At 40.2% G+C, this 72089-nt stretch overlaps 2 protein-coding genes and 1 long non-coding RNA gene across 8 annotated transcripts in view; 2 read left to right on the forward strand and 1 right to left on the reverse strand.

The window, feature by feature from the left end:
- The first annotated feature begins 922 nt into the window (after positions 1-922).
- Positions 923-13763, forward strand: LOC133489282 (sodium- and chloride-dependent GABA transporter 3-like). 6 transcript variants are annotated; one of them, XM_061798196.1, is made up of 16 exons: positions 960-988; positions 3615-3706; positions 3880-4077; positions 4150-4284; positions 4369-4509; positions 5487-5571; positions 5668-5800; positions 5905-6039; positions 7996-8099; positions 9002-9126; positions 10203-10315; positions 11213-11350; positions 11457-11559; positions 11684-11784; positions 12781-12954; positions 13052-13763. In XM_061798196.1, exons 2-16 carry the CDS (start codon positions 3697-3699, stop codon positions 13157-13159), a joined length of 1803 nt encoding a protein of 600 aa, XP_061654180.1. In that variant the 5' UTR covers positions 960-988; positions 3615-3696; the 3' UTR covers positions 13160-13763. The 6 variants fall into 6 exon arrangements, with proteins under 6 accessions (XP_061654179.1, XP_061654180.1, XP_061654181.1 ...); XM_061798195.1 differs by having other exon boundaries at positions 923-988; positions 3615-4077; XM_061798197.1 differs by lacking the exon at positions 3615-3706.
- Positions 13764-29841: 16078 nt separating this feature from the next.
- LOC133488974 (uncharacterized) lies at positions 29842-56535 on the reverse strand. Its single transcript, XR_009791781.1, has 3 exons — positions 56405-56535; positions 31568-35823; positions 29842-30699 (listed from the first exon to the last, which is right to left on the reverse strand). It is a non-coding gene; the product is annotated as an uncharacterized LOC133488974 (long non-coding RNA).
- A 13685-nt stretch (positions 56536-70220) lies between these two features.
- dmbx1a (diencephalon/mesencephalon homeobox 1a) overlaps positions 70221-72089 on the forward strand; it is a 10721-nt gene continuing 8852 nt past the window's right edge. The window contains exon 1 of the mRNA XM_061798511.1: positions 70221-70512. The gene's annotated coding sequence lies outside the window, so the exon portion shown is untranslated. The remainder of the gene's footprint in view (positions 70513-72089) is intronic.

Below are 72089 nucleotides of genomic sequence, written 5' to 3' on the forward strand. Positions count from 1 at the left end.
TCCCACATTCCAAAAACATATAGGTTCATTGAAGACTCAAAATGTACAGTATCAGCCAGATATTTGAAGACACTTCTGTAGTCAATAGGATGAGAAAGTGTTTCAAAACATTTGCCTGGCAGTGTACATTTAATATTATTGTAAGCCACTGTAATCTTATGCAGTTTAATCATTAACGCTGTGCTTAAATACAAGAAAATACAGACAAACTGGAGTTAATAATTCAATTAAAATGTATTGCTTTCAAATGATAAATACAAATTTTACCTAAATAAAAGTTTTAAAACAAACAGTTCTTAAAGATAAAATGCAAATGTATTGCCATGTACCTCAAAGTTAAATACAACTGAACTGTACCTAGGCAGTGATTCTTTTGGATACCATAAGTGGGAGCCTGCATACTGTGCCTAAATACAGCTCTTACACAATTCCCAGTATTTCTCTATAATGTTGACATATAGTGTCTTCACTAGTGAGTAATAACTAACGTTATTACTCAAGATGTTCAGGTCGGGAAGTTTACTTGAAGAAGGCAAACTATTGAAAAAGAGCTCAGGCATTTTAAGTAATTCAAGCTTTGGCTAATATTTTATATTACTATGATGGGTGAACACTCAGACACAATATTGTTTCAATGGGGAAAAAAAGCACATATTCAGATTGAAGAATTTTATACACTATATACATATACTATATATATATTTACATCAACTGCTTTTTTATTGGCAATAATAGGTTGATTATTGAGTATCGATTAAATATGAAGTCGGGTGTCTCGCTCTCAGCATTACAGACATGACTTATCAAATGGGACAAATAGAGCGGTGGGCAGGCTGCACTGAGGAACAGAGGTCATGTCACTCTTCTCCCATTGGTCAAATATACTTCGAAGGCGTAAAGTTTATGAAAGTATCACTGACACTTACAACCTCTCTGTTACAGCACTACGACATCCTCAGACAGAACGACAACTGAATCCAAGCAACAGGTACAATTACATATTCGTTACAATTTATATTGTCACATGATGTCACATGATTCAGGCCAATGTTGTTTTATATTTATCACTTGAGTTTTGCTGATAAAATTATTGGGTCATTTCTGCCAACATGAATTCACCTACATTAAATGTTGTTCAACACTATTCAACCTTAACACTAACCATAAAATAATCGACATTTTAACAACCTCTGATTGTAATATTTCATATAATAGTTGACATATTTGTGTTTGTGTTGTGTTTTGATAGGTTGCATGTAAGTCATTTACCATTAAATCTACTGTCATGTAGAATCACATTTAATTTGTTACGAACAATAATAATAATAACAATAAAAACACTTCACATTGATTTTGTTATTGCAAGGCATACAGTCAATGAATAAACCATCTGGTTAAAATGGTTAGTGAGAAGTTAATAATGAATTTCTTGGGCTGCTTTCATAGACAGACAAATTCTAACAATGATTTAAAGTTTACTGAAGGGCATTCGGTGGCACGGTGGTCGACTGGTTAGAGCGTCAACCTCACAGTTCTGAGGACCCGGTTTCAGTCCCCCAGGTTGCGGCTCAGAAAATGGATGGATGAGGGACATTTCTTCTTCAAATTGCAGACTACAATCTGGTAGCATTGTTACCTTTCTTAAGGTAGAATTTGAACAAAGATATTGGATCTGATTAGATATGCAGGTGTACATCGCTGGTGTGCCTGGCTCTGGTTTTTCAACCCAACAAGACCAATATTGACAACCTAGTTTAGGGAACGATTCCTCAGATATCTGTGACAAAAGTGGGCGGTCCTAGTTTGAAGGACTCTTGTGACAGGTGATCCCTATGCAGTAGAATCTGGAAATGAGTGGATCACGATATAATGATTGGAATGAGCTATCTATGAGTTATTTGTGTGGGACATGAAGAAGCTGGTGTGAAGAAATGCCTTGAGTATGGTTTGGCTACCTTGACTTTTTACTGCCGTGGACATTGTACAGATTTTTAAACCCAATAGGGCTATGCTCATTTCCAGATTCCTCCTCAGATGTAGACACCAATGGCAATGGCAAGTTTGAAGGACTTTTGGAACAGACTCCAGATATGAGTGAAGGACTATGGTGATTAGAATGGATAATGGGGTATGTGGTAGGTGTACTGTTCTCCAGAAGGGGGTAGCAGTATGAAGAAACTCACTGTCACTGTTGTATGATCTGGATACCGCTACTCTTTGGTGTCGTGGTCAGTGAGCAGTTTTTTTTCTTCAACTCAGTCTGGCTCCTAAGAGGTCCATCACAACTTGTGTCAAAAGTTGGATCGTTAGCCATGAGACAAGTTCCCAGTTTGAACGATCTTTGGGACCAGGGGCAGACTTACCACTAGGCAAACACAAGCAATTGCTTGGGACCCCAAGATTTCAAGTGGCTCACAAACATCTCATAAAACCGGATTAATAAAGAGTTCTCCGAGTTAGAACAATAGTTATTGTTTTAGTCTTACTTCACATGCTTAAAACCACATCATGATCATTTCGACTGCCCCCTCTCCTTTCGCACACAGTGGACTATTTCATCTTCTTACCTAATCTTGTGCAGACTTGATTCAGGAAGGTGAACTTGTTGGCGCGTTGTGCGAAAAATCAAACTGGTTATCCCAGTGGAGTAGAGAAGGCGAAAGGTAAACAAACAATTTTTCAAAGCTACCCTTGCTTTTTCATGGTGACACCAAATGTGGGTAATGGACAACAGCAAGAGCCAGACGCTCTTGCAGTAGCACTGCTGTCATTGTCAGCCAAGGATTCAGTAGCGATGAAGTGATGTGACATGAGTGATGTTTTTCATCAAGATGTATTACAGCAGTTGAAATGGTAAACTGTATTGAATGTTGACTAATGTTCTTATTAATTACAGTAAGAGGATTAAGATGATTCACTTGTTGGATAATAACCCTAAAGAGGGATTTTTTCCCTCAAATTCACTTTTACTTTCACTTCAATTCACTTTTTAGTTGATCATAAGCATTAATATTCCAAATCTTTGCAGTACATGGATGTGGAGGGCCACATGAATAGGTTTGCCTTGCTCCCAAATGACTTTACGGTGGTATACGTAGCCTGGCTACCTTGGCAGGAATTTCTTTGGTGCTGTGGTCAATGTACAGGCTTTTCAACCCAATAGAACTAAGTTTGAATCCAAATAGACACCTTTCAGAGTTCAGTGTCAGAAGTGGTTCATGATGAGACCATCCATGATGTTCACACTTTTAAGGATGCTGGGAACAGGTGACCCCTGTATAGGCCAGAACTAGCTACCACTTTTTTTCAACCCAATTCCAAAAGGGGATAAGGATACTCTTGCTCAGAGTTCAGCTACTGTACATTGTTGACGATATTTCCCTTACTATGAAATGGAGTGGTACTGTTAGCAGTTGCTCAGTTCTGCGGTTCAGAGTTTGAATCTGGGCGACAGCCTTCCTGTGAGGCGTTCTACCTGTATGTTGCTGGGTTTTCGCAGGGTACTTTGGCTTCCAACCCCCCCCCCCTCCACTCCCCCAAAACATGCATTTTAGGTTCAGTGAAGACTGTAATTATCCTTAGTTGTGAATGTGAACAGTTATTTGTCTATGCAGTATGTGAGACCAGTCCAGGGTGTAGTCAGCTGGGATAGGCTCCAGCTCACCCATGACCCTAATGAGGATAGCGGTATAGAAAATGATGAAAGGTAAGCAGTACAGAAGATGGATGGATGGATGTTACACAACCCCTGTCAGGTGAAGTCCAAGTAGCCTGTAACATATTGACAGTGGAAACTGCTTTGGCATCTGACCTTTTTACTGGAAATGCTTAATGCATTGCCGCGCATAAGGTCCATTGCATGTTATTTACATTCTCAAGAGCAGGTCAAAGTCCAAATGGAGCCAACAAACATTCCAGAAGAGAATCCAAAAAGTGACCACGATCCAAATGATCCTTTTTTGATCAAGAGAGGAAAGTGGGCCAACAAGAGAGAGTTTATTCTGGCAGTGGTTGGAGAAATCATCGGTCTAGGGAATGTCTGGAGATTTCCTTATCTCTGCTTCAAGAATGGCGGTGGTAAGAGAGTGATGCAACACACCTGACTGTTGTAAGTCACACTGCCTTTCTCACCCAGTTGTCTCCTTTTAGGTGCCTTCTTGGTGCCATATGTGGTGTTCCTGCTGACCTGTGCGATCCCCATCTTCTTCCTCGAGTTGTCTTTGGGACAGTTGACCGGTCAAGGTGGAATCACATGCTGGAGAAAAATATGTCCCTTACTTGAAGGTGTACTGCTCGTGTCAAGCATTCAATACAGGGCCAGATGACAGAAAATTGTGTTTGACTTTTGTCTCACCTAACTATTTATAGGTATAGGGTATGGCAGTATAGTGGTCATGCTGTATACAGTAATGTATTACATCGTCATTCTGGCATGGGCCTTCCTCTACTTCTTCTCCTCCTTCCAGTCTGAACTCCCCTGGGCCAGCTGTAACAATACCTGGAACACAGGTACGTCATGTTCACCTGACATCATGATAATCCTGCGAATGACACCACTACTCGCTTACATATCTGAAGACCACATTGTGCATCTGAATTTGGTTCTGAATAATGGACACGCAACGTTTCCAGGTTTGTGGTACAGTGGTGTGCAAACTTCTGGTCACGAATCAAATGAATAATGACAATGTGGGAAACGTGTTAAAACTCAAATCTGAGTGGACGCTGAACATAGCGGCATACTGCTGTGTTGGCTGGAGGAGCTATCACAAATAAAATAAACAAATAAAAAAAAAAACTTTTGTTTTAACTATTGAATATACTTCTTACACATCCCTATGTTTTATCACACATTTAAAGAATGAGCTTGTTGTTCCACCACAAACTTACAGACCACAGAAAGAATCATGTTTTTACTGATATGACCCCAAGCATCTGTCAAAATCCATCCATCCATTATCAACAGTACACCATTTACCTGTTTCAAGGTCACGGGTGAGCCAGAGCCGATGCCAGCTGACTTTGCGAAAAAGGCGGACGGCATCGTTGACTGCTTGCCAGTCAATCACAGGGCACAATAGAGACAGACAACTATTCACACTCACATCTACAACTGTTATCAATTGAGAACTAAACCCATGCAGCTATCCCTAACTATAACCTGAACCCTAACCCCCAACCCACTGAAATATACTTTCCAATTAATTTTACCTTAAAAATCCCTCAGACAATGTTGTGCAACAGACCAATAAAAAAATCAGTAGAGCACTTGCGATGACTTACTCACTTACCCAGAGTAGTCATTCCTGAGTTAGAAAAGTAGCAAAGGATATATGAAAAAAAATATATATATATACATTACGGAAAAAGAATATGAAATAAAGTGTTATAATGTTGAGACATGTTACAAATTAATGAATTAATGATTGTAAAAGACAAATTTAACAAAAAGACACATTTTCTACTCTTTTCATTTTCTCTATGAGGTGACTGTGTTGATAACCGAAAAAGTAATTCAGCAAATATCAGCATTTCTGCAAATGTGACATCTTCCGTTGAAGAATTCTGGCAGTATGTATTCATTCACTCTCTACATGACCCACTCAATGAGGCTGGCTCATTTCCTCCAGCCTTTGAGAGATTTTTTAATTTTAAATTTTTATTTAGGAAGAGGATCCTGAGTCTATCTGGAGGGATCGAGGAAATGGGAAGTATTCGTTGGGACCTGGCCGGATGTCTTGTGCTCAGCTGGATTATGTGTTACTTCTGTGTCTGGAAAGGTGTTAAGTCTTCAGGAAAGGTTAAATGATAACATGACAATAATGACAATACTAACACCCTCAAAAATTGCATGAGGAAAAGAAAAAAAGCAAAACTATTGTGCTAATAGTTACCTCCTTTCAGGTTGTCTACTTCACAGCACCATTTCCCTACGTGATGATGATTGCTTTGGTGGTCCGTGGTCTGACCTTACCAGGGGCCATGGATGGAATTCGATTTTACCTCTCTCCTGATCCCACACGTCTATCTGAGCCACAAGTAAGGCAAACATATTTTTGACGTCCTCATAAAGCCAGTTAATGCAGGTTTTATTCCCAAACTGCAGAGTCTGTATCAGTGTCAAGATTTTCTCAAGAACCCATTTAAAGTACAGTATTTTTAAATAAAACATCTATTGAGTAGGTTACATATATTACCCTCTTATAAATCTTGATTTGTAGTCCACTGGCAATGTTCTAAATAGCACAGAAAAACTAGTGATTAATTATACAACCCCAATTCCAATGAAGTTGGGACGTTGTGTTAAACATAAATAAAAACATAATACAATGATTTGCAAATCATGTTCGACCTATATTTAATTGAATACACTACAAAGACAAGATATTTAATGTTCAAACTGATCAACTTTATTGTTTTTAGGAAATAATCACTAACTTAGAATTTTATGGCTGCAACACATTCCAAAAAAGCTGCGACAGAGTCATGTTTACCACTGTGTTACATCACCTTTCCTTTTAACAACATTCAATAAACGTTTGGGAACTGAGGACACTAATTGTTGAAGCTTTGTAGGTGGAATTCTTTCTCATTCTTGCTTGATGTACAGTTTCAGCTGTTCAACGGTCTGGGGTCTCTGTTGTCGTATTTTACGCTTCATAATGCGCCACACATTTTCAATGGGAGACAGGTCTGGACTGCAGGCAGGCCAGTCTAGTACCCGCACTCTTTTACTACGAAGCCCCGCTGTTGTAACACGTGCAGAATGTGGTTTGGCATTGTCTTGCTGAAATAAGCAGAGATGTCCATGAAAAAGACGTTGCTTGGATGGCAGCATATGTTTCTCCAAAACCTGTATGTACCTTTACCAAATCATCATGTCAACCAACTCCCGAGATTTTCTTGTCATAGTCCCAACATTCAAAGTCCCCACATTCAGTTCTAGGCTCTGTGCTTTCTTCTTCTCTTTCTGCCAAAGAACCTGCTTTCCACCTCTTCTTTCTCTTCGACTTCGACCCACAGTAGCTGAATTTCCAACGGCGCCCTGCAGGTTGACGGCGCCGGTGGCGGACGTTGTTAACACGGGCCACGACCGATCCGGTATGGAATTCTTTGGATGAACGCTCATATTTGTTTGGCAAAGTTTTAAGTCGGATGCCCTTCCTGACGCAACTCTCTGCATTTATCCGGGCTTGGGACCGGCCTACAGTTTGCACTGGCTTGTGCCCCCCATAGGGCTGAATTTGTGGTGGTGCAATCTATATGTCTGAGAAAAGGTTAGACTCATACTTACACTTTTGAACACATAAAAAAAAAACATTGACTTTTGAACAGTTTCAGCTTCATAATTTTTGCCTTTTTCTATGGCACATTCACTTATCTGTATGGTCATATGAAGCGATATTTGTCATTAGGACAACATGGTATCGTTTTCTACATGCTATACACATATACGTATACTGTATGTACTGCATATGAGTATCGGTATGTATATATTGTATGTATTATGCAAAATACATTTTTTGTTATGTATTTGCATTACAGTTCAGCATGTTTTGTTATCAGCTTATTATTTGTGTAAAGAACAAATATGTGGTTAGTTCCAAAATAATCATCCATGGTTTTAAGCCAGTTCCTTTCAAAATTAATAAAAGTAATCAAAATGTAATCAAATGTTGTTATATTACTTTGATAAAGTACTTGAAGTAGTTACACAACTATTACATTTTCATCAGGATAACTTCTAATTGTAACCAACTACATTTCCAAAGTAATCTTCCCAATACTGTTTATACTGGATGTGCCCTGTGACTGGCTGGCGACCAGTTCAGAGTGTACCCGACTTTTTGCCTAAAGTCAGCCGGGAAATAGGCTGTTTGAATGGCACTCAGGGGGAAATCATTCCAAAACGACACATATTATACAATGACACATTTATTTATAGACAATCATTTCCCAGTTGGCTCACTGTTCTGTAATAAACATAAAACACAGGTGTGGATGGATGCAGTGAGCCAAACATTTTACTCCTATGCTGTCTGCACGGGTTGTTTGGCATCGTTGGGAAGTTACAACAACTACAATAACAACTGCTACAAGTAAGAAACACTGACACTTGCTACTCTGTTATCCACCCCTTATTTTGTTGTTTTTCCATCTCCAAAGGTTGAATTGAGGCAATTGGACTCTTGTTTGTTGAAGGCGTTTTACGGCTAAACCAAAAGGCTTCATCAGTTCTATTTTTTTAGGTGTGGAATCTGCCTCCCTATTATGTCTCAGTGGGTTGTGTCCCCTGGGGTGGGCAACAATAGAGTGTTGTTATTGTTGCCTGGCATGGCTGGTGAATGTCCGTCCTGCGTAGCAGCCGGTTGTTCACTTGCCTTGTGGTAAAACAGCTCAGTGGGGGCACTCTTCCATGGAATGAGACAGTCTTTGGAAGCAGGACTTCGTTATAGGCAAATGATAGGGGATGCCTCAAACCACCACCTCTGTTTCGAGGCAATGTTTTTTGAGTTTAACATACTGCAGGTGGCTTATTTGACTCCTCTTTCAAATCAGTGGTCCTCCCTATTCAGAATGTGGATGTTGTTGTCCTTGAAGGAATGTCTCTTCTTCTTAAGATGCAAATGAAGCACTGACTCTAGACCCGAAGAAGCAGCTCGCCGATGTGCAACGGTGGCTTAAACTCTCTAATGTCAAGGTCATTGGGTTGCTTACTGCGCTGCACTGCATGAACGACATTGCTGAGTTTGCTTCTCAGAATTATGTCTTTGTGACCACCCCCAGGGGCAACACCCACCGAGGCATAACTAGGGAGACTCCACACCTAAAAATGTAGAACCGAAACAGCCTTTTGGATGAAAGGTGAAACGTCTTATCCAAACAAGAACAAGTCCACTTACCTCGATTCAACCTTTGCGGTTTACCATGACCTGAGATGACAGAGAATCTACAGACACTTTGTTCTTCCATGTTACACATGTGACTTTCTTCATTCCAGAGACACATTTGCACTGTGCCTCCTGAACACTTCAACCAGCCTTGTCGCTGGCATTGCAGTATTCTCGGTTCTTGGCTTTATGTCATATGAGCTGGGTATTGACATCTCGGAAGTAGCTGAATCAGGTACGACCATTTAGGACATTGGGTACAGTCTATACCAGGGTGTCAAACTCATAAACCATGCAAATGATGTGCACCATGGCAAATTCACAATTTGTACCGAAATGTTGTTTCGAAACAATGGACAGAACCGTCTCATTTATGAAGGAGCCGTCATGGAAAATAATTCAGGATGACCTCTCTTTCACATAAACTACTAAAACACTCTCATAGTCACAACACAACTCAAATCCTTTCACATCCTTAAATGCTTTCACACATCGTACTGAAATGAGCTCATGTAATGAAATGCTCTCATACATTATCATGAAATGCTCTCATGCAATATATTAAAATTCTCTCACATTATACTGAAATGGTCTTTATTGAATGCGAATTTACTGAAATACGTTTTTCAGTAGTGTGTATGAGAGCATTTCAGTTCTGTACGTCAGAGCGTTTTAATAGCATTTCTGTCGAGTGTGAGAGCATTTCAGTCGTGCGTGTGTTTTAGTAGTGCATGTGAGAGCATTTCAGGAGTGTGCATAAGATCGTTTCAGCTGTGTGTGGGTGAGAGCATATCAGTAGTGTGTGTGTGAGCGTTTCATTAGTATGTTTGAGAGCATGTCAGTCGTGAAAACATTTGAGTCGTGCGTGATAGGTAACCCTGAGTTATTTCCTGCCACTCACACTTTCCTGCCTACTTTAATATCTGCTTACTACTATTTTTCTCCGTTGTTTGACTTTGTATTTCAGAACAAGTTATGCATTGTTGCTATTAGACACATCTGTTATAATCCAATATATTTTCACACCACTACACAATCTAATGTTGCCAAAATGCTGCTTATACAAAGATACAATTTATATTACAATATGTTTATAAATTAATATTGGTTTTGCAGTGGTGTTGAAATGCACCACATTATACAGTTAGTATTATTTGTCTTACCTTATTTAGCTGCACAAATGTGCAAAATGATTATGTGATCATGAGACCTACTTTGTAAATAGCAGCAGTCACTTGGCTCTTTTTACACACTGACAGAACAACATCATCTCAAAGACATCTATTGATCTCTGCTATGGGTCACTTGCAGGTCCAGGCCTGGCATTCATTGCTTACCCTCAGGCAGTAGCCATGATGCCTTTACCACAACTCTGGGCTGCCTTCTTTTTCATAATGATTATCTTCCTGGGACTAGACAGTCAGGTGAAACTATTACAGACTTTCCTATGCTACGATACACTCACTGGACACAACATTAGGTACACTTGCACAATCCAATGATATCCAACACAACAGCTGTACTATGTCAATAATTCTGCCTTTTCAAAATAAGATTAATAATACATAGGGATGCGCAAATGCCACTTTTTTTCAGACGAAGTACGAGTACAAGTACTTACATTTGAGTACTCACCAATACTGAGTACTGGTACTCGATAATGCCATTATGTCTTGCAATTGTGATGGAAATGTGTTGCATTAGTAGAATCAGATATTGTTCAAAAACACAAAACTTTAACATGGCATAAGCGTCACCAAAATATAACACTTTTTAGAGTAAAAATAACAAATTGGCATTACTGGCATTTTAACATCCAACTGCATATTTTCCGAACAGTTTTGGCGCACTTTTCACTTAAATGTAGCCTGTAACACAAGGCATTTCAGTTATGTTGTGTTTCAGTCTGAACACTAGGGCCACTTTGTAAAGGGAGTATATACAGTAGGTTAGAGACAAAGAAGAAATGAGGCAAAGAAGAACGGCTGCTGCGGCTTCATGATTGGAGAGCGGCTGACTCGGCCAGAGCGGAATCGGCCACGGTGCTCGAGAAACTTGGAAACAAAGTGTTGTCTTCTGTTTTTACCTAAAAGTATCTGTGTCGTTGTATCGGAGCATTTTTTTTTTCAAGTCAGAGTATGAGAATAGATGTACAGAGACCGATACAGGGTGTTTCCCGACTAATAAGAGATTAAATTAATTCATGAGATTGTGCTGGGTCATCAAAAAGCTCCTATGGCGCACTGGTCAAAATGTAACACATACCGTACCATACCATACCACACAATACCATATTTAAAAAATATATATTTTCCCCACAGTTTGTTTATCTTGAAGCATTGGTTACATCCATATCAGATCTGTACCCATCCATCTTTTTCACTGGACACCGACGTAAAATACTGCTCCTGGGTCTGTGCGGTATTTCCTTTTGTGTCGGCTTCTGTATGGTTACTGAGGTGAGTGTGTACAAATATGTACAACTCATTTCTGTGTTTGAATTTTATTGGACACTTTAGATACATCTATATTGTTTTTGATAATATTTATTTTTATGGCCTGCAGGGAGGACTGTATGTGTTTCACCTTTTTGACTATTATGCCTGCGCTGGCATCCCCCTGATCACTTTTGGCATAATGGAGTCCCTTTGCATAGGATGGATATATGGTGAGCTTTGAAGACACACACACACACACGCACACACACACAGACTCACGTGCACAAAATAATATCAAAATATGTCAAACATAACATAACCTCATGCCTTCTTCTTCTTTTGTCTGTCTCCAAGGTGCTGATAATTATTATAATTATATCACAGATATGATTGGCTATCGGCCTTCACTTTATCTGAAATATTGTTGGAAGTTTGTCACTCCATTATTGTTGACTGTAAGTAAATGCCATTATTTCAGTCCTCTGACCCTCCAATGACAATTAAAGACATGTTTGTAATATTTGGACCGCTCTCGTGTAACCAAATAAGGCAAGAGAAATCATGAGCTCTCAGTATGATGGAGTAGAATTCTACACTACTAATATTCATGCTTAATGATGCTCTCAGTGGAAGTTTACTGCCAAATTAAACATCAAACAAAGAGAATTACATGGTGTGTATTTCAAACAACCAAGTCCGCTAGCTTAATACTAACACATAAAGGGAAACGCCATAGACAGTCTAACGAGGAGCATCGATGTCGCTGTGTTACAACCTTTAGAGCAATGGATATTTGAACATAAATGGTAAAGCAACGCATGCAGACAGATAATATAACAATATGCACAGACTTATATTCTTTATCTTCTGTGAAGAAAGACCAATATTACTGCAGCAGCTTACTGAGGAGCTGAGAACGGCTCCTTGTACAATATATCTGTACTATACTGCCCCCAAGTGGACAAGGCACACCAGAAGGAGCAGCACAATATCCATTGAATTGAAGCATAAAAGTGGCAAAACCTCTGTAATTATTTAAATTCTATTTAGTTTTAATTATTACTTTATGTTTTTAAAAAGTAAAATATCGAGTGCTATTTCTATTGTTAAAACACATTACAAAAATATTTGCTGGATTGTTTTAGAGAGGTCAGAATGGATTAATGTTTTTCCATTACTTTCAATAGAGAAAGATGATATGAGATACGAGTGTTTTGAGTTATGAGCATGGCCATGGACCAAATTAAACTCATATCTCAAAGCACCACTGCATACCGTACTGTTAAATTGTTACCCACTTGACAGTTTCCATCAAAAGTAAACATTATTATTTTGTAAAAGCAGAATTTTGGATGCTGTTCTTGAAATGAATATCACATACTGTAGTCATTATGGAATTATATTATTATATTTGTTTACTGTACATCTTGTCTTATTTCTTTCTTCCATAGGGCGTATTAGTACTCTTCTTTCTTGTGAAATTCAGCCCTTTGAAGTACAATAATACCTACTTGTACCCCTGGTGGGCACATGCTCTGGGACTATTACTTGCATTCTCTTCCGTTATCATGATTCCTCTGTGGATTCTCTACAGTGTCGCTAAAACTCCAGGATCACTCCCTCAGGTGTCATATACATCACAGTGTTTGTGTGTGTTTTAGTTATATATATTTTTGTCTGGAATACTGGGAATAACGTGCTGCTCTCCATTTTACTTTACAGAGAATAAGAACGTTGACGACGCCAACAAGCAGATCACTCTGCGTGTCAGTGAACAAGTCTGAAAAATATTGCTCTATCAAGTCAGAAGTGTGCCTTGAAAAGGAGTAAAAAAACAACAGGCGTGGACAACAAAGATGCATGTAACATGAAAACAGTATCTACTGAATATAAGGATAACGTAATAAATCTCAATTTAAATGATGCATACAGTAACTTACGTACATAATCAACTACTGTGAACATCTGCAAGAGATTTTTTGTTTTAAACAAACCTCTAAAATGTACCATTTATAAAAGTCAATAGCAGCATTTAATTAAAAGTCAGGTATGTGCTTATTGTGAATGATTATAAATCAAATAGAGGGGAGCAGCATTTTAGTGAACAATATTTAAAAAAATATTTTTGACTTAAATAACATTCTTCTTCTTATTATTATTATTATTATTATTAGTAGTAGTAGTAATGCGGTATTGAAGCTTCAGCAGTTCCTTATTTTTCCCCCAGAGGGAGCTAAATGCTCGTGTGTTTGTGATTAGGTCCTTTTCCTTGTGCGCGTGTCGTGTGTGTGCGCTTGTGCGTGTCCTTAGATGCCATCCTCATCAAGTTTAAAAGAAAGTTTAACTACAGGTGAAAAAGGGAAGAAGACAGGTCGATCTCTCTGGAGATGAACAATTGAGTGATAAAATAAATGCCAAGTTTTATTTTCTTTGATATTACTGTTATGATTTGTTATGTTATTATTATTAGCTGATGTCCGAACAACACTACACAGATATATACGAAGGCCTACTGTATATAAGGTGGGGCAAAATAAGTTAAATTTTTTTTCATTTTATTACATTCCTAGCGTCTTTTCCTTCCTTTCTTGGTTCCTGAACTCTTTCCTTCACTCAGAGGTGCTTTTTATCCTTCCTTCCGACCCGCTTTTTATTTATGCGCCCTTATATCTTTCCTTCTGTTTCCTAAACCTGATCAGTGGTTCACAAACCTTGAATACCCAGTGCCACCTCAAAAAATATGCAGTTCTCCAAACATCACCAGTATGATTTACATTCAAATACAGTAGCGTATAGGCCGTCATAATCGAGGTTGAGGTTTTTATTCCATCCATCCATCCATCCATCCATCCATTTTCTGTACCGCTTATCCTCACCAGAGTCAATGTAACATGATGCGCAGATTATCATTGTGCTTGAATATAGGAAAATAAAATAAACTGTACTTAAATAATAATTAAATTACAATTTATTGTACATAAAAGTTAAACACAAATTCCATCTGAAAAATGTTTTTTCAAAACAGTTCTAAAAGATTAAATACAAATGTAATATACTTAAAAGTTAAATACAACGGAACTGTAATTAACAAATGTTCTGCACTGGAGTACAAAAAAGGTTTAAAACACTGTAACATTATGCACATTTGTAACACTGTGCTTCAATATAGAAAGATTTAAAAAACAACTGAAATAATTATTTTATTAAACTGTATCGCACATTAAAGTAAAAAAAAAAGTCAACATGAATAAATGTTTGAAAACAACAGTTCTAAAAGATTAAATACAAATGTATTGTACTTCAACTGAACTAAACTGACTGATAACTGAACTGTACTTAACTTATTCACTGCCATTGACGGCAAAGGTAGTGTAGTGGAATTAAAAAATAAATAATAATTAAAAAAGCCAGTGTAACATTATGCACAGTTTGAACATTAAAATTTGTGATTCTTTCCATACCAGTAGAGGGAGCCCGTGCACCAGTAGGGGTACTCTTACCACACTTTGAGAATCACGGATGTAAGTTAACAAAAGAGGGAAACTGTTTTGTATGCAGAAGTTTTTTTTCTCATTGTGCCAAGTTATCAAAACAGATATTGTACATAACTGGCAGTAACAAATTATTTGAACGTTTTACTCTATTTACTTTATTACATTGCTGTAATTCTTTAAAAAATATATATATTTTCACTTAAGTACAGGCGTTAAATCAGTACTTCTACAACGTTTGAGTACCTTTGCCACCTCTGAATAAGCGAGAGGATGTAAAGCACACAGATGCCGTGTGTACTATTAAGTCTACAAATCTGCCACAAAAGGTGGTTTGAAAAATAGGCCAGCGTGTGTGGGATGAAGGCCTTAAGACTGCAGTGACAGTCATGATGAAGTGCGGAAGAAAACAAACGTTACCTATGTCTTGTCACAGTAATGCTCATCTGTTTGAAGACGAGAAGTGGAATGGGTGTGGGAGATCACATTTGTGTTCGGGCAGTGACGAATGGCGCTACACGAGGAAAAGGGCTCACGATGATGTTTCTCTCTAATAGCCTGATTGCTCAATTAATTCTCCTGCTTGGACCCTTTTAATGTAGAAAACGGCTGCATTTGCTCGCAGATTAGCAAAGACACCAGCTGACAGTTTGCACTGCTCAAGGTATTTGGGAGGTCTAATTCATTCATAATGCCACAATGCGCCCCATCTATCATCTCAGCTTTTTCATCCGCTAACTTGCCGCTTGCTCCCTTTTCTCATTCCAGCTTGCCGGGTCCTTTGGGGCACGTGGAGAAAGGGGAGTGGGTGGGAGCGGCGGGGATTGGGGTGGGGGGGCTGGTCAAACTGAACCCTTGCTTTATGTGTGTGTATTTGTGTGTGTTTGTGTCCACGTGCATGCATATATGCGAGTGAGTAATGCATGTGAGAAGATAGGAAGTGTGTGTTTGCAAGGTTGCAAGGTCATCAGCGTTGCTTCTACTGATGAATTATATGCAAGCAGGCAAAGAGAGTCAATTATCCAAAAGAAGAAGAAAAAAAAAAACACGGGCGCTGCGCCTTGTGGCCCCAGGGCCCCTTTTCCAATTCAGATAGTGATTTTCCCCAAAATGTAGGGAAAAGACCATGAAGGAGAGAGTTTGATGATGATGAGTTAAAAAAAGGGAATGAATCAACCCCCCCACCTTCTTCTGCACCTTTGTGTTCTCTTCTCCCCCCCGATGGAATCCAGAAGGCACAAAATGCAAAAGGCTATTATGAGGCCTTCAGAGCGCGCCAACGCCACTTATGATGGATGAGTGTGGGATTTAGAAAGGCCTCCTGTCAAACAGCAGCCTCCTGTCCCTGCTTTCCTCCCACTTGTCCCTTCTATCAGCAGCCCTCCACTTCAAATGAGCCCTCAATGGAAGACATTTCTAATATATTGTAGTACTTCACACTCTCCTCCTACGGAGCCCCAGACATGACATGCGAAAACAAATTGAACTGTGGTCCCAATATAGAGATAATGTTTGCACATAATGCTAATTTGTGGTCACAAAATAGATATGACGTGCATCAAATAGGTTTATTGTGCGCACGAAGGACTCATTTGTTTCTACAAAATAGATATAATGTGCCCAAAATACTAATTTGTGGCAACGGGAATGGTATAATGTGTGTTCAAAATAACAAAATAGATATGACGTGTATGAAATAGGTGTAACGTGCGCGAAATATTAATTTATATTAATATTTATATTACTTTCTAACTCTAAAATTCTAAATTCTTCTAATTTATGACCAAGAAATAGGTATAATGAGCACACAGAATACCAATTTGGGGCCATGAAAAAGGTGTGATGTGCGCGTGAAATTCAAATTTGTTTATTATCATTCCCATGAACAACTTGGATGTCTGATTAAGCAAATGGAGCACAACTTAGCTAAAGTACCAGTTAGGGTACGGAGCCATAGCTACTTCGTGGCCACAAATGAGTATTTTCTGCGCAAGCTATACTTTTTTTGTGGCCACAAATGAACAATTTGTGCCCACATTTTTCTGTAGATATGACGTGTGCATGAAATACTAATATGTGACCATGAAATAGGTAGGCGGCACGGTGGCCGACTGGTTAGAGCGTCTGCCTCACAGTTCTGAGGACCGGGGTTCAATCCCCGGTCCCGCCTGTGTGGAGTTTGCATGTTCTCCCCGTGCCTGCGTAGGTTTTCTCCGGGCACTCCGGTTTCCTCCCACATCCCATAAACATGCATGGTAGGTTAATTGAAAAACTCAAAATTGCCCATAGGTGTAAATGTGAGTGCGAATGGTTGTTTGTTTATATGTGGCCTGCAATTGGCTGGCAACCAGTTCAGGGTGTACCCCGCCTCCTGCCCGATGAAAGCTGGGATAGGCTCCAACACGCCCGCGACCCTAGTGAGGAGAAGCGGCTCAGAAAATGGATGGATGGATGGATGAAATAGGTATAGTGAGCGCACGGATTAGCAATTTAGGACCACGTAAAAAAGCATGGCATGCGCATGAAATTCTAATTTGCTGGTTTTTTATCATTACCACGAACTACTTGGACATCTGGTTAAGCAAATAGAGCACACCTAGCAGTTTAAGTACAGAGCCATATTTACTTTGTGGCCACAAATGTGTGTTTTGTGCGTACACTATACAAATTAACATTTGGTGCCCACATGATAGCTATATGGTGACCACTATTGCATTTTTTGTGCGTCTATAATTAATTTAGCAGGAGAAATGGAGTGCTTTCGTGTATTTCTGAGATAAAAAGGTCACGCAAAAAAAGTCATCAAAATGGCACTCACGCCACGGTTCGACTGCAAATTAAAGAAACCCAAATGTGTCAAAGCTGCCGACATAAGAGTCCTACTTCATAAGACAAAAGCAAGTGTATGAATCTTAAAGGGATTTCCCATTACCCACATTAACTCATGAAATCTGGAAGTGACTGGGCTCCAAATCACTGGACCATCCTGGTTAAAGTGTTTATCTTTATCTTCACTTGCTTTTTACAGATCAATTTAATCTCTTGGACGTAGCTACCCAACAGCTTTAAGACCATCAGGGAGAACTTTACCACCAAAGGAGATAACGTCTAAGCTCATAATTGGTGCACACAGCCAAAAGACATAAACTGTTAAAAATGTGAATTCTGAGAAGTCTACAGATGCCAAATGAAGACAAAGTACAATTAAGAAAGAATTCTTAAGTGAATCCAAAGAGGGCAGACGCAAGCTTGAATTAAAGACTCGCGGGTGCTCAGACTGAGAATGGCAAAGGCGGTTTTAGCAATAAAACAAAAGACAAAAGTGGTAAATAAAGATTGCGAGGCAGGGGCTCAACTCACTACTCACTCACTTTTCACTTCACTTTTTCTAGCGTATGAATAAAAAAAATCGATCAAATAAAGAAAGGCATTAAAAAAATACTATCTGGAATACAATTTAAAAAAAAATCATAAAAAGGTAAATGCCCTGTGCGTTATTTTTCAATGTATTTTCTTACTCTAAAATGGAGGAAAAATATACATAAAGCACTATTTGAATTGATATATTCTACAACAGTATAGGATTACACTGCATATATTGTACTGTGTTTTTCCCACCTATTTTATGTATTTAAATAAGGTTACAAAATAAAATTATTTACTAGAAATAGCTCACATATTGATACAGCTTAGTAGAAAATTGCCAATGGCAATCTAGATAGAATATTATTATCTTTATCAAGGCATAATTGTCTACAGATCTTTGCTATTACATTGTGGAAGTGTCTCTAATCATTTTTGACAAGTAATGATTCATAACTTGGCCACACTGATTTATGTTGTTTTTCAATTGGTAAATTTCAGTGCAGTAAAAGACTCTATAGGTAGGTGTGCTAAGAGATAAAAACAGATTCAAACATTTATATTCTTTTCTTTTTTCTATTTTTAACAGTACACTTAAACAAATACAGTAGCTCCGTATCTAGAATTGTTTTTACTTTTTCTCAATACAGGCATATACCAGCTATAGTGGATTAAAATGCTCTAGATTATAGTAGATTTTACCAAGGTTCTTTAGAATGATGCAAAATTGTCAAAGATACAAATAATTTTAAAAATGTAAAAGAAAAAACAAAATTAATAACATAACATTATCATTGCATACAAAATTTCTCAGTCTTTTGTCATATTCTTGTTTTCAGATAAAGGGTACCCACTAAAAGGGGCACTTTATTTGGCCATATACTGTAGGATATAATTTGTGGCTTAACTGTATGTTGAGTAATCTTTCAGAAAATTACTGACCTGGGGGGAAATTATGTTTGCATTTTTTAAAAATGTATTTATAAATCTCTTTGGAGTTATTGACTTCAAAAGTGATGTGTGTCACTGTATAAAGTGCAGTGGTGCCTTGAGACATGAGTTTAATTTGTTCCGTGACCATGCTCCGGACTCAAAACACTCAAATCATCTTTCCCCATTGAAATGAATGGAAAGGCCTTTAATCCGTTTCAGTCTCCCCGAAAGACCCAACAAAAATGTTTGTGATGAGTTTTTAAAAAGGGAAATAGCATTCTATGATATTGTACGTTATAAAAACAAACAATAAAACAAATTAATTTAATGTCAAGAATTAAACAATTTGTACTGTTGTAATATTCAAGGCTCAAATTAAGCGGCCTCGCATCGCGGTTTTTGGGTCAAAATCCGCATATTGTGCATCAAAAAACATTGAAAGGCAAAACTGCGGATCAGTTTTACCGCGGAGACAGTCGCGAAGACGGACGCAGGGAGGGGTGTATTTGACACAATGCGCTTACGTCACCGATGTCTGGACGTGGAAGTGAAGCTATTCGTTTGAAGAGCGGTAACACAACGGTTGCAAAATGCGATGCCAAATTGAGGAGAGAGAAAAATGACAAATGACGAAAGTGTGGTAGCATTTCACAGTGAAATGCAAGGCGAGCATCCGTTCGTTGTAACACGCACCTTTCTTACCCGAGTATGACGCCGTGTTCAGTGATCTTAACGTTAGTCTACTTTTGTGAAATAACATTAGCACTGCGGGCTACGGAGTGTCTCTTTTGATGAGTACCATCGAATGTGTGGCTTTTAAATTTTTTTTTAACCATGACAAGGACAGTATAACGGTACATACAGTGTGCTTTTAATTCGGTGTAGTCACTGTGTGACGTGGACAATTTGATGATCTGTATTTGGCAAAGCTTTGAGTCAAGTTGGTGAAAAACTTGGCAAATGTGGCCAGAGAGGAATAAGAGTAAAATGGATCATCACGTACCCAAACTGAGGAGGGTTTTGGTGAAGTTAGATGCAGGAAATACAGTATTTGTTTTCTCTCAAGGTTTCTTCATTTTAGTTTGAACAAATTGAAACACTTCCAAAACTTGGAGTAGTAGAAAGAATATGTCTTATTCCTTGATCTCAGATTATAAATGCACAGCCATGAAGAACCTAATGTATTAATATGTCACAGAATGCTAAAATGCGAGCTGCTTCAGTGAATATGCACAAAAGCTGTTAATGCTTTAAAAAAATAATGCCTTATCTTTTATGCATAATGTGAATTTCAAAAATAAAAACTGTTGATTATATAAAAAAGGAAACCACAAAGTCGTACGCTATAAAGTGAAAGATCTCATTTTCTCTTTTGTATTCAAAATTGCTCTTTTACCAACCGAAAATATAGTTATATCTAAATAACTGATTGGTTGATAGAATTTTCAGTAGGATACTCGAATGCTAAAATATTCGTTAGCTGCAGCCCAACATTCAACTCCTCCATTATATTGTCGTATTTTTATTGTTTCATAAAATCCTTGCTTCGGGTGTGCGATTAAGCTGAAAAACAAAAATTAGAAAGTTGCTCCTGAAATGAAGAAATGATGAGCAAAACTGCTCCTCAAGGAAAAAAAACTATTTCGAGCCTTGAATATTTGTCGTTTTGTGCAAAGGCTAAGTCATATATTTTTCATCCTTTGCGCAAAACGACTAATGAGAGTAATGTTATATTGTCCGTCCACATGTGTTGCTGCACAATTCGTGTTTGAATACCTGTTCCTTAAAGCGTTATAACATTGTCACATAGATGCTATTCGTTAGCCCATCTATGGCATTTCCCATCATGTGTTAGTATTAAGCTATCCAACTTTAAGGTAAAGTTATGTGGTTGTTGTAAATACACAGCCGCCATACAGTGCTCGTATCTCAAATTTTTGCCCCCAAGTCAAACAAAAAAAAAAAAATCAGCCGAATGACGGCTCATACTGTATGTTGAAAAACTCCTAAGTCAGGTCACACGGATCTCAAGGCACCACTGTATCTTGAAAAATACAACAACTATAGAATCCAAATCCAAAAACATTGTGCATATTAGGTCAACAAAAGTGTTTGTGTGACTGTGAAAGACAAACTGACTCCTGGCCTCCAAATTCCTGCACTGCAGGATGAAATGAAATCCCAAATAGTAAATTTAGCCAGTTGTCTCCTCATCTACACACACTGATGTCATCGCAGCTTTGCGGTGCGACTCTCTGCTGTCACAGTTTTCCTATGGGAAGTTCGACCCCTCCACTTACTCTATTACCCCCCCCCCCCCCCCACGCAACCCCCCCCCCCCCCACACACACACACCCTTACATGCTCCCACCCTCACACACACACATCACCTCACTCGTGCCCCGCGGCGACATCCGCTCCACAATGGAGAACGACGGAGTGGTTGGGAAAATGATGGCCATTTATAACTGTATCCCACCACCTCTGCCACACACACACACACATGCGCACGCACACACGCGTACACACACACACACACGCACACACATACACACACACACTGAATGCTGTGGTCGCTGTACTGAAATGGTAGACAATGGAGGAGAGCTACAGTAAGTGTTAAAAGTCTTAACTGAATATCATTGTTGGAATCATTATATCCAGAAGTACTTCAGTAGATATCATAGTTATAGCTTTGTATTTTAATATTTATTTTGCCTTTATACCACCATAAGGGATTTTAATGATTGAATTGTCTGGAGTTTGAGCTTTTTATTGGATGAGGTTTTACAAAAAAAAAAGCAAGAGTTCAAACACAAAAGCAGACATTTTCTTTAATATAAATTAAGCAATTAAAAGGCTGATTTGGAAAATATCTTTCAAAGAGGTCTTTTTCTGGCATTTCATCACTAAGTCCAAGATAGAACTCCTGCAGTTGCTTTGTTGGGGCTTGGGTGGCGCTTTGCGCCCCTCTCGCCCTATCTCCCTCCCTCTCTCTCTCTTTCTTTCTCTCTTCCTAGTAATCAGCACCACCTCGGCCGCGCACCTGTTGTCAATCACCCTTTATCATCACCTGTATTTAAGCCTGCCAGATCCAGGACTCCACTGCCAGAGTATTAACGTTCACCCGTGGTACACCGGCTCTCAACTTGCACGTAAGCTACCCCAGTTCTCGCAATTATTCTGACCTCCGTGTTCTTCGTTGTCCTGCGTGCTCCTTCCGTGCTCCCCGCCTTGCTGATCCCTCCGACCACACCGTCAAGCCCTTCCACCTGCTCACGCCACCGCCTCCCGCACGTCCCTTGTTACGCCTCAGAGGTCCAAGTCCAAATCCCTTCTCAATAAACCATTCTCCACAAACTTCTTCAGCCGCCGCCTGCTTCTGGGTCCAGTCAAAATTGATACAATTGTATCGTGACAATTTTTTTGAATAAAAATTATTAGGTGAATATACTAGGACTACAGTCTATTTAACCGAGCGAAGACTTTGTTAGGTGACTGACTTGGCGTTTTTAAGAGTATTCCATTAATTTTGTCCTTCATCTGCGAGCTTAAACATTATCACAAGTACTGTCCCACATTCACGACCTAAATTCTAATATTTGTTTCACAAAATGTAATTAATTTGTTCCCAACAAGTTAGTTTCTTCCCTTTGTAGCGTTTCTCTTGCTTGGACTACTTCCAGTTCGTGTATGTGGATGTTAAGATTTTTTTACAATTTTTTGTTCAATTAGAGGTCAGCCTCTTTGTGTTGCCATGTCAATCAAATCTACCCAGAACCTTCAGAGTCTGCAGTGCTGCAGTCGCATTGTTTCTTTAACCAATCAGGTTTAAATTTTTATTTTTCCATCCTCTGATTGGTTGGTCAGATCAGAACCAAACTGTCAGACTAGAAAAACTGTCACGATCCGCACACATGAATATATTTATTAATCAGCATCAACATTTAATCATCAGCTCGTGAGTATGACATATTTTATGTTTTTGTCCTGTTTTTACATAACAATTGATTCTGAACTGCTCCAGATGGTGTATTTGGAATATTTGCGCGCCGTTATATTGCAGTTTTGCATGTTATTGATTGTTTCTATAATTGCGACGTGATAGTGGTGGTATTAAAAGGTGGATTAAGTCAAGTAAGGCCTAGGCACCAAATGCACTGGTTGAATCTTTTTACCGGAAATTGGTATATTTCACACAAGAAACTGGTATAAAACTATAAATGTGGATATTAAAAAATAATTATGACTTTATTACAATATCGTGTCTTGAAGTAAATATTGTCGGATCATTTTCAAGTTTAATCAATTATTTGCCAGTCTCCAATGAGGCCTAAACATTATTTTAAATGTAACCAAAATAATTACATACTTTTCAAAATTGAACTTTATAGTCTTCAATTAAACTTATCATCACAAGATTGTGAAACAAATATGAGAGTATAGATGACAGATATCCAGTTTTCATGGTGATTACCTTATTAGCAAATACTTTCTAAGCAGTCAGAGTATGGATGTCAAACGTGTGTGTGTGTGTGTGCGTGTGTGTGTGCGTAGCTGTCACTACACTGGATGGGTTGTCACTTTCTTAATTGCCTGAGCGTGACCCCACCCCACTCCGCTCACCTGGCTAATTACTGCGTCTTTCTAGCCAAGGCATTGAAATGAATTTGACTCTGTTCGTGTTAGTAGTGTTGTGGGTGTGTGTGTCTGTGTGTGTCATTGTCATAACACAGCATGTCAGCTTTGCCCTTCAAGTGATTGTTCCACCCGGAGAGTTTCTAAGATGTATCACGCTAAACTGATCCAGTGTGGGAAAAGATAAAGCCCCAACAAATACTTTAAGGCTAAAAAATTTAGTTCCCTTAGAAATAGAATTTGCATGTTAAACTGACAAAAGTCAATAGAAAATTATAATAATAGCACAAACAAAGGAAGGTCGACTACCAATTCATTCTGATTCCGAATACAATTTTCTTTAGAAAACAATGATAATAGAATTAAGTTGCTGCAGTCAAACTGTTGCCCTCCCCAAAAAAAATTACCACCATTTTTTCATTGTGTTTTCAATGAAGAAAAATTGCTCTGCAAGTTATCCCAAAAAATCTCAAAGAGAATGTAATGAAATAAATCGGGACAAGCACGTCCTTTATAGATGTCTGACCTAGTGGGTGACATCAGGAGCTGAAGTTGGGTTGGCCCAACTTGACTGTTTGGTCTGTGTGGGAGCCATCTGGGCATGAGTTGTAGCTTACAGCAGCTTCTTGCAATTTTTTTCATTTTGTATTTTTCAGTCATTCCAATCATTGACTTTTATTCTTTTTTTTCAAAAGTTCTCTCAAGCTTGTGTTGAAAGTTCTTCCCCTCCAAGAGAAGAAATGACGGAGGATGATCGGTAGTGCAAATTTGAGTGGAATCACAGCGAAGCCATGCCGATGAAATGCTAATAGGATGCTAACGAGCAGAGGGAGGGGAGCGTGTCAGCAGGTAGGAGGTAAAGTTTGCTTAGAGAGAGAGCGTGCTGCCGAGACAGTGTGCAAATGGGTCGCGCTCTGGTGAGCAGTGATCCAAGTGCCCACGATGCCTGGATGAGAGCGGCAACATTAAGCCACAAGGAAATGAGAGCAACAGAGGGAAGAAAGACCCCTGTGGGCTAATGAAGGCTGATTAATTCCCAAATTACATTTCACAACTTTATTGTTTTGTTTTTCCCACGGTGCACATTAGCCATACAAGGCTATGCTTTGTCTGTTAAATCACTTTCTTTTCTTACTGAAGAGTCCTGTTGTGGGTTTAAAACGTCAATCCCCCCGGGTGTAATGCCATACGAAGCATGCAACACTGCTATAATTCTTAACTGTTAGTAAACATTTTTTTACAATTCATTTTTGACAAGGAACTATATTGTAGTGAGTTGAGGAGACAAAAGTGGTGCTTTGTCGGCATCTATAGGCAATTATTAAACTTTTTAATGGATTTTCGTCCCCTCCTTGGGCCGTCACCTTATCGTGGTGGAGGGGTTTGTGTGTCCCAATGATCCTAGGAGCTGTCTGGGGGTTTATGTCCCTGGCAGGGTCAGCCATGGCAAACAGGTCCTAGGTGAGGGACCAGACAAAGCACGGCTCCAAAAACCCCTATGATGAACAAAATATATGGATCTAGGTTTCCCTTGCCCAGACACGGGTTACCGGAGCCCCCCTCTGGAGCCAGGCCTGGAGGTGGGGCTTGAAGGCGAGCGCCTGGTGGCCGGGTCTGCACCCATGGGGCCCGGCCGGGCACAACCCGAAAGGGTAACGTGGGTCCCCCTTCCCATGGGCTCACCACCTGTGGGAGGGGTCATAGGAGTCTGGTGCAGTGTGAGCTGGGCGGTGGCCGAAGGCAGGGACCTTGGCGATCCGATCCCCGGCTACAGAAGCTGGCTCTCGGTATGTGGAATATCACCTCTCTGGCAGGGAAGAAGCCCGAGCTGGTGTTTGATGTCAAGAAGTTCCGACTCGATATAGTTGAACTCGCCTCCACACACGGCTTGGGCTCTGGTACCAGTCCCCTCGAGAGGGGTTAGACTCTCTTCCAATCTGGAGTTGCCCACGGTGAGAGGCGCCGAGCAGGTGTGGGTATACATATTGCCCCCAGGCTCGACGTCTGTACGTTGGGGTTCACCCCGGTGGACGAGAGGGTAGCCTCCCTCAGCCTTCGGGTGGGGGGACGGGTCCTGACTGTTGTTTGTGCCTATGCACAAACAGCAGTTCAGAGTACCCACCCTTTTTTGGAGTCCTTGGAGGGGGACTCCCGCTGGGGACTCCATCGCTCTGCTGGGGGAAGATGCCGTTCCGAGGTGGCAGGCCCAAACATATCGTGGGGGTCTGCTGGGAACGTCTGGCAGAATCCCCTGTCAGAAGGAGTTTCAATTCCCACCTCCAGCAGAACTTTGCTCATGTTCCTGGGGACGCGGGGGACCATGTTCCGCGCCTCCATTGCCGAGGCGGCCGACCGCAGCTGTGGCCGTAAGGTGGTCGGTGCCAGTTGTGGCGGCAATCCCCGAACCCGTTGGTGGACACCAACGGTGAGGGATGACGTCAAGCTGAAGAAGGAGTCCTATCAGGCCTTTTTGGCCTGTGGAACTTCTGAGGCAGCTGATGAGTACCGGCTGGCCAAGTGGAATGCAGCTTTAGTGGTCGCTGAAGCAAAAACCCGGGCATGGGAGGAGTTCGGTGAGGCCATGGAGAAAGACTTCGGGACGGCTTCGAGGAAAATCTGGTTCACCTTCCGGCGTCTCAGGAGGGGGAAGCAATCCACCATCAACACTGTGTATAGGGGGATGGGGCACTACTGACCTCGACTTGGGACGTTGTGAGTCGGTGGGGAGAATATTTCGAAGACCTCCTCAATTCCACACATATTTTAACACAAACGGTGGAGCAAAACATGTAGACAGACAATATTACAATACTCACAGGCATATATTATTCATCGTCTGCAGAAAACATACTAATATTACTGCAGCTTACTTAGTCACTTAGTTGAGAAAGTCTTCTTCCTTCTTTATGAATGTTTGTATTATACTGCCCCTTGGTGGCCAAGGCGCCCCCATCAGAAGGAGCACAATGTCAATCGGCATTGAAGCAAGAAAACTGTTGAAATCTTTAATTCTGTTTTATTTCATTATTACTGTACGCTTTTATAAAGTACAAAACTGTAGAGTGCTGTTTTTCTTAGTATATAAAAAAAACGTTCCAAAAATATTTGTTGCTGTTTTTTGTGGGGCTGGAATGGATTAACGGCATTAAGATGCTTTAAGAGTGTTTTGGGTTACGAGCATGGTTTGTATGTCAAAGCAATACAGTAACAGAAAACTTAAGGAGCACCTATGCTTACAAAGTATACCCGCACAATCTTATGAGTTACAATTCAAATGCTGTATCAAACATTCTGCCTTTTTAAAGGTAAAAATGCACAATTTTGATTGTCACCGTGACATAGGAAGTAATGCTTATTATGTCATTGTAGTTCATTCTGGGGCTTTTATTACCCATCTGCCACAGTCAAACAAAAACGAGCAATAAGATCGTTAGATGGTGCAGGTGTACCTAATGTTGTGGCTGGTGAGTGTATATAGGGCTGAATGGCCATTGGGCTTCCCCCAACTCATACACATCAGTGTAAGGAGAGACAAAATGTGACTGTGCCCGTGTGAGCGAGCATCTAAAGAGCTGGCGAGCGCATGTACGGGGCAAAGGAATGATCATATTTAAAATCGGAGACAGGACTCCATTTCTTTTGGAAGCAGCCATTAATGATCTTTCATTTGGATCTCATCACAGATGCGGCCGGGGTAAAATTGCTTTCTTTGCGGCGGAGGTGTGCAAAGACGTGAGACAGGATAATAGTCAATACGTGTTTCGGAAGGGAGAGAACAACACCGGGTACAAGGAACTGACAAATTCCCGTGATGGCTCTGCCGCGAGAGAAGGGGATGAAGCGAGGGAGAGGAGGAAGAGGGAAACATTGGGAGATTGAAATTCATGACATTGAAAATGACTCGGGCCCTCTCTGCGCTGGCTTCTTTGGTAGCACTCAACCTTGCAATGAGGGCAGATCAAACAAAAATAGGCTATTGGGAGGGAGGGTTGGAGGTGCGGGGGATGAGAGAAAGGGAATGAAGGTGGTGAAGGGTGGGGGGAGCATGTAGAGCAGAGGAGGAAGGGATGGAAAGATGGCAGAGACAGAAGTGAAGGTGGACATTAAGGCACCAAATGATGATGCTGTCAGTGAACAATGTAAATGGCGGCGACGCAGTCAACAGACACAGTCGGCTGGGCCTGTCTCAACTCCGTGGCACTGACAAATGGAATATTTTGTCAGGACTTAATCAGAGGAAAATGGGCTTTCTCGTACTCGGCCCTCGCACCGAGAAATGATAGCCTGTCGCTGTGTTCGTGCCCCGTCTCTTCCTCTTGGACTGTCGTGAACGTGGCCGCCGAACCCTGCAGGGGCCACATAAAGGGAATTGATCACACGGCTTTTATGATAACACATAGTGACACTAAGACCGCCTCTGTAATAGACTTTGATTGGGCGATGAATGTAAATACTTGTTTACAGGGCAAGAGGGAACTACTAATAAAATATAAACACTACGTGATGGATTTATATACACTCATCAGTTGCAACATTAGGTTTTAAAGTTTGCAGGCTGTACATATGGTACGTAATTTGCACACCTTACGCGACCCAAAAAGTACACAGTTGTGCCACGTACATCAGAATCAGAATCATCTTTGTTTGCCAAGTATGTCCAAAACACACAAGGAATTTGGAGCAGTTCAGAACCATATAAGTCTTATAACTTGACAAAAACATTTAAATAAATCAGAGATGTTGATTAGTAAATGTATTGATGTGTGCAGATCACCACTGATCTGATGCATTTTGCTAGTCAAGAACAGTTTTGCTCTGACCAACCAATCAGTGGATGGAAAAATACTGATGTTATTTTGGGCCAGTTAGCTGGCCCTAGAAGCAGTCCCTTTAATAATAATGTATTTTAAGATTCATGGTCCTTGGCAGATTAGCTGACATGGCAACACAGAGGTTGAAATCTAATTGGACAAAAAAAAAAGAAAATCTAACATCCACATACACATACCGGAAGCAATGCAGTCAAGAGAAATGCTTGGAAATGAAGAGAATAGACTGTTGGGAATGAATTCATAGAATTTTATGGGATAAATTTAGGCTGTAAATGTTGGTCAGTGATTCTGATTGTGTTTAAAAAATAAAAGTGGAACTGTCCAAAGATTACCTCATATTCACGTCGATTATTAAAATGCATTATAATGCATGTTAAGATTGCAATGGGAGTAATATTACAGAAATGTTATGAGTAAGTAAGTCAAAGTCAGTAAAGTAAATTTTATTCATATACAGTAACACAGAGAGGACTCACAATGTGCTTCATGTGGTTAAGATACAGAGTCACAAACAAGTCAAGTTAAGACTTGCTTTTTAATTAGTAATGCCATAAGTAACAGATTATGGTAATTGTATTAGTTTAGTAACACTGCAAAAGAAAAGAAGAAAGAAAGAAAACACTACAGTGGTCACTGAAATAACAGTATTACGATTTTGCCTACGTGTCTATAGTCCTTGGTGGCGGTAATAATAAACACATTACAACGATACAAGCCTCTGTAACTCAGTCGGTAGACCATACTTCAATCAATCAATAGTGGATGTCATTACACTCTGCTAATGTACCTAATCTTATGGTCATGTATCATTCAGAATCAGGGTATTCATGCCCATGGTGTGCCGCACTCCACACAGACAGACCTGATATACCCTCAGATTCCCAGCCTGCCCTATACACCATCCATCCATCCATCCATTTTCTGAGCCGCTTCTCCTCACTAGGGTCGCGGGCGTGCTGGAGCCTATCCCAGCTGTCATCGGGCAGGAGGCGGGGTACACCCTGAACCGGTTGCCAGCCAATCGCAGGGCACATACGAACAAACAACCATTCGCACTCACATTCACACCTACGGGCAATTTAGAGTCTCCAATGCATGCATGTTTTTGGGATGTGGGAGGAAACCGGAGTGCCCGGAGAAAACCCACGCAGGCACGGGGAGAACATGCAAACTCCACACAGGCGGGGCCGGGGATTGAACCCTGCACCTCAGAACTGTGAGGCTGACGCTCTAACCAGTCGGCCACCGTGCCGCGCCCTATACACCACTAAAACCTATTAGTTGTCATGAAGGCCTCATTTCCTACAGTTGCATTTGATGTAGCACCCCCGCACAGGCCCACAGCAGCACGTATAGGCCAACAGTCAACGGTGACATGATCTATTTCTCTCGTGATGAATGCACCAATCTGCTGCTCTGTTGCCCTGTCCACCCAATTTGTTATGATGTGACACCGTTCACGCGGCTCTCAGTGAAGAAGAACCTGCCTACAGTGTACAACGAAGTGGGATGAAACTCTTTGAATGCCATTTTAGAGCTTTATTGAAGGTAGACTTCTTTGATCCATTTTTTGAACAGCAGTACATTGAGTCTTTTGGATTTGTACTCGGATGGACCAACTTGTATTAATTAACACTACAATATTGTATTTTATAAAAACATATAGTACTAACATAATTAAAAATAGAATGTCAAGGATAATACGGCTCTGCCTGGTGTGAGTGACTAGGCCACCCGGGGGCAGTATAATACAGTCATGCAGACAAACAAAGAAGTTTCAGAACTACTGTAAGTGACTGCGTAAACTACAGTAATATTAGAAGAAGAAGAAACACCTTTTATTGTCATGAACATGCATACATCCACATGAAATTTGTTTTCTGCATTTAACCCATCACAGTGAACACATACACATGTTAGTGGAACCCACTGGAGCAGGGGGCAGCTGAAGCACCCGGGGAGCATTTTGGGGTATCAGTGTCTTGCTCAAGGACACCACAGCCGTGAGTCCGGGGGATGTTGGCTGATGGTTCAGTCAGGGTCTTGAACCTAGGTCCCTCACGGTGGCAGGCGATGATCTTAACCATTGGTCCATGGCTGCCTTAGTTGTTCTCTGCAGAGGATAAAGAATATATGCCTGTGAGTATTGTTATATTGTCTGAGTTGCTGCACTGCTCGAGCTCAAATATATGTTTTTTATAGCATTATAACATCGCCACATTGATGCTATTTGTTCACCCATCTATGGCGTTTTACCTTAAGTGTTAGCAGTAACCTAGTGGATTTCAAGGCAAAGTTATGTGGTTGTTTTGTCAATGTTCTGATGCCATAATTCCCCCCCCCCCCCAATTAAGACCTCAATTTTCAAGGTTTATTACACAATAGTAGTTGTGGTAGTATTTGTTGTAGTAGTTATTTGATTAGCTTCAATCATCAATCATTTCAATCAGATCCAAATTGATAGAACATTCAACATACCAAACAAAGTATACCAGTATACCAAATTATGAAAAACAAGTGAAACACCCACATTACCAAGCGAAGTTTATTACATGCAGATTCTTTGTAACTTCCACTAACAACCCAGGCTGTACTAAACTTATTCGCGACATACAAAGCTTGTCTCTCAGTCGAGATGTATCACTTCAACGTACTTCCTTGACACCAATTCCTATTCGGACTGGACTGAATAGGTTTTCAGCTAATAGCTATGCGCGTGTACATGCAGACTTTCTATAACTTCCACAAACAACCCAGGCTAAATTAAGCTCCTCCCTAACATACAAAGCTTGTCTGTCAGCGGAGAAGTATCACTTCAACATACTTCCTTGTCACCAATTCTCATTTAGACTCGACTTAATAGGTGAGTTTTTCTGTGAATAGCTGGTTCCACAGAAGAAAATGTAAAGAGGTGTATTTGCGGCTAGTGAACTGCGAATATCCATGGTATATATCTGCCGTTGAGTATAAAACATTTTTACCTCGATTGTAGCATGAGTTAATATCCATGACAACACGTGTGTATCAGCAACAATGGTGAGGTCCGTCCATGCTTGGAGCGCAGATCAGCCAGTGGAGCAGCAGGAGATCAATGATAATGACGCAGCTGACAGGAGTACAGTTATAACTTTACAGGATCACTAACAAGGAGGGAAAGACATGAAAAAGGAAGGGATGAAGAGCTCTGGGTCACACTTAGCTGAGAGCCGATCGATACCATGTGAGATATGGCTGTGACCGGCCTCCAGGCCCAACAGGTCTTACGGCAGCTCAACAAGCCATTAGCGCCTTCCTTCACAGGCCAACCTGCTGCCATAGGAAGAAACTCAGCTAGATTGTGGCTGACATGTTCCCATTTTCAGGAAACATGATGGAAACGTCTTTTTTCGTTCTCCGTGTTAAGACCTGTTCAAGCTGATATGAAAATAAAATATGAAACAGAGAGGGAAGAAGGTGACTGTGAATGGTTGTCTGTCTGTACTGTGATTCACTGGTGACCAGTACAGGGTGGAGTCCATCTGGACTGGTAATCGATGCACAGTTTTGAAGTGTCACTCTGATTAAAAATATGGAGCATTTTCACATACTGTACCTGTATTTGTAAAGGAGACAAGTGAGGAGTTGAGACCTGATAAATGGACTTACAGTAAATAGAAAAAGTCTACACACTCCTGTTCAAATGCCAGGTTTTTGTGATATTAAAAAAATTAGACAAAAATAAATAATTTCACAACCTTTTCCATCATTAATGCAACCTAAAGCGTGGAAAAAGGGAAGTAAAAAAAAACAAAACAACTGAGATAATGTGGTTGCACAAGTATACACACCCTCTTATAACTGGGGCTAAAGTTGTGTTCAGAATTAACCAATCACATTCAAACTCATCTTAAATGGGAGTCAACACACACCTGCCACCGTTTGAAGTGCCTCTGATTGACCCCCAAATGAAGTTCTGATGTTCTTGTAGGCTTTTACTGACACATTTTTGCTTTCTGGCCTTGAGGTTTTTGCTTCAACACTGACTGCTATTCCAAACTGTTCATAATTCCCACCACCTTGACTGAGGCCCAAGTTCCAGCTGAAGAAAAACAATCTCAAAGCATGATGCTGCCCCAACCATGCTTCACTGTAGGCATGGTCTTCTTTTGGTGATTCTCGTGGTTATGCACTGGAAAGGAGAGACAGGGAGAAGAGATAGCAAGGGTGGAGGACTTTAAATACTTGGGGTCAACCGTCCAGAGCAATGGTGAGCGAGGTCAGGAAGTGAAGAAACGGGTCCAAGCAGGTTGGAACGGGTGGAGGAAGGTGTCAGGTGTGTTATGTGACAGAAGAGTCGCTGCTAGGATGAAGGGCAAAGTTTATAAAACAGTAGTGAGGCCAGCCATGATGTACGGATTAGAGACAGTGGCATTGAAGAGACAACAGGAAGCAGAGCTGGAGGTGCTGGAAATGAAGATGTTGAGGTTTGCTCTCGGAGTGACCAGGTTGGATAAAATTCGAAATGCGCTCATCAGAGGGACAGCCGAGGTTCGATGTTTTGGAGACAAAGTTAGAGAGAGCAGACTTCGATGGTTTGGACACATCCAGAGGAGAAATAGTAAGTATATTGGTAGAAGGATGATGCGGATGGAGCTGCCAGGCAAGAGAGCTAGAGGAAGACCAAAGAGAAGGTTGATGGATGTCGTGAGGGAAGACATGAGGGCAGTTGGTGTTCGAGAGGAGGATGCAGGAGATAGGCTTGCATGGAAAAGGATGGCGTGCTGTGTAGACTTTTTAGATCCACAATTCACAAAGTTCTATTTGCTCTGAAGAGACATGTACATTTGTTTGGGTCACTATACATACTGGATCTATTAAAAAGCCCCTTTAATCTTTGATGACTTTCCATCCTAAACCCTCACTTTAACTACTGATGATTTTCAATAGCCTGATTAGGATCCCCCAACACACACACACACACACACACACACTAATCTATATCAGACAAATGAGGCTGGACTAACTGAGTGGAGCGAGAGAGAAACAATTGACGTGCCGAGAGATGGCTAATTAGCGGAGGCTCATTAGGAGTCTATGAGAAACTGTGATTAGGGATGTTTGCTCACACAGCATGCTGCTGCTCGGCTTAATGGCCCGACCCGATCACTACATAACTTTAGCCTACAGCGTCCCACTCAGCTGCGGGGAGGGTGGATGCATTAAGAAAGTCTACTGTATATGGCAAAACATTTATCCGCACCTAACTGACTAGCATGCATGGAGAGAATATTTGATGTCATACAAGGTTTTAAAACTCAACAAATTTAGATGTGTCATGAAGCAACATGAATGTACATGTTTTGCTTATATTCATTTTTGGGAATCACAAGGTGTAATCTCATTTTTGTTGATTTAGGTAGGCTGGATTGCAGTTACTGTACCTATAACTGTCCACGTGGGGGGACATTTATTTTAATTTTTTTTTGTTTTAGTGGCAAAGCAGCATATCATGTAGTCAAGACTATTCCAGAATAACTTTGTCTCCTTCATTTACACTGATTCTTTTTAAGGAATTTACAAGAAAGATGTAATTTCAGAAGTTTCTTTTAGTGTAATAGTGTGTTCCGTAGCGCTTTTGGCACGTGCATTATGTGCGGCCGCAGACAGCGGCATTGCTATGTGAAAATGTTTTTCTGCTGTGTAATTCATGACGTCAATCATTGGCATTTGTCTGGGGAATGAGCTTGGGTGGCCAGTGCATCTGCATGTTAGTATAAGTGAATGTTATTTATCATCTTTCATCAACTATTGATAGATTTGACACGTTTGGACTTAGACTATTGCACTACTTTTAGTGGCAGGCATTGGGCAGCTGCCATAAAACTATACTTACTTTAGTTACTCTCCTGCAAAATGACAAAAATGGAGTTAGCCCATTATACCTCTCAGTGGCTCAATTAAGGTACTGTAATACGCTTGCATGTGGGCAAGGGGAGCGACATATTTTGCATGGATGTTTGCTTATGACACGTTTATATTTATGCCTTAATATATATTTCCATTAAATTGCCCTTAATTCCCATACATCCATCCATTTTCTGAGCTGCTTCTCCTCACTAGGGTCGCGGGCGTGCTGGAGCCTATCCCAGCTGTCATCGGGCAGGAGGCAGGGTACACCCTGAACTGGTTGCCAGCCAATCGCAGGGCTTTTCAGCACCTGGTATTCCCAGGCGGTCTCCCATCCAAGTACTAACCAGGCCCGCCCCTTGCTGAGCTTACGAGATCGGGCGTTCTCAGGGTAGTATGGCCGTAAGCCTAATTCCCATACATTTCAATAGAATTCCCCTCGAAAGTTTTCAATTTTAAATACAGCGGTGCCTGGAGTGAGACAGAAGTTTGTTTCGTGACCACGCTTGCACATTTTTTTTTGCTTCAATTCAATTGACATTTTGGTGCTCCTATGTCAATGTTGTTAACTACAACTGGGAGTGCCGCTTGCTGTGAAGTAAGTTGAATTCACAGCCAACGTACAACATACATTTTCTTGCAAGTCAAAGCAAAATAAAATCATCTTAACAAAGGTTCGTATCTCGAAAAACTGTTAAGTGCAACTTTCCAGAAATGTACCAGACATTTTCTACCCTTTTGCAACCTTATCGCTGTGAATGCAAACCAATGACTGCACAACAGTGCTAGGACGTCTCATCACTCACGGATCAGTCCCCCACCTCCTCTCTCCGTGCAATCTAAAAGTTTACCACTGAGCACAGCTCTCGGCTTTTTAAAGCCCTTCGCTTAAATCTGATAGGAGTCCAAGCACTATTGTGATACGATTTTCCCCCACGAAAGTCCGACCGTGATCCCGCATTTCCCTGAGTCCCTCTCGTTCCACTTCCTGAACTGGGCTGGATTGTCTGGAATCAACTCCAATCCTCCTTAAAAGAAGAGAGCAGGGGGAAAGGGAAGGGGAGAGAAAGCTGAGAGGATCAAGGATACGAGGGCCAAAGTAGGGGATCCGACGGAGCACAAAGTAGAGTTAGCGTCTCTGTCTCCGCTTCCTTGAATTCCTCTGGCTGCTGTCTGATTATCTTCCCAATCATCCCAGATCCATCCATGGATCCATCCACGCGTCCATCGGCGTATGCATTTCTGCCACCGGCCACTATGCAGCGCTGTGAGTGTGCGCCTCTCTGCTGTTTGCTTTGTAAGTGACAGCGCTGATCCATGTGTTTGTTTTGTGAATCCAGGATTTGCTGGGCTAGATTAGACAACAAAAGCATATGGAAAAGATAAAGAACACTTAGGTAATGGATTTTGGCAGACTCTTCAGCACAGGCGAGAACTCATCCTCTTTGCCATCTCCCATCTCTCCTCCTTTCTCCCTGCTCCAAATATGTTTATTGTTCTTACCCCCCTATCAAACTCTTTGTCTGAGTAGAGAAGGGCTCCATCTGTTCATGAGGATACTTGGAGGAACGATGATTTATTTATTTTTGGTCCAGCAAGTATTTTAGCAGTTTTTTTTCCTCCACCAAATGAAGAAAAAAATGTAAAAAAGATTGTTGAGCACACCTTAACTATCATAAGTCCAAACGGGGAATTATATGTTGCTATATGAGATCTTTTAAAAATACCAAGTATTCAAGATATAACTTTATTTTACATTTTCGGCGGCTGACTGGTTAGAGCGTCTGGGGGTTCCAGGGTTCAATCCACGGCCCCGCCTGTGTGGAGTTTGCATGTTCTCCGCGTGCTTGTGTGGGTTTTCTCTGGGCACTGCGTATCATGGGGTTCGGTACCCCATACTCCCGAAGCAGCCGCCACAGGACTCCACGAGGGACACGGTCGAACGCCTTCTCCAAGTCCACAAAACACATGTAGACTGGTTGGGCAAACTCCCCTGCACCCTCGAGGACCCTGCCGAGGGTGAAGAGCTGTTCCACGGCCAGGACGAAAACCATACTGCTCCTCCTGAATCTAAGATTCGACTTCCCGGTGGACCCTCCTCTCCAGCACCCAAGAATAGACCTTACCAGGGAGGCTTAGTAGTGTGATCTCCATGGAGTTGGAACACTCCCTCCAGACCACCACCCCAGTCTGCCAATCCAGAGGTACCGTCCCCGATGTCCACGCGATGTTGCAGAGGCGTGTCAACCAGGACAGCCCCACAACATCCAGATCCTTTAGGAACTCCGGGAGAATCTCATCCACACCCGGGGCCTTGGCACCGAGGAGCTTTTTAACCACCTCGGTGACCTCAACCCCAGAGATAGGAGAGCCCGCCTCAGATACCCTCAGATATTCCACCGACTCATGTCGGTGGAATTGAGGAGGTCTTCGAAATATTCTCCCCACCGACTCACAACGTCCCAAGTCGAGGTCAGCAGTGCCCCATCCCCACTATACACACTGTTGATGGTGGACTGCTTCCCGGCCCTGCCTGTGTGGAGTTTGCATGTTCTCCCCGTGCCTGCGTGGGTTTTCTCTGGGCACTCCGGTTTCCTCCCACATCCCAAAAACATGCACTGTAGGTTAATTGAAGACTCTAAATTGCCCGTAGGTATGAATGTGAGTGCTAATGTTTGTTTGTTTCTATGTGCCCTGCAATTGGCTGGCGACCAGTTCAGGGTGTATCCCGAGGTACACCCTGAACTGGTCACCAGCCAATCACATAATAATAATAATAATACAGCATATTTGTATTTTTTTTTTTTAAATACATTTTTAATATGTATTTTTAATTCTCATCAGTTTGTTGATGGTCTTGAATGAAAGCACTTGATTAATTTAGGACTTGGCAACTTTGACTTTAAATTCAAATTAAGTGTTTAGTTCATTCCCTATTAAATTGATTTTTTCTTTTCCTCCTCGAGGAAAATCTGTTAAAAAATATAAACTTCTAACAGAAATTACAGGAATTTATTTTCACAAAATCCCTTCTATTAAACAATGGTGGTATATTAAGAATCCCTGTAAAGTGAAAATAAATGTCTTGTAAGACACACCACAGAGAAAAGTGTTGTTAACAACCCTGCCAAATTTTAATGATTAAAAAAAATAAAAAAATTAGCAACTATATAAAATGAGGCTTCAATATTGTGAAAAATCAAGCCATTGTTTCTACTGTCTAACGCTTTGGGCGTGTCTGCTGAATGCGTGAAACCCCGTCTCCCTCGATTCAAACTGTCTGTCTAGCATCCTTCTTATGCCTACACATCCATACATGTTTGAGCCGCGAAAATATATCCGCTTAAATCCGCCGGTGGCTGGAAGATATCCCACCAGGTCGTTGCTGGAGTTTCCACCACATGACGAGAGGTGCAAGCCACCAGCTGCCTCACAAGCTAACCGGCTTGGGCCTAGTAACAATATTGCAATTGCACCAGGTAACCACTTATGCGAATGAAGGCGCTCAAGTTCTTATATAGTGGGGGAGGGAGGATTCAGACTGGAACTCCAAGTGCGTCACTGGGCGCCATTTTAGCCACGCCCGAAAACAAAGCAGAGAAACTGAAATGGTGAAAAACACACTTTTATCAGAGATGAGTACCACATAGTTCTCAGTCTTTGCACGTTTCCACCAATTATCTTCAAACATGTATAATGTATTTGGTAACCAATCTCGGAATTCACTTTACAGGGTCTTTAAAGTTTAGTCAATACTAAGAAATAATTGTTTGTAAGGTATGCAAAAAGCATCATTACTATATGAGCGGGTGAACCCACTACACACACACACACACACACACACACGTACAATCCATGTGCCCATACAATAGAGGGCTCTTAAATAACAAGTAGCAAACAACGTCAGTAAAACAACTCAAGTGAATGATCACCTCCTCGCTCGTGGCTGTTATGAATACAAATTGAATTTGCACCGCAGCATCGTTGCCGTCATGCCTCATTTGATTTATTCCTTAATGAACATTTTCCAACAGTGGAGATGGGGAAAATATTTCCACACCAAATGAGACAAGCTTGTATTGCTGTTCATTTGAGTACATTACACACACGCAAACATAGCCGCTTTAGATCGAACAAACATCGTCCCATTTTGTGATGGAGACAAAGGAAATTGACTTTGTAATAAAAACCTGCAGTAGGTAACTTCTTGTCTCTTTAGTAGTGGCACTCTCACAAGTTGATATATTAGATTTGTGCTGGCAAACAGCATTTCCTGCGTCTGACAGATAGAATTACAAACATGTCATACCAAGAAAAGACCTAAGTAGGTCTCCATATTGGATTTGGGCTCTAAAGTCTACACATTGACTGTCTGCTGTGACAAAGATGCTACAGGCCACATTGCTCAAGTGCTACTCTGAGACAGATTCCACACGGACAGCCATTTATCTGTTAATGTGTAGATAATATGCAATTGACTGTAGGCCTGCTAAATAATGCAGCGGCTTGTTTGGGACCATAAGGAGAATTTAAAGAGTATTGATAGGCTAAGCTGCCAAGGCGCAGAATGTATGCAGTCAGAGAGCTCTACTATTGATCGGGGAATACTCTGAAGTTCTTACAAGAAGGAGGGGAAAACATAAGACTGGTGTGATAAGTCAGTGAGTGTCGAGGTGGAAGAAGAAGAAGGAGGAACCTGACAACAACGTGCTGTCAAAGTAAGGGTTAGTTAGGGTTAGAGTGCATCGCTGTTTGTCCTAAATTATCAGGGGAACAAGCTCAGTGGTGACAGAGTCCATATGGAAAGAGATTGATGTCCTACAAATACATTGTTTGTATTCTTTCTTGTGGTTCTTTGTTTATTTTTAAAAAGAAAAGTGTTCTTAAGCCTCTCCATATATTTGTTTTAGATTCGTGACAGGGGTCATGTTGTTTTATTTAACTATTAATTTATGTCTAAAAACAAATTCCATGTTATTTTAGTTCCTATTTGTGTTGTTGTTTTGAAAGAAATAAATGGACCTTAGACTCATTGAATTTTTTTTTGTGGCCTTTTAAGATTTGTATTTGAGTATATATGTGTTCATAATACATCTGCAGTGTTTTTACAAATTGTATTTAACTAATATGGGGCAAACGTCCTATGCTTAGACACTACGGGCTAGATTCCGAAGACAGCGCATCTGCGGCAGGGTGCAATTAGAGGCGGATTGTGTTTGCCAATTTGTCTGCGCCAAGATGGCCGTCCTGGCGCAGCGAGGGTGTGTCTTTGGAGATGTGCCCGCCGGAGTGACAATTTGGTGGCAGAATGTTTGTCTAAACTTACGTCTGCTCAAACCACATCTAACTGCTGTCGTAGGCTAGACCGCTGGTATAACTCGAATTTGGTGAATTTGATCAGGGTACTGACAGAGAGATAATGAGGTCCGCAGACATATTTAAGTTGCCAGCAGTTTTCACCAGTACATTCTGTATAATCGCTCACATCGTCTGTTGGTACACCATGGTGAGAGAAGTGACAATGCTCCACTCACGCACATCATCCTCTTCCGCACAGAAATGTGTCCATCAAGACTGTCATTGTGCCACATTTAAAGGGAATGAAAGGAGCTGCTTTGATTGCCGGAGAATAAAGCTCTCTATAAACACTCGCACAGTGGCGCAGGCTGCCTTCGATCAGATCTGCCGGGCTTCCCTTGTCTACGAAATAACCAAAAACGGTCGAACCCGCCTCCAAATATTCCTTCACAAATCTCACTGTGTGGACGAGGAACCGAAAAGAGCCCTGGCCTAAACTGTTCTCATACTGCATTTGCCCAGAATATCTTTATATAATGAATAATTAGGGGGGAAGAAGTCTATCTCTAGATTCATGGATGAATCGATTAAGAGAAGCGTTTGGATATTTTTGTCAGTATAGTGTATTTTATGGCTTAGGTTATGGTTAGTAGTGGGTTGAAAACTTTTGCCTGGTGTACAAAAGCACGGCATAACATAACATTTTCTAGATTTGAAGCGGCATTTTATATGTTTAGGATATATTATGTAACTACTTTTTTTATGCCAATGAGACAGAATATATTTCTCCATTCAATCTTATAGGGTTCATTTCCAGTGTTTTGCAAAACAAAACCAAAAAACTATATGAATTGGAGAAGTAATAACACGTTAGGTTTGGACATATGGTTTTATGAGAAAAAATGTAAGCAACACAAACATGAATGTTGTGAACCTCTTAGGTAGTACTTTACAGTCAAGCCCGCGCATGAAATTCTATGTTGATACCTTACATGAACATACTGCAAAGCTAGTATATTCTCCTAAAATCAGGGTATTATTTCACTTTCAACTCACTTTGTTGTTAAGCTGAGGGAAATATTTTTCTTCCAAAAAAAAGAAAAAAGAAAAAGAAGTTGCATCTCAAGTTAATATGTGATAAACATCTCTTCAGATGGTGTCAGATGGAATCTGTTAAAGCCGTCTGCAGGAACAAAACAACACAGAAAAGATTGGCATCCTTCACTTATTATGAAGAAAGTTCACATTTAATCTGTTATGATCGGTGTCAGTGAAGAAGAAAACATGTTTTAGTGTGGTGGGCCTATTAGTGCGTGTGCAGCAGCCTCAGGCTGTGTGCTTAGTGGGGATTGTAATGTCACAGCTTTAACGGGGGATTAATGCAGTATGGTCGAATGAGAAAAACAGCCTGTAAAGAAACAAACACATACAGTAATTGATAGAGAGGATACTTCCGAAAGAAAACAATTGATTGCACACCAGAGTAGTTGACACTTGATACATTATCTGGACTGTCACCATACATGAAAGCTTATTCCTTATTAGGGATGGACATTTGACTAAATTGCATCATGTGGAAAATTAACACTCAATTCATTAAAAAACTGTAATAAAAAATAAAACTAATTGCATGAATGTAGTTCAACTTGCCATGGCGCAACATTCATCTTGTTCTTTAGGCTGTATTTACAATACAGTAGTACCTCGACTCACGAGTGAACTGACAAGTTTTTGGAGATACGAGCCATTGTTTGACTTACTTTTTGTCTTGAGTTCCAAACAAAATTGGAGTTACAAACTCTAGTTATGATGAAACTATTACAACAAGCAGCAATTTGGCAGATAGTGAGCAATTCTTGAAAAAGGAGGCTTCAAGCTGTTTATTGCCACTCCCACTAAGCCAAAGAGAATTACACCTTGGCTATTTAACCAAACCACATTAACTATATCTTAATGCTAACACAAAATGCAAACCAGCATAGACGGGCTAACGGAGTAAGCGAGCGGCGAAGTTGCGGTAATTTTAAACCTTTAACGTTAGCAACACATGCAATTTAGACAGAGCATATAACAATACTCACAGGCATATATTCTTTATCCGAAAAATCTGCGAAAAATGACTAATATTATTGCAGCTTAGTTGATATGGTTTTCTTCTGCGTTTCATCATTAAATCAATGTATAGTATGTCTGTTATGTCTGTATTATACTACCCCCCTGATGGACAAGGCACACACACCAGAATGAGCGGCACATTGAACTATCATGCTGCACAAAGAATGTTTATTCTTTGCATTTAATTAACAATATTATTACAGTATGTTTAAGTACAATACTGAAGATTGGTATTTTCCTATTAAAAGCCTAGGCCAACTAAATGGTATATAAACAGGTGGGTAGTAACGCGCTACATTTACTCCGTTACATCTACTCAAGTAACATTTTCCATAAACTGTACTTGTCAAAGTACTTTAAATGCACTGTACTTTTTACTTTTACTTGAGTATTTATGTGAAGAAGGGTCGACATCCCGTTCGTGACTTTTATTTATTCATTCTTGTGTGTGCCCGTGTATTTTTAGACTCCATCTACGACTTCCGCATAGGGTGCCCATTGCGCCAATCAAACGGGATCACTAATGTCATTTGACTCCAATTCACCAATCAGACGACACAAGGCAGTCGCATGACTGTGCACGTAGCCTTGGCGAGCCAATCAAAATGACTCATTTTGGGGGGAAAAAACAGACGCCCGAGTGTGTTTATTTTACAGACTCCAAAGAACAACAGCTTTATCATGCAGCTCTTAAATTGTAACTGCTCAAACTTAGATATTTCAGCCCACTTCTAACTTGAGAAAACACCGTGCGGTAAGTTGCTGATGTTTCTATTGTTTTGCCAGTGGATATGGCAAAATTAGCGCTATACCTATGGTGTCGCACACGTACACACAATCGCTAAGTCTGTTCAGCAAACAGCTTCTTCATGAAGTCATTTCAGCAAATAAAGTGAATAATGTTTCTGTAGGGCCCAATGTATGTGTTGTTGGTTTTTGAGCAGTTAAAAATTTTAATGGTGGCAGGTGTGTGTCGACTCCCATATATTATTATTTTATTTTATTTGATCTTCATGCTCTGATTTAAAAAAAAAATAGTCGTAAGTTACTCAAGTTACTCGAGTAAGGTTTGTCATTGAGTACTTTCTTACTCTTACTCTTAAGTAAATAATTGGATGACTACTTTTTAATTTTACTTGAGTCATATTATTCTAAAGTAACAGTACTCTTCCTTGAGTACAATATTTGGCTACTCTATCCACCTCTGTATATAAATATATATATTTTAAATTAATTAGCTATTTTGGTTTATTTTTGTGTTGTCAGTACACACCTTTGACGTGGCGCTGCTTACATGAAAAAACAAAACAATAAAATAAGTCTTAATTTACTGTCCCTCATAATAATTAAGAACATAGCCATTAATGCCTAAATGCTGGCAAAAAAAAGTGAGTACACCTTTATGTGAAAAGTGTAATTTCTTCAGTGTTGTCGAATTAAAAGATACAACAAAATGTACAAAAACGTGAGACATGCCCTCACTTTTGTGAGATACTATGTATGGAAATCAGATATAGGCATTTAATTGGAATTGGACTCTTGGACCTGAAGTGTAAATTCAGCCTTAGATGGCAAAGTGGTTGCAACTGGATCAACAGTGCCTCTGCTGGTTTCAGCCAGGTAGTGCACTCCATTTTGCCTCAATTGCTTCTAGACACGATTAATCAACAATCATCTCTTGCCGATATTTTGATTTCTTTTTCAAGTATGTCAAAGGATCATAAGTTCACTGAAAATGTTGACTATATTTGAACGTAATAGCTTAGCCTCTTTAGGCCACCTCCCCTTCTTACAGCCTCTGATGTTGCCACTTTGCATGATAAACAGCTTTCCTGTGTGGCCCATATTTATTCATATGTGCAGCATGTGAGCAGTGTGAGGGTGAAAGTATTTCAATAAGAGAGTAAATAAACAGTCAAAATAGAGGGCCGGGGGTAATAAGGTTAACAAGTTTGCAGAGCGAGCGTCGGGAGAGGGCAGAGTTAATGACTGCAGACGCAAAGCTGCCGGGTTACTCGGCAGTGTGTCCAATACTTTAAGTAATAGCGTTATTGGTGAATTTAAAGGAATTTAATTTCCAACATCAAACAGGGGCGCCTTCAGAAAGCCACCACCCCGTCGCCTGCGCGTGTCGGGGCTCTCGACCGGCTTCCTCTGAGCGGGAGGAAGAGGAGGAAATCATCTCCGAGCACGGTGGCAGGCGTGCCGCTAAAAACTTCCAAGCAGAACAGCCGCTCCACTGGCAGGGTGACGCTTCTTAGGCTCAGGCCCACAGGAGGCAGCATGGCCAGTAAGTAAGGTTATTGGGAAATAATTAGCCTAGCCTAGGAATCAGCGGGGATAGCAAAATCCTCAGGAGCAGAGACGCTAGTGCCCCTGGCCTCCTTTCCACAGCTAATTAACTTCCATGAGAGCCTATTAATAAGCGTGTCTTCAAAATCTATATCAGGGGTGTCAAACTCATTGTAGTTCAGGTGACGCATACAGCCTAATTTGATGGCCAGCAAAATCGTAGTTTTTCCCTTTGCTTTAATGCAAAGTACATTAGAAAAATATTTATATTTAATAAACTATCCTTTCTTATGGAAGAGTGTGATGTGTCCATGAGAGCCTAAAAAGAATGTATTCAAACTATTTATGAAGTTGGAACTTTTTCCTGTGGTGGAAGCCATAATTTCATGTACAGTGCCCCCTCACTATATCGCGTTTCATCATTCGCCCTACTGTGGATTTTTAAGCGATTGTTTTTGTTGTTGAGATTGTTTTTTTAGGGGTTTTATTAGTGTTTAGCACCTTCCTTATAGTACCACGTTGTGCTTCTAAATGCAGAGCAGCTCTGAGGTCTACTGGTAGAGATGCAGCATAATTAAGATCAAGCAGAGAAGGTCCACAACTGAAGTCCAGCAATAGTCGAGATAGAGGGAGAATATTGTCGCTGTTGGGTGGAAATCTTGTGTGTCTGAATATAGTCCATTTCATATTTTTTCAAAAATCGGTACGATTGGTCTGTCCCCATGTTGTCTGTTATTTTTACACATCATTAACCAATAGCTTGAGAACAAATCTATAATTCTATTAATATATATCAACTGCCTGATAAATGTTGTAAAACTCTTCCTCTTCCCTCACTCTGCAGGAGCCGTGCGGCATTATGTCGCCTCAAGATTCAAAGTATGGATGTTTTAGAGACAATAACAAGTGAAAACAGTTATGATACATTTGAGTAACCCTCCTTTGTTAAAAATAGATAGTGTAATGCTTCGTTGCAGAATGGAGGAGTCAGCCTTCGAAGGTAAGTTTGTGTGCAGATTCATTTTCTGCCTGTTACACAGTTTGGAAAGCTCATCGTTTTATTTATTGCATCATTCATAAGCCCTTTGAGAAAAGAGTTTGGCAAGACGATGTAATGCAGACATTTACTTTTGTGAAGTACTAAAAACTTTTTTTCTTAATGGTGGGCAGGCGTAAGCGCAGACTTTGTTATGTACCCGGTGACATATTCTACCATTTCAATCAACAACAGCGTAATAAATTAGCGATTGAACACGATTTTTGGATGGTGTTGTGTTGATGTTGGTGCGCAACCGTAAATAATCACAATATAAGGTATAATACCAACTTGAATGATGCCGTGTTTGGTCGCTGAAGCAAATTAGTGTTTTTTTTTTGTTTTGTTTCCTGAAAAGTAGTCATTTTGGAGATGCGAGGATTGCGCCCGACAGCGATATTATATATTGTATACCTGTGAGTATTGCTGTATGCTCTGTGTTGTTGGTCCATGTGCGTAGTAAGTAGCAATTAAAAGTACAAAAGTCAAAGGTAGCAGCTGTTTGAAGGCTTTTACATTAGTGCAAATTACCATTAGCATTTCCATTAGAACTGCGTGAGCGAGAATGTGAGAACAGTCATGAGGGAATAGTCTATAGTGTGTTTTAATAAGTTTAAATGTTTTAAAAGCGTGTCGGAGGGGTATACCAATTGTAAATGTTTGTTATTGTTTGTTGTTCTTGTCTCTATATTGTTGATTTGCACCTATTTCGGGTGGGTCTGGACTGTATCCTCTGCGATAAACAGGGGTTGACTGCATACATGAAGCCCCCATCACACAAAACTGAAGAAAAGACTGAAAATGAGAGTTCCCTTTATTGCGCAAGGCCCCAATCAGACACACCTTGGCCCGTCAATTTTCTACAAAAAAAGCCCCCCTGATGGGTCGGTCTCACCTCCTCTGCGGACGTTGTCCCGGAGCGGCCTCGCATCTCCTCACCTGTCACGCCTAAACTAGCTGCAGTTGACAGCAGTCGGCTAAAAAAGAAGAGAGCGAACGAGAGAGAGAGAGAGAGAGAAAGTTGCCTGGGGCTGGGGGAGAGCGACACAGGCCTCGGTGTCTAATCACATGACAGCACTCATCAAGACAGCAGCTCCAACGAATCAATCTCCCTTTGACAGTTCATTTAGACTGAATTAATTTGGAATTAGGGGCCATTACTGCAATTGGCAGGCCGGATATTCCCCTAACGCCGGCTGTTATCCTGCTTTGGGGATAAAGAAAAAGGAACTAGCTTTTCTGTTTTTTTTTCTGTCCTGCAGGATTGACTGGATAAGGTGGTTTTTTTTTCTGAACTGTTCACAGACTGAAGGAGGTTGCCATTGGATTTTCTAGTTAACTAAATCATCCTTGTTCTTAATGAGCAGTCACTCACCTGATTGTTTATTTCAGTTTCTGCGGTAATGGTGAAAATACGGCTTTAATGAAGGTGGTCGTTTTATTGAATGTCTAACTATCGCCAACGGCCAATTAAAAGTTAGACGTTCCACTGTGATGGCAAAGAAAATGGAGAATGTAGAAAATACAAATAGAAGGGCCGTTAAAGTACCTTTGAGTATTTCTGATTGGCATAAAATACACCCACTCTATACCAAGGCCTGCGTGAAACTTTTTTTTCCCTAGAATGCAAGCTCAAATTTATGAGATCAACATTTTCAAGTTGCATAATATTCACGCATTTCTGCCTCCATGTTCCTTTTCGGGACTGTGGTTGAGCCGGAGCTGATCTGATGAACGCACTAACGGGGCTCCTCCTGGTGGGCTTGAAGTTTACCCAGGGGTTCACGACCCGCTGCCCCAGAGGTTTGACCGGGACACATCAGCTCCATGGAGATGCTCCTTTGAAAAAAATAAACACTGTGACCTCAACACACTGAGTCACATACTGGCACAGGACACCGGCAGGATTTTATGCTTCATGGTTGGCATCATGGTTTGCTGATGGTGGTGGTGGACTTTTTTGATGTTCAGCACAACAGTTTTGTACACAGCCCCAGATGTGACATGGGAAAAAGAAAAAAAAGAAAAATTTGTGGGAACAATAAAACCTGCGCACAAAACAGTCATTTGTGGCCATGAACGAGGTGTGGCTCCATACTGGACAGTTGGCTAAACAAATCGAGTGCACCTTCTCTAGAAATTCTAATTCATGGGCATGTTATCCCTATTTCAGGGCATTGAATTAGTAGTTCAGGTGCACATTATACCTATTTCCTGGCCACATTAGTATTTCGTGCACACATTATACAATACCTATTTCAGGTCCATGAATTAGTATTTGGTGCACTGCCCACATTCTACCTTTTTCGTGGCCACAAATTAGTATTTTGTGGTCATAAATTATCATTCTGTGTGCACATTATTTCTATATTGTGGACACAATTATATCATATTTGAGGTTGCCTAGGTTTGACTAAAAGCCAAATTCTTCCAAAAAGTACCTTCCACTAAAGAGATTCAATGGGTTCATGATGCTTTAGCCCTTGACTAACTGCCAAGGTAACACTCTTTTAAAGGAGCCATCGTACTCATCTGTCCATCAACACATTTCTCTGCTACTATTGGTAGTCACACAGGTGACTCAGATGAGGCACCCACCAGGGGATATTCTATGAATTATAGCTTGATGTCACTTTTTCGTTGACATGCCATTGTCTCCCATCACTAAGTCACCTCTAGTATCGTTGTGGGGGAAGAGAGGGTGAAGCTACATTATGGTGACAGTTGCACTGACAAAAAAAAAAGTAAGAAACATTTCAAGTTGACATGATACAAGAATGTATGAGGACGATCCTCGTGCGCATGCATGCCCTGCCAGTAGTTGGCAGTGGAAATCTGTCAAAAAGGATTCAGGATTCAAGACGTTTATCGTCATATGCACAGTAAAAACACTAGCACTGAGCAAAGAAATTCTTACTTTGTGAGTCTCTCTCCACTTATGTAAGGAATATAAGATAAAAAAGGAACTATTTCCAATAATGAAAGATAAAGAGAAAAAAACTAATATGCAAAGATGCAAGCATAAAGTTGGGTCTTTCTCCATTTTTATGGCATAACATAAACCACTATCATTAGATAACTAAATGTAAAATATTTCAATTGTATTTTATATTTTATTGTTTTAATTTATTTTATTATCATTTATTTGTACTAAACATTTAATGATAGATTTGTTTTAATAAATAATTGCTTTATTAATTAGAACCAATACATTAAAATCATACAATTATTTCTTTTTACTATCCATCCATCCATTTTCTGAGCCGCTTCTCCTCACTAGGGTCGCGGGCGTGCTGGAGCCGATCCCAGCTGTCATCGGGCAGGAGGCGGGGTACACCCTGAACTGGTTGCCAGCCAATCGCAGGGCACATAGAAACAAACAACCATTCGCACTCACAGTCATGCCTACGGGCAATTAATGTTCTTTTTACTAAAATTAATTATTTTACAAATTTGAGATGTAATAATTTTTACTATAGTTCGTTTTCATTAAGCTCATTAAATAATTAGTCAATTGATTAATTGTATATAATACAGTGGGAAGAAATACTAACATAATTTTACATAACATTTAATAGTTTTTAAATTGTTTTATGAAATAATTAGTTAATTATGAAAAATACAATGAAAAATTTCAATGAATTATTATTTTACAAGAAAACATGCACATTTAACTATATTTTATTTTACCTTATCGACAAATGACATTTTAAAAATCAAATATAACCCTTGAGCAAGAACGTCTGCACACCCCTGCATTAGGCAGATGTGGAGCATCGCCATTCAGAAGGTTATAGGTTGCACTATCCCTAAGGTACCATTTCGACAAGCGCATTTGAACTGAAAACACATTTTTTTTTTGGTTCTTTGTCTCCAAGAAAGGAAGAACTCTTCTGACACAATCGCCGTATCAATCTCAAAACAAGACCGAATATGTGTGGCAAATTAAAACTGAACATTAAGATCACTACATATCGGATATATTACAAAGTTGTCATGTATGCTGAGCTCTGTGTCCTTAATAAATTGACAGGTGAGTGTATGTCTTTTGGGCTTTCGGACTCGTAAACACGGCCGACAAGGTAACAGAGGTGTACGGTGGAGGAGACGCTGCTTCTCTGTGCTACCATGAGATGAGAGTAAATATTAACACTGACACACTGCTGTGGAAATACCTCAGTGGCTTACTTACAGGGGCAGGAGGAGGAATGGGAGGAGAAGAAAGACAAGTGGATGAAGACTTTTTGGTGAGCTGAAAGGTAAACGCCAGGGCAACACGTTCACACATAACCCTGAATACACACACGCACAGACACACACACACACACGGTGATACTATCTAAGCCCTCGCCCATTAACTCTCCAAACACCTTCACCTCCACGATGACACGTTCCTTCAACACCTACAACAAGATCCTTGAGGAAAACAAAACCAGCAGCACCTCACCTTCTTTCTTTCCAACACTTGAATTAAATGCTTGTTATTTCTTCCAAAGCCGCCAAGTAGAAGTTTGAAAGCAAGCACAATACCCTGTCAACATCTCGTAGGTTTCACTGCAAGTAAGCCGGGGTGTACAGTGTACAGCAAACGTGAGTGCATCATTACATATTGCATACGAATGAAATTTGGAAAAAAGTATGAAAAGTGAACCCCCACCTATTTGAGGTTCGCTATTCACAAATTCAACTTTTTTTTAAAAATTTTTTTTAAGCTATTTGGTGAGAAACTCACCTATTTGCAGTTTTTGTGCTGTTTTCGTAACACACTGAAATGCCGCAAGATGTGTATGTTTTTGCTCTGCTGAGTGACCATCATTTCAAAACCATCTCACCTGTAAGCCATTTACTTTTAAGGACTGTGTTGTAAGATGTTTGACATTATTTTAAAGTGTTTTGGGAGAATAGTTTGTGGTACTGTATATTTATGGTTTAAACTAGGTAACTAAAGTGCTACTTCGGTTTCCGTATACCCTAGTTGTCATACAACTAAATTTTTCGTCAACTCTTTCTCGTCCAAATTTTGTCCCATTTTTTGTACAGCTTTGGGACGCATGCGCAACTTTGTTGAGTTTTCTTGTTGAGTTGAGTTTTACCCCCGCATTTATCCAAAGCACTTCCAAAGATTTTTGTGCTTGTTTTTTGAGTGTGACTGCTAAATAAGCCACCGTGGGGCAAAAGAAAGATCTAAGTATGAGATAAAGAAGGCGAGAAACACGATAGAATTTAAGAAAGAACTTTAAGCAAAGTTTCGCCAGGATATACGGAAAGCCCGCATCGACAACAGATTTCTTGTATGAAAGTGGTCCAGTGACTTTCAAGCTGAGCTCGTGCCACTAAAAGAGGAAAGTAACCCGAGATAGGGGGGATTCCCCCTCCAAACAATAACCCCTCCTCCTCGTCATCTTCCAATATGCCAACAGCAGGCTTCAATATGGGTAAAAGTGATATTATATCATCATTAACCTATCTCATTAGGCATTTATATTTATTTCATGTTGTTTTCTGTGTGTAAAACTAGAGTTATTCTTTATAAAACATGTTTTTTGCTCATACTTTGGGGTGTCTGGAACGGATTAATTGTTTTTACATTATTTCCTGTGGGAACGATTGGTTTGGGTTTCATTTGATTTGGATTTAGTCAGACCTTTTGGAATGCATTAATTAAGAAAACCAAGGTAATACTGTATAAAAATTTTTAGGAAATGCGTCAATGACATTACCTCGTGATCCCGACTGTTTCTAGTAACAATTTAAAATGCCAGCATCAACCAAGGTCATGACAGTATCACTTTTTAGCACCTTTTATAACCTTCAATATTAAAAAAAAGGCACTTGACCAACATGCTGCCTTCAACTTCCAGGGACGCCCCGCCATTGCTAAACAAGGCTATGGAACACCACAGTCAGCACATATTACAAAGTCATATTTTCACGAGAATTTTGTTGGAAATCATATACTGTGTAACCCAAAAACTATACGTTTTCTTTCCACTAAAGTGTTTTCGTTGAATGAGAGGAAGAGAAAGAGATGAGTGATGAAAGAAGGAGGTCCATGTTACGTATTTGCAGTGCGGGTGTAACATTTCAGCATGGGGATGTTAATAGAGTCAACACACTCTGCACAGGTTTAGTGGGAGAAAGATGTATATGAGGAATGTGAGAGTGTCAAATACAATCTTTTGCACACCATGGACACACTCACTCTACTATCATATTTTCCTCACATGAAGCTGTATTCGTCTCTCATAAAATGTTTTATTAACCTTTATTACATCAAAAGCACAATCTTATTTACGTCTTTCTTGACGTAGTTGAAGAAAATGTTTAAATGTCACAGAATGAGCTCCTGTAAGTGTAAGACACGAATTGACATCATTTCGTTAGCCTAATAGCATAACACAGTAAGTCATTTTTGAATGCTTTCGGAAAACAAGAAAAATCACAACAAATTCAACAAACAAGAAGAGTCTGGATGACTGTAAATCTACACATTAGACAAAGAAAATCACATCTTTTAGCAAGCGCATTGGTATTTTTTTTATTATTGATATTGTGACAGTAAGTAAAAGATGACTTGTTTAAAAATACCTAAATGATGTAGAGGTGTAAGGTACAAGCCTTTAGTGTGTTATGGGCTTTTCATGTCATCATCTCGTTGTGAGACAAACAAGATTTGGAGATTATGAGCAACAGAGATGAGGAATAATCGCCGGATTTGTTGAGGGGAATGCCTGAAAATCCTCTGTGGTTTAGATGTCAATCCAATGAGAGTCACAGTGGTATTTGTTACTTAAGCAGATTTTTCATGCATCTATTCTTTGGTTGCGTATTTATTTTCCTAATGAATGTTTACTTGTATTCCCTACACTTGAAAACAGGTATCTGTACTTTCTATTCCTTACTTTGTCAAAAGAGGTATCAGAATATCATAATCAGTGTTCAGTAAGAGCACAACAGCATTCAATTGAAAACAAATTCTCCTTAATTCTAGTTTTAAACTTCTCCATACTTGGCAAACAAACCAATTTAAAATGACAACGTAATTTAAACCAGGATTTGGCCGCAAAGGCTTTAAATGCACTTTCACCGAAGACAGTCCGTGTCTGCAGAATGATGAACAGAATCTGTCCCTCCGACCGCACGTTGGTCCTGGTGGTGACTTTCGCAATCAGGGAACATAAAGAAAACTATACCAGTGTCTTAATCTATAATTGTGCAGAGAAGGCCAACCGACACTGGTTGCACGGTGCAGATGGAGGTGGAAAAGGGGGAGGCACAACAAGAACCAAGATGAAGGCATGACATTGGAGGGGGAGGCACTGAAGGAAGGTTGTGATTCTCCACAGAGAGATGCTGTTCTTAGAAAAAAGAGCAGAACCTCCCAGGACCTTGCAATAGCTTAATCATATCAATTAAACATGGGGCTGCAGGGAGATTAGGGGTTAATCTCTCCCTAGAGAGAGAAGATGTAAATTAAGAGAGCAAATAATAGGCTGAAAAGGGAGACGCATAAGGGAAATATTATGTTAAGTTAACCGGTGTTTCCCAACCTTTGTTGAGGCAAGGCAGATATTTGAAGAACAGAACAGAAATGTCAAACAAAAAATATATAAATGGTAGCTACGAAAATAATGATAATCTCAATTTACTCAAATTTACTTACTCAGTGTGAAATTCGGGTCTGTTTTGTTGAAAAGCTATGAAGTGGTGCCTTGAGAGAGAGTTTTTTTGGGATACCAGACGCCGTTCAGACGCTTTTTTTGCTTTGACTTGCGAGCAACAATTTGAGATATGAGCGCTGTATGGTGGCAGTCATCCATCCATCCATCCATTTTCTGAGCCGCTTTTCCTCACTAGGGTCGCGGGCGTGCTAGAGCCTAGCCCAGCTATCATCGGCAGGAGGCGGGGTACACCCAAAACTGGTTGCCAGCCAATCACAGGGCACATACAAACAAATAACCATTCGTACTCACATTCACAACTAGGGGCAATTTAGAGTTGTCAATTAACCTACCAAGCATATTTTTGGGATGTGGGAGGAAACCGGAGTGCCCGGAGAAAACCCACGCAGGCACGGGGAGAACATGCAAACTCCACACAGGTGGGGCTGGGGATTGAACCCTGGTCCTCAGAACTGTGAGGCAGACGCTCTAACCAGTCGGTGGTGGCAGTCAACTCAACACAATTCACAACAAGCAGCAATGTGGCAGCTACTGAACAACTCTTCAAAAATGAAATTTACTGTCAAACTAAAGATAAAACAAAGAGAGTGTTGCTTTATGCGTTTAAAACAACCACATAATTTAGCATTTCAGTCCACTTAGCTTAATGCTAACAATACGAAACGCCATACACAGGCTAATGAATAGCATATGTGTCCCGATGTTTTAAGACCTTAAGGAACGGATATTTGACTCAACGGTGCAGCAAAACATGTAGACAGACAATATACTATAAAACATAATACTTGCAGACATTTATTTTTTTACCCTCTGCAAAGAATGACTAATAATACTGCAGCTTACTGAGTGACTGACAGTAGGAGGAGCAGTAATGAATTAATCATGATGCAGACTGTTTAGTTCTTTACAATCTATTGTATTATGTTATGACAATATATTTTAATAGATGCCCCAGCCACCTCATCTGGCTCCTGTCAATGCGGAGGAGTAGCGGCTCTACTCTGAGATCCTCCCGGATGACCGAGCTTCTCACCCTATCTCTAAGGGAGAGCCCGGACAACCTGCGGAGGAAACTCATTTCGGCCGCTTGTATCCGGGATCTTGTTCTTTCGGTCACGACCCACAGCTCATGACCATAGGTGAGGGTAGGAACGAAGATCGACCGGTAAATTGAGAGCTTCGCCTTTCGGCTTAGCTCTTTCTTTACCACAACGGACCGATACAAAGTCCGCATCACTGCAGACGCTGCACCGATCCGCCTGTCGATCTCCCGTTCCATTCTTCCCTCACTCGTGAACAAGACCCCAAGATACTTGAATTCCTCCACTTGGGGCAGGATCTCATCCCCGACCTGGAGATGGCATGCCACCCTTTCCCGACTGAGGACCATGGTCTCAGATTTGGAGGTGCTGATTCTCATCCCAGCCGCTTCACACTCGGCTGCAAAGTACAATAATATAGAGTGCTATTTTTCTGATTAAAACAAAAAAAAATATTGGGTTCTTTGGGGAGGCTGGAACAGATTCATGGCATTTCCATTCATTTCAATGGAGAAAAATGATTTGGGGCGAATGTTATTAGCGTGAACACAGAATGACTTAAACTTGTATTTCAAGGCACCACTCTACAGGCAATTAATGTATAAAAAAAATAAGGGGGAACGTCAATGACTGATGTTTTTTTCCCTACTTGCAGCAGGGCTCGGTCCCAATCCCCCATCAACCGCGAGGTTTGACTGTACAATATAGGAACCAGGGAGCCTAATTTGAAAGCTCACGGGACTTATTCGTTTGCTTCCATGGCTTGTTTGGCCATAATGAGCTTTATATGATGACTCCTCACCCCTGTCAGATTCCACCATGATCCAAACCACCACACACCCACACCCCCACACCCACACTCACACACGCACACACACGGATCAATGCTCATAAATTTGCTTCGTGACAAGCCTGACTCATGCACCCACGAGGCCTTTGGTCACACTGCTTCTGTTGACCACTCCTTAAGCTACACACACATATGTGCGCACACACGGACAAACCTTCGCGTCGCTTCCTCCCCCGAACACACTTGTCAAGAACCTCGTTGAACCCTGACCCCGCCCCTCTTGGCTCCATTATTGATTTTTCTTTTTCTCTCTCCGACCCTCTCAATCTCGGAGGAAGAAGGGGGGGAATTAGCGGTGGTCGTCAGGTAGCCGGGAGGGGACGGCGAGGATGAAGGCGAGCGATCAATGCTTGCTGATGGCTGAGCTTGCAGCAGCACAAACAACACTCAGCTATGGGGAAAAAAATTTTTTTAAATCAAAAGGGCTTCGGGAAGGATGGCCAAGCTACACTCAAAGTGGGGAGAGAGGGAGGATGTGGGATTCGTATGGCCTTGCATCGACTACAAGGTGGGAAGGTGCACATTTTTATCTGTTTTTATTTTGAAGATATTTGCTTAACGCTGTCACATTGTCAAAGGCGGGCTGTATGAAGGGACTCCATATAAAAGTTACTTAAGACAGGTCCATCCATCCATTTTCTATTTGGTTATCCTCACTAGGGTCATGGGTGAGCTGGAGCCTATCCCAGCGGACTTTGGGCTAGCGGTGGGCTCCAACCTGGACTGGTTGCCCACCAATCGTAGTTAAGACAGATCAATTAAGTGGTGCCTTGAGATACGAGTGAGCCGACTTACGAGTTTTTCGAGACACGAGATGTCATTTGACCGATTTTTTTGTTTTGACTTGAAAGTCACGCTTCATGGGGCAGTGAACTCAACACACTTTACTTTATTCAGTAAGTAAAAGTATTAATACTTGTGCAAAAAACAACTTTGGTAAAAGTACTGAATCTACTCCCTTACTCAAGTAAAAGTACAAAAGTACACACTTATAAATGTACTAAAAAAAAAAAAAAGTAAAACCTAAATTGACATTTTTCAACCCAATAATAAAACACATATAGTGAGATTTTTGTATCTCTGCAGATGATTGCCATGCATTCTCTGGGGGCAACAATGGACAAAACAATAAATAATAATAATCATAATTTATAATAATAATAAAATAACTGGTAGGCTTAATTTGTTTAATTGTAAAGCATCTTTGAGTGTCTACAAAAAGCGCTTTACAAGTCAAATGCATTATTATTATTATTATTATTATTATTAAATGAAAAGACGAACGTTTATTCGTACTATTGACATAAAATTATATACAGTACAACATAAATAGTGAAGAATAATAAAACTCCATAGGAAGGGGGCGGTGATTGACACTAGTTGAAAGTGAGCAAATTATGGCTATTTTCTGTTTGGGTTTTTTACGGTTTTGTTTTGGCAGTGGGAAAATAAATGTGTTGGAAATATTATGTTAATGCTCAAACGTGGCATAAGTTACTACCAGCGAGCTAGAATTCACAAGCTAGAATTCAACAAGCTAGCTTTCTAAAAGACTAATGTGGTTCACCCAAAGCATTGCAGACACTGTTGCGGAAAAAATAGCCCAAAAATATTCTTACCTATGAAACGTTATTCCCATTTCCCTTGTTGTGATTTACGTCGCGTGTGCAATCGTACGCAGCGGAATGTGCAGGCATCCTTGTTTTGGTTTACAACTGTGCTGTCCACAAACATGGAACGCGATGACGCGTGCCCCCACTAGCTTAGCGTCGTCGTAAGCACGCCGCATATAGGGGAGTGTCTTATGTACTATGTAGTATGATCAAATCCGCTCCACTTCCGGTTTCCGTTTTTTTCGGCGTTTGGCTTTTTACGTTGCGTCGTCGCTAACGTAGAAGGTTTTAAAAGTAAAGAGCTAATTTTTCAAATGTAAGGAGTAGAAGTAGAACGTACAGACATTTGTGTTTAAAAAGTAAGGAATAAAAGTAAACAGATACCTGAAAATCGACTTACTACCCATCTCTGCTTTTCAGAAAGCAAATCGTGAACAGTTCTTCAAAAAGAGGCACTCCCAGTTGACCTTTACTGTCAAATGAAAGATAAAACAAACAGAATCTATACATTGTTAATTTGGTAAAAAAAAAAAATCTTTCAAATGTTAAAAAAGGACAAACTTTTGAATGGTACATTATGTTTTGCAATAATTTTCTGGGCTTAACATTTCGGTGAATGTCCTACTCCAGCTATTCATCATGTTCATCAATTTAAGTGATGTTTCAAAAATGGAAACCATTGACTAGTCACGTTATGAAGTGTATCTGCACATGTATTAGAGCCTTAAAAACAGCTGTATCAAAAGTCTTGTATCTGTATCTAATATTTCTCCCTTTATCCTAAATAAGGTACGAAAATATTAGGGATCTCTGTATAATGCAGTTGCTATCGCTACGGCACTGCAGCAGGTGTACCTAATGAACAGTCCAAGGTTAGATTTTCTGACTCCGTTTTGTCTTTTCGGCGGGTTTATTTGGAATATATGCAATATGTGAGTGTGCTTCCTGTCAGTGGTGCTCGAAAGGGTCTTTTTAAGCAACCGTTTGTCCTTTTTCAACACACTTTGCGATCATCCATCCTCACTCTCCCGCTTCACCGCCACCTGCTTATGGATCAGGTTCGAGATTTCCCAGCAGTGTTCGGAGGTGACACACTTAACGTAATCTTTTTTTCTTTTCTTATTTAATTTCCTACCGTCCTCTCAGCTGATTCTCTCCCTGTCACATTAGACGCAGTTGAGAGACTGATTTGGCGTCCTTAATCTCTTCTGCCTGCCCCCCTCCTCCTTTTTCTCCCACTTGGAGAAACCTTGAAATATCATAAGGAGATTATTTTATACGTAATTGATTGAGTGGCTCCTCACCTCGGACCAAGATACTTCAAAGTGTCTGAATTAAGACTTGGGATGGGAGGGCCGGGACGGCAGCGTGCCTCCATGCGGCCGAGGTCGTGCAGCTGAGCCTCTTTTGCGGGCCAATAAGAGCTGAATCAGAGCCTGTGATGGTGGCTAATTGGCTAAAAGAGAGACGTGCGGGTCAGGGAAGCATTCAGATGATTCTGTTCAGCCTCTTCAGGCTCCTTTTTAAGCTCCAAAATGGGTCACGGAGGCTTCTGTGTGGAAGGCAAAAAAGTTTGTCAACTTTTGTAAACACCCACCCTCTCCCCCCATTTGTTTTTAGTTGTGAATCAACAGTAAATGAATCAGAAATACAGTCTAGACCAGGGATCATTACAGTACTTCTTGGGTACTGATTATTGCCTTTGAAAGATTACCACTTTAATACACACTTCTTAAATAACAAATTTGCTCAAATTACCTTTAATTATTTTATTGATAATTAAAGACATTCATCTACGTGAAGACACTTATAATGCTAATTTGTTCTCAGAATAATGATCAACAATGATTTAACAAAGTGGGAAACATGAATATGAATGTGCAAAAGTTTATTTTTCTAAATCTCTGCAGGAGTTTACATTTTTAAATGATCGTCATGCAACTTTCCTAGGAAATCACACACACACGAAAAACAAAAAACAAACTGCATCTCTTTCAAAAATAAGGCCTTTCTAAGTTTCTTTTGAATGGTAATGTATGGGTCATTTACATATAACTTTATCAATAACAGTTAAAAACACACCCTAATGAATTTCATTTCGAAAATCAGTTAATTTTACTGATATGAGTATTTGAATTATTGGCAGTTGTTAACATTCATAAGGTAATCATTGAAATAATTTTTTTAAAAGTAATATTGCTCACACTTTTAATGCCAAAATGTCTTTACCATGATGTGTCCCAAATGAAATTTCATGATTTGCAACATGTTTTCTGAAGATGCAAATTACATTTTCGGAAATACACTATGGGATTTTTCTCCTATTGTTTAATGTCTTTTTCGTGAAAACTAACACAAATGCATCTGAGTGTCTGAAGAGTTCCTCTTGTTTCTTTTTACCAAAGGTCCTTCTATGTGACTCAATCTGCCGTTACCGTCAATGCCACTGGAGGGAGCCTTATTATGTTGTTGCAATACACCAGAAGGAGCTGTGATCTGAAGTGCCAGGATGTGGCAGCCATTTTGCATTTACACAATAGCAGACAGCAAAATAAATGGTGTTATTTCTGAGATATGTCTGAATTTGTGAAAATGTCAGAACACTTGCATGTCTTTACCGTTATTATGAATGTATAAAGACAAGAGTTTAATGGGTTTAATGAGTTGTTAGGATCATTAATGCACTTGTATTGTTGGAATACAGTATCTGTAGAATTTGGAGGGCAACATGTTAATTATGCAAGTCACATGGTTGCTATAAAGCTGTTTATGTCTTTACCATTTTGCACGTCTGTTTTACCGTTATGCAAGACGTTTACACATATAAAACAAATGAAAACAATTAATTGGCTCATTCTGAGCACTACAATCCATTGAGTGTGTACACAATAAATTTGGCTTTTCCCTTGTTTTAGAAAAAAAACGTTTTAAATGGAAGTAATAACAGAGCCATATGGTTTGTGAGACAAATCCATTCATCAACATTCATTCCCCAACTAACACTCCACTCGGTAATAAGGATAATATACTTTACATATAGGAAAGAATGAGATTCAAACAAACAAACAAGCAAAACAGCATAATTTGCAGGATCTAGTGGGGCACCGTCCTCTTTGCCCCTCATGCAAAGTTGCCTCTACAAGGCCTCTCAACCTTCCCGGTATCGGTTTTAGCAGAGCCTGGAGCTCCTAATTATCTTCAGTGGTCATTTATTAGTCTGAACTGAAGTCTTTGGGTCCTTAAAAAGAGAGGATGACTAACAAAATGGGGGAGGAAGGGCCATTGTCCATTTTCATCTTTCCCCTCTCAAATCAGCCACTGTCTAATTTTCCTCCTCTCTTTCTGCCCACGTGTCTTTCTCTGTCACTCATCCCTTTTGTCCCAGCATGTCCCCCTCTCCTCACTATCAGTCCTGACCCAATACTGATCTTAATCCTCTTACCTCGCCGCTCCATTACCCACTTTGGCCATTTTTGTATGTACACGCCAAAGAAACAGGGGCTCCTCTTTATTTCTTTATCAAATCCCTAAATGCTCACTCCTACGAGTCCCTCAAGGCTCATATGATTTCATTTCCATCAGATGTGTCTAAATCTGACGGGGTCAATTCAGGGAGGGGTAATTGTTTGTATGCCTTTGCTTCTTGCAAAACTTCAACCTCACATCCAAATTGAAAGTGGCATTAATCATCCCATGCATGCCGGTGTGGCTGAGTTGTGGGGATTATCTCAGGTTTTGTGTTGTTTTTTTAATCCCTAAATGCCACTTCGAGCCGCTTCATTGCTGGTCCGGAAATGCAAATGTCGCACCAGTTTGTTTATTTTCGGTGTTTTGAAATTGCAACACGACTGTTCCTGAAGCGGGATTGGTCATTGAGCGATTCCAACCACAGTGCCGTGAGAAATTACCCAATTGCACCTAATTGGTCCATAAATGGCGGCACGGCTGGTTATAGCGTCTGCCTCACAGTTTTGAGGACCGGGGTTCAATCCCCGGCCCCTGCCTGTGTGGAGTTTGCATGTTCTCCCGTGCCTGCGTGGGTTTTCTCAGGGCACTCCGGTTTCCTCCCACATCCCAAAAACATGCATGGTAGGTTAATTGACGACTCTAAATTGCCTGTAGGTGTGAATGTGAGTGCGAATGGTTGTTTGTTTGTATGTGCCCTGCGATTGGCTGGCAACCAGTTCAGGGTGTACCCCGCCTCCTGCCCGATGATAGCTGGGATAGGCTCCAGCACTCTCGTGACCTTTGTGAGGATAAGCGGCTTAGAAACTGGATGGATGGATGGATGGTCCATAAATTATTTATTTACTGCAAATAACCTATCTGTTCATATATATATGCCAGCGACGTACTGTATAGTGACAGGCACAACAATTCAATGCTCTTCCACCAGAAGGAAGAGGGCACATAATTAACGTGTGCATCCACCTGTTGCCATTCATACAAAATGATTACAGTGGTACCTTGAGATAAGAGTTTAGTTCATTCCGTGATGACATTCGTAACTCAAAACTCAACTAATCTCAAATCATCTTTCCCCACTGGAATGAATGGAAATGTCATTAATTATTTTTTTTCTATAAAATGCATGTTTCCACAAACACTGTACCGTCATTGAATATTACAGTTAATTTAGCATCAAGCTTATATTCAGCCCACTTTACCAGCAGCTCATCTATGACAGTGTCAGTTAGCAATTTCTTGCTGCTGCTTTATTTGCTTGCACATTCTCCGACTATTAAATTCCACAACAGTAATCGGTCACTGACATCTTCCCAGTAACGCAACCACAATATATATATATATGTATATGTATATACATATACATATACATATACATATACATATATATATACATATACATATATATATATATATATATATATATATATATATATATATATATATATATATATATACATGTGTGTGTGTTTTGCTAATACATGTAATTATCCCTGTTATACAAAAAAAAAAAGATGAAACTTTTTTCTCAGTGCAAACAAGAGCATTACTTTGTAGGTGAAGTCCATTAGTGTCCTTAGACATGCACTGACTGTACATCCATGACACATACACACACCCAAATGCACAAGCACACAGAGTTTGGACTGGAGGATGAAAACTCAAAAAATCTATTTGCAATTTAAATGGAAATGTAATGAGCCAGCATGGAAGTGAATTAGTCTGCTGATCAATTGATCAAGTCAAGGACAAATAGGTAAACAAACATATCTATTAGCCTCCTGCTCCACCTCCTCCCTGCTGTCACAAAGTACTAGAGGATCACAGAGGTGTGTCTGTGTGTGTGTGGGTGGGTGTGGGTGTGTGTGTGTGTGTGGGGGGCTCTCACCAGGAGGCTTCTTTAACAAACACATGCTCAAAGTGCTCACTGCAAGCCCATATACACAAATGTAAACACACTCACACAGTGGGATAGATCCCACTGTGAATGCCCTACCCAGCTTGTTACACAGACAGTTGGGCCCAGCAAGGTTCCTTTCAGAGGCGACGGAGAGAGCAGACAAGCAGGCAGTCAGGGGGCCTACCACTGTTGACAACGAAAGTGGGGTGACATCAGACCCGCTGCCAGGCTTCAGCAAAATCTGGCAGCGGGAAAAAAAAAACACACTTTGGGCCTGATTTACTAAGATCCCAAATTGCTGGACACTAAAATATATTGTATGGTCACTCACTCTATAAGATTGCAGCGTTTTGGCAACAGGTGTAAAAGAGGTGGAGACTATTTAATAGAGCAAATCTTTCCTAGGTTTCACCATGGAACATTTGGGAGAGCAACGAAAGCACAAAATGAAGTTTGAAGTGATGGAATTGGAAGTGGAAGAGGAAAAAAACACTGAGTTACAGAAGATAAATCGATCGCGCTGATCATTTTGGGGAAACCATCAACCACATACATGCAATAGCCATGTTTTGTTTCAATTAAAACACTTTTGAGTGTGTTGCAATTTGTTGTGTGAGGCCATCCTGTGTAACATTGCGTGTAAAACTTGGGACAGCACATCCAGAAAACCGTTCTGGGAGAGACCAGCACCAGGCAATTGTTAGAGTGTGCTGAAATGACCCAGACACAAGGAAATGTAGGGTTGAAAGGAGTTTTGTCTAGACCAGGTGATATTGCATGACTCCGTCTTGGGTCTGGCTCCAAGTCAACCCTCAGATATTCAAATGCTCCAAAATTGCGTTGCTGAATAGGTGATATGCCAGAATAATTTTTGTTGCCATTTCAAAAATGCTTACACAAGCAGTGATAAATCTTGACTGATTTTCCATTCCTCAACTACTGCTAGATGCATACTCACGAAAATCCGATTGCATATGCCAGGATAAAACATATGTATATAAAAATATAGATAATATGAATATTTTGATAATCCATTTGTGGCAGTTGCAGGTTTGAGCCCATTTGAACACGACTGATTGAATAACACTTGAATGACACCACCCATCAAATGTCATAAAGACTGCCAAGGACAACATTACATCGCTTCATTCATTTAAATACTTTCTGCTTTTGATACAGTATGATACCGTCATGACACGAGAATAGGTTGACAGCTTCAGCATTTCTTTCTGAGGTGATTTCATGCCGGCTGCATGTTCAACGAACAGGGAAAACTGCCTCCATCTCCACTTTGTAGGATAGAATATTACCCTTAGCTTTTGAGGGCAAGGACACGTGCAAAGGCATTTGAGAAGCTATTACATCTTAATGTACACCATCTATGACAGTTTGAGTGGTCTATTGTGCTGCCAAGTCCGAAGTGAACAAAACTTTAAAGACCGTAAGAACGTTAATTCAGACATTTCTTTCTAAATCCCTGATACATGTTTGAAGATAATTGCTAAAAATGTGCAAAGACTAAGAACTATTTAGTCTACTCAACTGTGGGGATGTAGCGTTAAACTGTTTTCCACCATTTCATTTTTCCTGATTTTCAAGGAAAAATGAAATGGTGGATTTTTTGTCAAGAGTGCCTCGTGACAGACTTCAAGTCGGGTATGAGTCCTCCCTCCCCCAATTAAATGCCTTCATTTGCTTCAGTGGTTATCCGGCGCAATTGCGAAGTGCAGTTAGCTAGTTAGCTATGCCTGCACCCCGAAAATACATCTTCCCTTCAGAGAGTCCGCTGGCGTGGCTTTTTTAGAGTGCCTCGTTGGCAGCCATAAGTGTGCACACATGCAGAGAAAGGCAAAATGAATGGATGGATGGATGGAAAAAAAAAAAAAAAAGTTTGACGTAACAGCCTGCATGTGGATAAGGCTTCACGCTGGTGTGGCTACTTTAGAGCGCCTTGTTGTTGTGGTGTAAAGCCCTGTGATGACCTGGTGGGATATATTCCAACCATCTGAGGCTTTAAGCAGAGATATGTTTGTCGCTAAAACATATAGTTAAGTGAAGGCTTTAAAAAGATGCTCAACGAAGGAGCATCCATTTTTCCAGGTCGTAGCAGGTTAGGGTTAGCAGACATGGCCACCGCATCTGAGAGCGGCGAGAAGAGGTTGATTTATCACGATTTTGAAACCTCATTTTATATACTTGCCGATTTTTTTTTTAAATCACAGACACATTCAAAATCTTCTTCAGTACAGTTACAATCTATTTGTTCTTTGTTCATTTCAACCACTGCCTAAACTCCATCAGACACCTTTGGGATGCAACTAAACACTGCGAGTCAGCTCCCTGGAAGAGTATCGCTGCCATCACACCAATGTTTTCACGTGATAAATTTCATGTTTTAACGCGATAAGTTCAGTATGATGTTATAACAGTCTACGTTTCACATTATAATGTAAAATTTCACATTTTAATGTGATTCGTTTCACATTTTAACGTGATAAGTTATCAAGTTATGATGTGATAAGCTTCACTTTTGTATTCAGCAATGGAAAACAAAGCAATTCCTTCCGGTTCAAGTCACTGGCAAAACCCTATGAAGGTATGTGTGCCTTCTTTTTGTGTCTTATAAATCAAAGTTACTAGGTATGCAACTATGCTGCTGCAAAAAAAAACAAAAAAACAACTCCAAATGTTCAAAAAGATTAAAGATTTTAAAAGAAGAAACACATACTATACCTTCACAGCGCTCTACCAGTGACCTGAATCAGAAGGAACTGCTTCTTTTTGTTTAGCCGAATGCACCAAGTCAAACTTATCACGTTAAAACGTGAAATTTATCACGTTAAAATGTGAACTGAGCTTTTTTTTCTGGTGTGGCAGTAATACACTTCCCTAATTCCCACAGACACACATCCCAATATTTTTGTCCATAAAAATGTCTGATTGTCTCAATGCTGACCTGCATATGGACAAAACAAAATAAAAGACTGCTGATGAGGAAACAGCAGGTTAATACAGGATCAAGAAAAGGGGGGGAAAAGACGCAGACAAAAAGAACAAGCTTTTTAAAGAGGGCCATTTGTAAAACAAGGAGTTTGATCCAGATTATAGGGCAACAATGACACAATCCCTTATGTTCATTCCTGTAATGCGCTGTGAAGAAGAGGATTTATACTTTATTGTGAAGGAATGCATCGAGGCTGTCTCCTTCGCTGTCTGCCTGCCTATTTAGGAAACATTTTCCCCCTCCTGCGGCCAGGTGTAATCCCTGCATGGCGGAACCACAAACGCCTTCAGCCAAGTGCTGATCAGCCTTATAATGGTTCAAGTATTTCGGGTGATACCACCGGGAGGGGGGAATTCCCTCAATCCACTCTAAAGCGTTCAGTGACTCCACAGAGGAAGACTGTCGCTTCTTTTGGGTCAGCTACTTCTTGGATTTCTCTCTTTCTGCATCTTCTCCTGGTCCTCGGTGGATTCTATTGGATTCTCATAATTGCCTCGGATGGCTTAATTGCCACAACTATTTGCTTCATTAGCGCTGTTAGCTCTATTAGGAATGAACAGAGCCGAGGAGATGATCATTGGCAGAGTCAATGATGGCAAATGTATAAAATTAAATGCCTTTTGACAGTTTAGATAGATTTTCAGCCTCCGCTAGCTGAACGGACAATAAAAAGTGAAGCAAGTAATTGGAGCAGGTATTATTATTTATTTATATTTGTCCTCGGAGCTCCGGCTTAAACCTTGTAAGCCCTCAACTTTCAGAAACTCATCTCCTCCAGCTTATGGCCTGAGCATCTGTATAGTGGAGCAGATACAGCGCGATTGTCCCTAAAGTAAGACAAATGCTTGAGAGGAAGCGAAGGGATTCTCTCAACAGAGAAGCTTTACAACAGGATAGTTTCTCCAGCACCTCTTAAGATCGCCTTAATTGAGGGAAAAGAATGGAGCCGGGGTAAGACCAAGGGCCACACCTGAGTCGAACGGCATTAGGAAGATTAACTCAAGAATGTGGAGATTATCTTTGAGTGAGTCTAACACCTATTTTAAACATTGGAGTCAAGAGGAAAAAGGATGAGTCGCTCAAAAAATGACGGCGAATAGAATTTAACATTACTTTTTTTATGGAGAATAAGTCTTGTAGGGTTTCTCTAAGTCTTGTCTTGTGGGCAACAACAGTGTCTCTGCAAAGTTCCACCAATCAAATATTGGAATATTAATCAGGTATTCTTGGATCTCTTGGAAAAAAATCTCAAGAGCCCATGCCCAAAAAGACACAATAAGTCTGCCATTTTGGTTTAAAGCGGTCATGTCAGAGAAATTTTGTTAAAAATGTATGTTTGGTAGCATCCACTGGAATTTTTGAAAAATTCAGGCCCAGAAGCAAGTTTCACTAAGCCACATGAAATTTGGCATGCACGTCTATCATGAGCAGCCATACAAAAAAAATCTCTCAAGAACCCTTGAAAATGACGGAAAAGACACTAGTCTGCCATTTTGCTTTGAAGGGTCATTTTGGACCATTTCCAGGAGTCCTTCAAAGACAAACGTGTCCAAGAGATTTTGTCTGATCGCTAGCTGAAGATGCAATGAACTTATGAGAACGATATGGCTCTGAACACCAAGTATCTCTCTTCGAGGTGTTGTTTTCATGATATAATTTGTTGGCACTTTCCCTTACTTAAGGTTAGGAGGTAAAATGGAGCAATTTTAGTTCTTATGGGGACCTGTGAATTGTGATCGAGTAGGCACACAAGGACTTTTTCATTCTTATTTCTTCAGCGTGTAGTGCTTGTTCTTATTCATTTGCAATATGGCTAAACATTTTTATTTTTTATTTTTTTTTATAAGTTTGGGTCCGGGGAAGAAATAGGGTTGCAAAGGAGGAGAAGGTTTTCAGTACATTTCCAGAAAGTTTCTGGTACATTTTCATGGGAAGTAAAGATGGGGAACTTTGGAGATACAGTATTTCAAGTAGGAAACTTTGCATGGGAATTTGGGGAATTTATGTGAAATAACTAGGAATTAAGGGTAATTTAAAAGAAGGGAAAGGTATCATATTCAAGCATTTCCCATGAGCCAACCTTCAGTTTTGTAAATTCATGTTATTTTCCCCCTATAAATGTCCGTTCATTTTGATGGAAAGTTTCCAACTTAGAAAATTGCTAGAATTTTGCAACCCTAGGAAGGATCCAAATTTCTATCACAGATCCTGAGACGGAAAGGTTTAGGAAATGCTGACATTGGAAAGCCATGGACGTGTCAGTTTCCATGCTATTATTTCATTATTTGCATATGATCTCTTGATCTCCACCATAGTGGAACAAGGTGCATCTTGCATACTTGAGTGTTATTTTGCTCTCTCAGCAAACTTGAAGCCTCCCTGTATGATCTCACCTTTCTCTTCCACCAAACTCTTGTTCTCCCACCCTTTCTTTCACTGCATCTCCAGTTTTTCTTTTTTTTGCAGCACATAGGTGGATTAAGGCAGAGGGGCTTTTGTTTAGATAAAGCGAAGGATTAGGGAGAGATTTGCCCCCATAAAGTTGTGGGCTTGATGGGCCTTTTATCCCTGCATGTCCCTAAAGCTGTGTTGCCTCTGGATTAGGACTATACAATGGGGCCCCTTGTGCACAGGGATGTGGGCCAAGGAGAGAAAGAGAAGAGCGAAGGCAAGAAAAATAAATGTGACAGAGGAATTGAGACAAGGGAGAAGAGAAGGGGATGGATGGATGGACGGATGGTTGGATGGCAGACCGAGGGGGACTTCTGCAACTATTTGAGAAAAGTGACGGTTTGAAAACTTAAAGACGGGGGATTTGCTCACGGAGATCCCGAGATCTTGTGACAATAAAGGGGATATTAGGAGGATTCAGCGATCACGTCCTCTTTAAATCAATTTCTATATTTTGCGTTTAAGAACGAATGAATGAATAAAGGCAAAAGAAGTGCGTTTCTTACTGTGAAAGTGTGCCGATAATGCGTCTAAGAGGCAGCTCACGGCAAATTGCTTTGTTATTGTAAAAAAAAGAAAAGAAAAAAGGTCCCCTGCAAGTAGTCGATTTTAAACTACACATCAAAATGATTAATTGCCGTGGGATGAACAGATGCTGAAATACCCTTGAAAGGTGCCACGGAGGCTGAGTCTTGCAGGATTGCCCACCTAATGTATTCATGAACTTGCAGAAACATCATTAAGACTATTAATTAGCTATTAGGGAGCATCATTCACTGTTCAGCAGTTCAGTGTTTTTTTTAATTTTAGTTGTGTGAACACGTGGGAAAGTCATGTGGACATTTTCCTGCAAAATACAATAACAGAAAATTCTGGGGTTTGGGTAATTTTTTTTCTCAAGAACTCATGCAAGAAAAGACACAGGAAGTCTCCATTTTGTTTTGATGAGGCTGTTTTAGGGTCAGAAGAAGGTGGCATCCCATGGAATTTTCAAAAATTCAGCCCTGGACGCCAGTTTCACATAGCAACATGAAAGTTGTTAGTCATGTCTATCATGAGTAGACACAAAAAAGTCTCAAAAACCCATGCCCCAAAAGACACAGGAACTCTGCCATTTTTTTATGAGGCAGCCGTTTTTGAGTCATTTCTGTAAAAATGTAATTTTGATAGAATCCAATGGATTTATGATCTGAACGCCTGCAAAAAAAAAAAAAAAAAAGAAGAAGACATTTCTGGGGCTTGGGTCATTATTTTTATGAGTTTCTCTCAGCTGGGGGTCACTGTTTAGCCACCTTGTATTGAGCAGTGCATCACTAGGGGCTACAGGGGTAAGGGGAGCTGTTTTGGGGGACGTTTAAGCCCCTCAGATGCGCTGGACAGCTCTCGTCGCTCTATAAGGAGCTTTGGGTGGAGAGGCGCTCAGAAGAAACTCTTTCTCGCTTTAATTGCTTTAGAGACGCTCCTTACAAAGAGACAGTGGCCAGATTTACCTCCCGTTTAAGTTCTTATTTCCATTGGTTCACAAGTTAATCCTCTTTCTCTCGCAGACCTCGCAGAGAACCGCAGAGCGAGAGAGAGAGAGAGAGAGAGAGAGAGAGAGAGAGAGAGAGCGAGAGAGAGAGAGCGAGTGAGAGAGAGACGTATACAGCAGGACTGCAGAGAGGTTCACTGAACTTTAAGGTGACTTGAATTTGTCAATAATAATAATAATAATAATAATAATAACTCTTTCCATAAATTCATTCAATTGAAATATTTTGCAAAATTTTTAGTTGTTAAACAAATACCATCTAGTATTAAAGTCGTTGTATCTCTCAAATAATGCATTTTTAAAATTATTCTCTAGTCCATGATAAACAACATTATGAATTAAAGAGTATTTCTTTTCGAATATGTTAATTTTAAATGAATGTGTGTTTATTCTTATTCTCTATTCAACGATTAACGACATAATGGAATCGAGTCGAATTTGAAAAAATGTATAGTAATTTTTAACAATTATTCTCAAATTATTTTCTAAACGACATCATGGAATAGAGACTACTTTTTTAAAAGTTCATATGAAATAATAATTAGTATATAGTTGTTGTTCTTCTTTTCATTATTATTAATATTAATATTATCTTTATATTCCATGATTAAACGGCATGAGAGAACAGGTTTTTTTTCAACATAATTTTTTTTATAATAAACAACATCATGGAATAAATATTTTTTTTATTACATTAATTTTAAACAATCATTTTCTATTCCATGATCAACAACATATATTTTGAAATACTAATTCCAAATCATTATTTTCACATTATTCGCTATCCCACGATGAACGGCATGATGGAATAGAGAATAATGAAGAAGAGCTTGTTAATAGTTGTTCCAAGTTGTTCAAATGAGCGTCAGCGTGCACGCTCCCATCTCAAAGTGTCCCAAACAAACCCTTTCCCATGCAACGAATCTCCCTGCAACAAAATATGCAAGCTTATACATTAAAAGGCTACTTTGCGCTGCCCTTAATTCCCTACCTAAACGGTTTTGCTCCGGGAGAAGAAAAAAATCTTCCCTCTCTCTTTTTTTTCTGGGGAAAAAAAAAAAACCTTCAAGAAGAGAAGGGCATTATTGCCGTAATCCTCTTACCCGCAGTCATTTTAAGACAGGGTTTTGGGAGGCTCGGGTGGCGTCTTGTCTCTCCCTATCCCATCTCAAATCCTTCCATGCAGGCCGGGAGGAGAGTGTAGAGGAGGCAGCACCCTGGCATCTATTAGTCATCTCTGGAAAGGAGGGGAGGAGGGAAAAAAAGAAAAAAAGAAAAAAAAAAGCCGAAACGCAAACAAACCAAAGCTTGGTTCCTTCTCATCACAAAGAAAGCAGATTGGATTTACGCACGAGGTGAGAAAAGATGTGCAAGACTGCAATATAGTTTGGTTTTTTTTTGGGGGGGGGGGGGGGGTAAATATTATTAATGAGTTCCAGTTTTATATATGATATGATATAGTAAAACAACAGCACTTGACGGAAATAAATCATTTTAGAAAGTTCAAAGTCCGGGAGGCTTCTTGGCTTGATTGACGCCTCAACCAGCCAATAGGGAGCCAGGACGAGCCTGGCCCAGACGCTCCTGAATAAAAATCCCTCCTCCTCCTCCTCGGAGGCGGACGAGTCTCCACCGACGCATGCAGGAGCGTGCGCGCAGTGTGGACTTGGAGACAAGACACGCAACAAGACTGCACCACTTTTAACGGCACAAGAGTGGAAAAAGACAAGACTTCCGGCGTGACAACTGACTGACGCTATAAGGTAAAGAAACACTTACCTTCTTAATAAATGTATACATTTCCCCCTTAAGGAGCACAACTTCTTTTTCCTCCATACAGTGTGTTCGGAAAGTGCACAGTCACAGTCCGAACGTGCTCATATTTTTGAAAAGTGATAATAACATGCGCGTGCCTTTTATTGGAACCAATTTTATTCATTATGTTTCCTATATGAAATTAAGTGTAATGAGAACTACATCCAAGTGCAAAATATAGTGCAAGTGCAGGATAATGCCTGAAATTGTCAAAGTAGTAACAAAATATTCAGGCAGTATATTCACTTTTTGTTTTATATATGACAAAATCGATAGTTTCACTTTTTTTTTTTTTTTGTTTAAACCACGTGACATTCCAAAAGAACCCGCTTCCTGCTTTGGACTCGTTTCATTTACACACGTGACTCAGGGTAAATGCTGTAATTTTGGGAAACCGTCATTATATAAAGGCAGTAGAATCATGTGATTTCTTTCAATCAGTGAAGAAATGTAATAATTTAAATACAGTTGTGCCCATCAGTTTACACACCCTGGCAGAAACTGTAACATGAGTGATCAGACAGGCGTTTTATTTTTAATGGTGTGGCTTCAAATTCAACAACAACAACAACATAACAACAAAGAAAATAATGATACGATATTTCCCCAAAAAGTTGTCAATATTTAACTAATTCTGCCAGGCTACGTCAATTTATGAGCATAGCTGTAATCCAACTTTATGTGTAGAGCACTTCTAAAACAACACAGTTGGCCAAAGTCCTTTACACAGCAGTGAGGTTAAAACACAACAATATGAAATATGATATAATGGCAGGCGAAATTAATTATAACAAATTATAACATTTGTAATGTCATGTAAAAAATATACATCCATAAGTCATAGTAATAATATTGAATATGTTATTATGATTTTAAAATTACGAAGCTCAAGAAAAAAAATATTTTCAATGTAATACAATCATTTTCTAGACTTAATGTTGAATTTCAAAGTATTTCAATAAGGGTTCAAATGTCAGGAATGCTTCTATAATTTCCACAGGCTGTTCCTCCATTTGAAATTGTACCATTGTTTTAAAAATGACTCTTGAAAACCACTTGGTCGATTGTCACAAGACAAAGACAGAAAAAACAGATATTGACACATCATTAGCCTAAGAACATAATTGCCTTGTAATATTTGAACGTTTTCGTAAAATAAGAAAAAAAAACAATAATTTTTTTGCGAATAATAATGACCTGGATGACTGACAAAACACAATTTTTAGCTAGCACATGATAAATAAATGTGATTATTTATTGCTATTGTGACAATAGGTTCAAACCTAACCCGGCCAATTATCCTATTATGATATGTTAAAACGCTTCCAAATATTGATATTAAAAGAAAAGGGAGTCCTGCTGGCCCCGCGTGAGCGTCCTGAGCCCAGAGCAGATTGTCCGGCCCCTCAGGGCTGCTATCAAATCCCATTTTTCCTCATTTAGTCGGATCAAAAGACTTGCACTGTACATGCCAATTTCCATAATGACGCCTTGCTAATCGAAGCATTGAGCGTGCACGAGAGCA

The sequence above is a fragment of the Phyllopteryx taeniolatus genome, chromosome 14 (assembly GCF_024500385.1).
Source record: "Phyllopteryx taeniolatus isolate TA_2022b chromosome 14, UOR_Ptae_1.2, whole genome shotgun sequence".
NCBI classification, from domain to species: domain Eukaryota; kingdom Metazoa; phylum Chordata; class Actinopteri; order Syngnathiformes; family Syngnathidae; genus Phyllopteryx; species Phyllopteryx taeniolatus.

Bases quoted from the DNA above. Each gene is read 5' to 3' on its own strand.
- LOC133489282 (XM_061798195.1), top strand. From the start codon at position 3,825: ATGCTTAATGCATTGCCGCGCATAAGGTCCATTGCATGTTATTTACAT. The intron at 4,285-4,368 runs GTGTACTGCTCG...AACTATTTATAG, and splicing joins AATATGTCCCTTACTTGAAG to GTATAGGGTATGGCAGTATA. The intron at 11,560-11,683 runs GTGAGCTTTGAA...TCTGTCTCCAAG, and splicing joins TTGCATAGGATGGATATATG to GTGCTGATAATTATTATAAT.